At 42.2% G+C, this 71,934-nt stretch overlaps 2 protein-coding genes and 1 long non-coding RNA gene across 4 annotated transcripts in view; 1 reads left to right on the forward strand and 2 right to left on the reverse strand.

Moving 5' to 3' along the window:
* Window positions 1–3,946: 3,946 nt before the first annotated feature.
* Window positions 3,947–30,533, reverse strand: AZIN1 (antizyme inhibitor 1). 2 transcript variants are annotated; one of them, XM_027717494.2, is made up of 12 exons: window positions 30,232–30,533; window positions 24,380–24,517; window positions 17,763–17,960; window positions 15,552–15,725; window positions 15,120–15,292; window positions 11,398–11,532; window positions 9,775–9,856; window positions 8,855–8,929; window positions 7,596–7,761; window positions 6,948–7,066; window positions 6,560–6,774; window positions 3,947–5,945 (listed from the first exon to the last, which is right to left on the reverse strand). In XM_027717494.2, exons 3-12 carry the CDS (start codon window positions 17,862–17,864, stop codon window positions 5,834–5,836), a joined length of 1,353 nt encoding a protein of 450 aa, XP_027573295.1. In that variant the 5' UTR covers window positions 17,865–17,960; window positions 24,380–24,517; window positions 30,232–30,533; the 3' UTR covers window positions 3,947–5,833. The 2 variants fall into 2 exon arrangements, with proteins under 2 accessions (XP_027573295.1, XP_039242958.1); XM_039387024.1 differs by lacking the exons at window positions 17,763–17,960; window positions 24,380–24,517; window positions 30,232–30,533 and adding an exon at window positions 16,695–17,666.
* Window positions 30,534–39,419: 8,886 nt separating this feature from the next.
* LOC113986162 lies at window positions 39,420–40,950 on the reverse strand. The gene is made up of 3 exons (XR_003540090.2): window positions 40,665–40,950; window positions 40,452–40,591; window positions 39,420–39,665 (listed from the first exon to the last, which is right to left on the reverse strand). It is a non-coding gene; the product is annotated as an uncharacterized LOC113986162 (long non-coding RNA).
* A 23,374-nt stretch (window positions 40,951–64,324) lies between these two features.
* The window catches only part of ATP6V1C1 (ATPase H+ transporting V1 subunit C1), a 15,781-nt gene continuing 8,171 nt past the window's right edge, over window positions 64,325–71,934 (forward strand). The window contains exons 1-4 of the mRNA XM_027717532.2: window positions 64,325–64,507; window positions 66,545–66,612; window positions 67,670–67,755; window positions 68,468–68,562. Coding sequence (XP_027573333.1) covers window positions 64,376–64,507; window positions 66,545–66,612; window positions 67,670–67,755; window positions 68,468–68,562 — 381 coding nt within the window. The 5' untranslated portion in view covers window positions 64,325–64,375. The remainder of the gene's footprint in view (window positions 64,508–66,544; window positions 66,613–67,669; window positions 67,756–68,467; window positions 68,563–71,934) is intronic.

Raw genomic sequence — 71,934 nt, forward strand, 5'->3', positions numbered from 1 at the left:
CATGGGCACAGCAGGGCTGGGGCTGTGGGCTGCCTGCCACCACTGGAAAGAGGCTCCAGCCGTTTGGCAGCACCAGCAGTGGGAGAGCCCCTGCTCCAGGGAGGTTGCAAAATGGATTTGGCAGAAGCAGAAGCACAGCGTGCTAAATGCGCTAAGCTAAACCAGCTTTGCTCTGCACATTGGGGTTTTTTTTTAATCACAAGCCACCAACCAAAATGCTGCTTTGGGGGCTGAGCTGAAGCTGGGAATCCCTCTTCTGTTCCTGCCTTTCCCCTGCCTGTGGCAGCCCAGGCACCCCCAACTTGTCCATACCCCTTGCAGGATCTCACATGGCCCCCACAGCTGCTGCAGCAGCACTGTGGAAAAATTCATTGTGTCTCCATAGAACTTGGGTCAATGGTCCCAAGGGATGAAGGGCTGAGACTGCCAAGGCAGTAGTGGCCAAGCCAGTGCCCCCAGCCTTGACACCCTGGAGCCTCAGGGGCTCTCCCTGTGGGGCTGTCCATGCCGTGGGGACTCCCTAAAGCCTTCTGGAGGGTGTTTTAAAAGCAAACATTACAAAGTGTGTTCTGGTCTTCCTCTAGCTAGTGGGGGGAAAAAGAATACCCTGGAAATCTATTCTGGTCTTGTGTGCGTCTCAAGTGGAAAATTTCAGCTGTACTGATTTCGGCTGGCGGGGTTAAGGGAGGTGAGGCCCAGCTGCCGCTGGCTCTGCAGCAGGGAGGGCCGGCCGGCTCCGCACGCACCCGTGCCTGCCACGCGGGCAGGGCTGGGGCTGGCAACGGCTCCACAGGGAGAAAGGAAACCTGAACTCAGGGGAGCGCAGGGGGTACCCAGCATTAAAGCAGCGTGGCAGCTGCCGCCGCTGTTACACCTTCCAGTCCCCAGCTATCTGGATGTTGAGGGCTGTCTGTTCGTCTCGTCCCCCGTCCCCTAGCTGCAGTCACTCCTCTCGGTGCAGCCCATGGACGGGGTGTAGCGGCAGGAATGTTGGGTGCGGTGGCTGACGGAGCCAATCCCGGTCCTGCAGGAATAACATGAAGCGTGTCACCAGCCCTGCTGACGGCACAGGCCTTGAGCACTGGCCTTGAAACCGTGCCAGGGCAGCTCACCTCGTGCCAGGGACTGCGGGAGGGAGCCGGCGGGAGAGAGCACCTCGGGGTCAGGCACAGCTGGAGAAGGAGGTGGCTCCTCAGCCTTCCCGTCAGTGCCGCTGTCCCAGGGACGTGCACTTTGGGACTGAGAGCTGGCTGGGAACTTGTCGTTGAGGCGTTTGTTCTTGGCAAATACTAGTATTTTGTTGAAATTGAAACTTTCAATGGGAATGTTCATGTGTCTGTGGGGAGACCGAGTCCCCTGGTCATATGTCTCAGAGTCTGTCTCCCACCTCTGCCCCCCCAGCTGGTACTAGAATGGGTAGGTTAATCCCCGTCCCCATCCCCACGTGGAACAGGAAGGTCTTGGATCCCCAGACAGCTCAAAGAGGAATGGCTTTTTCAGCCAGTCCTGCTCATGTCACCTGCTAACAGAGCTCCAGCAGCACCCAGCCAGGGTGGTGGCACAGCTCAAACTGGAAGGAGGGTTTGTGATCCGGTGTCACAGGATCACAGGATAATTCTGTGGGAAAGGGGCCCCGGGAGGCCTCCGGTCCAGCCACTGGCTCCGGGCAGGTTCAGCCATTAGGTCAGACCGGGCTGTCCAGGTCTTCATTCCGTCGGGGCTGGAAAAGCCTGCGGGAAAGGATCCCGACAGCCTGTCTGCACAGGCCTAACGCATCCGGGCGGCTTCCCCCGTCTGCATTTCCAGGGGCATTCGAGGAGCGCGTTGGGCGGTGACGTGGCGGCTCGGGCCGTGTCCCTTGAGGCCGCGAGTCCCCGCGCCGGGACACGGGAGCGGCCGGGACACGGCCCCGGGATGGGGCGGGGAAGGGAGCGGAGAACGGGGCAGGGCTTCCCCTCCGCCCCCGCCGCAGCGGCCTCGGGCGGGCGCTGGAGCTCCCTGCTGGCCGCGGGACCGCCCGGCCCTGCCACAGCTCCGGCGGCCGCCTGAGGAAGCGGGAGCAGCTGAGGCGGCTTCGCTGCTTCCAAGCAGCAGTACCCGCGGTGGGGCTCACTCAGTATTCCTATTCCTGTTGTTCCAATGGGGAATTACTGGGAGGAGGGTGTCAGTGTCAGACCACAGTGCTGGAGCCCATCACTTCTGCTCACATATACGCTGCTGCCCGGCCCAGCCCTCTGCCGCCTCTGCATTCCCCGAACTGGCTGCAGCGAGCGAGGGACGAGTGACCTGTACTGCACAGCTCCCACAGCTCCATTAGAGAGGTGTAATAAACTTGTGACACAAAGAGATGAGTAGTTTTCTTAATGGGATGAAGAAGGGGCATGGTCAGAGGCTGGGCAGTTGAGCAAAATACTACAATTGGGATCTAAAATCATGCAGATAACTCAGTAAATCAAATTCTTGAGCCTGACAGTTTTCCCTCCCATTTTTGACTGAAACGAAGTAGCTGCCAGTGGGGACCAGCTCCTGCTGCCACATCCCAGTTCAGGCTGGCTTTGCCCTACAAAGCCAACAGGGTAATCCTATTAATGTCCCTAATTCAGCTCAAAGACTGTGCAGATGCAAAAAGCTGAAAATGTAGAGAGAAAGCTTGTTACTCCAAGTATAATAGTGCCTGTAATAGGGTAGGTCCCCACCAGTCTCACACCCCTGCAGAGCAGACAGGTTCTTGGGGAACAGCCCTGGATTAGAGACCTTCACCTGCCTTCCCTGGGCAGCCCCAGTGCCACAGACCCCTCTGCTCCCCTCAGCAGCATATCCTGTGGGGTGGGGGCTGCTGGCTGTAATGGATTATGCTTTTCCCTAAACCTCAGGGCAAGTACTTGTTGTAGTGAATTACATGCCACTACTTCCTTGAAAGTTTAATAAAGGGAGGAAATAAGAGCTCAGAGAATGAGCTAGAAGCCTGCACTCAGTGCAGTGCTTCCAGCACAAGGAAAAATTAAATGTGTGATGTCTAATACCCTTCTGTAGCACACATAGCAGTCACAGAAACAATTTTTTCCTTTGGTTATGATCAGGTCAGGTAAACTATCTTTGGCACATACCCTGTTTCTTCTGGTTCCTTGCAGCCAGCACCCATGGTGGGTAGAGCAAAACAGATCCCCTCCTTTGGGCAGCCCCTGCCAGCCTGCTGCTCCTCAAGGCCGCATTTGCTTTCCAGCTGTTGTCCAAAGCCTTGGCAAAGCCCCAAGAGCATCCCCTCCTCCTCATAGAAGAGGAGACTCAAGGTATAGTCCCTGGTCAGCAAAGGCAGTTACCCAGCTATCAAGGATTAAAAGGTTTTGGTTTTTTCCTCACATGGTAAGTTTTGAGGGTTTTTTTCGAAAAGAAAAAAAAAAGCAGGCTTCAAACCTGAAACATACGGACAAACATCTCCACCCCACCTAAAAAGAAAAAAACAACCCCAAAAAAACCAAAACCAAAAACCGAAAAAGCAGAATGAAGAATACATAGGAAGTGGCAACACATCCAGTGATGGATCCAGGGCACCCACTTTTATTCTGATCCAAATGCAAGCCAGCTGTGCAGCTGCTCAGGCACAACAAAAAGCTGGAACCATTTTCCAGGAGGAAGTAACTGAGTAAGTAACTGACACCACCAGTACCACCAGTCTGGGGCCACAACCCTGGATCTTCCTCGGGAAACAAGGCAGGCAGAAGGGCTGTCTTAGGGAAGTTTTCAGGCCAAAGCAGCTGGGGGGTGCTTGCCATGCACAACCAGCAATGGCAAACAGGAGGGGCTGCAGCTGTCTAGGGAGCACAACAGAGCTACATTAGTTCCAAGTACTACATAGAAATCATCCAGCTTTCATATTTTGTAAAAACTCCGAACTGCAGTTACAATATGAACAGCAGCACTTAGCAAATCAAACTGAAATACATACTGTGTTCAGACTCCAGGTTGGCTTTAATGGCAGACTGTCTTCAAGTACAGCGAGTATTTCTGCTCTGACCACATCATTTAGAGAGAAACTTTTTTCAATTGATCTGTAAGTTAACATAAAATAACTCTCCTTAAGACTGCATGACAGAATCCTGTTGAGTTCTCATCTTAAGCAACTGTAACTTGTATTTATCTGAAAACCATGCAGCAGTCTGTCTTGTCTAGAAAAAAACCTCAACAGGTAGACTGCAGTCCATACCACTTTCTTGACACACAGGGACAGTTAGTAACCTCAGGTTAAAAACAAACAAACAGAAAACCAACCCAAAACACAGGTTTCCCCACTATTATTTACTCCCTTTCCCACTTCCACATTTAAATACAGTAATAAATATTTCTTAGACTGCATCTTCAAAAACATAAGCCATTTTGTACATCTTAGCTAGCCTGTAAACTGTTCTCACAAGTCCAAATTGAGAATTTTCTTTACTTTCAAGTAAAAGCTCATCAAGTTTTATAAAAATCTTTTTAACAGAAGTTAAAGTTTCCTACCAGCTGGCACTTGTGTAAGATACACTTGCAACCCAAGGGCAGAAATTTTTCCTCCAGCTAAAAGGTTTTAAAGTCTGACCTCAGGATCCAGATCTCAGTGCATCGTTTCTGACAATCCTCCTCCTCCTTCCCCCAGTTTTCAAGAAGGGAAAGTTAAAACAAGAAAGTAAGGACCTTGAAGAAATCAAGAGGCTCCAGTAACAGAAATTATGACCAGTTCATTACTCGATGCAGTTGGCACGTGTACTTGCAGCAGTCTGCTCTACCTTTACATTGTGGATGTATCTAAATGAAATCCAGTGCAAGAAAGCATTGAGGTTTCTGAAGACTTGTGCAGCCATTCCTTTAGGAGTCAGCACTATACAGAACTAGCTGAAGTTGAAAGTTAAGATTTTTCAAATAAACACCATTAAAAAAAAGGAGCCAAAGGTTCTGTGACAACGTGCAGAGTTGGACTAACCCATGCTGACTCAGGGCACTGCATGCACACGAGCTAAGAGACTAAACCTCTTCTGTGCACACCCATGCCTAGTGCAGGTTTGCTGTTTGGTGTTAAGAACTGAATCTAAGGTCATGCTCTAAAAACACCACAAATTGCATTTTAGCCTTCCAGCAACTTACATGACTTTCACCTCATACAGATTTATCAATCTTAAAATTTTACTGTTTAACAAAAAGCTGAACCTAGAGAAAAGAAGGCTTCTCAATGCAATCATGTATACATCTATTTTATAGCTACCTGCCTAGTCCCTCCCAAAGTTAGCCTGAAAAACAGTAAAATCTACACAAAGTTTTATTGCAATCATACAAGGGATACATCAAGGGTCAAATACAACAAATACTATGATGCAATTTTACATTTATTAAACTACAGTTCAAAGCACAAATTTACACATTCTAAATACACTAAAACATCTAATGAAGTCACACTGGTCTCCCACTGACATTTGATATATCTGGGCGAAAGACAATAACTTTACAAGACTTTTCTAACAGGAATCCTTAGTATAAAAACTGTGTACTTGTATGTAAACTGTTGAAGAACCCAAGTGATGGGTTTCCATCTCCACTAAGTCATCCATTTTGTTGCATATTTAACGCTCAGGGGTTGAATGAACTTGATTTTAAATTTGGACGCCATTATCTAACCCTCCCACCCCCCACTGAATTGTAGCTGTAGCTTGTTTTGCCTGGTCCCCATTAGCTATTACTATTTTTTCAAGTTTTGAAGAGAATGAATTGAATTCAAGATTGTTCCATTTCTTCCACACTGGAATGTTGACCAGACAAACTACAGACTTGCAACTGCAGGTCTAAATGAAGCGTTAATGCCTGTTTAAGCTGCAGTGGAAAAGCGGTCTTCCGGGCTCAGCTGAATGCAAGAAGGCACAAAGAAGAAATTCTTCATCAATGTGTCTGAAGCAATTCCAGCGTCTTGCATCTCATCCCTGCAGCAGAGAAGGTTGAGAGTTGTAATAACATTTTCAGGTACAACTTCACATCAGAAACCAGCCTCAATACAGCACTTGAAGCCAAGTGCCCCTGCACAGCTTGGCCCGAGCCTTGGCAGGAGGGAGACCAGCTGTGCCAGTGCTTGGCAGACACAGAAATGCCCCCACCCTCCACGGGCACAGCACAGGTTCCTGCCTACCTCGGCCCAGAAACAGGCTACCAAACTCACCATCACCACAACAGCATTACTGCCCTTTCTGCCTGCAGCGATGGTGCCAATATCATACACAAGCTGCAGTTACTGGTGCTAGGAAAGCTCAAAGGTTGATGTCAAACAGGAAAAGGCTTTACAGCCACCACTGAACTCACAGGAGAGATTAGGTATTTTGCTTTCCTTTGCAATCCTTAAGGCAAAGTAGGTTTTATCACAGCTCTCAGTTTGGTCTTAGGAAAGTCAGAAAATAGAGACAAAAAAAATCCACAAACTAAAAAGGCACACATTCTTGCATTTTCCTACATTTGCCATTGAATAGAATTTATATTTGGCTGTAAGTATACACTCCTGAAGGAAGAAAAAGCAATCTCAACACTACCAAGACAGTTTTCTTACCAGTCACTGAAAGACATCATGTAGTAAATCAGTGGCCTCTGATAGTCGTTAAAGGTAGACTGTTCACCTAAGGTACCAGAACCCATATTATCGAAGATCAGCCAATCTCCAACGCTCAACTCAGGAAGAAGACAGTTTTCCACAATTTGATCAAGCTCATCACAGGATGGACCCCAAAGGCTGCTTGCAAAGAGAGGCTCATCGTCCTTGTATTTCTGTATGGAAATGATCAAGTTAATTCAGGCTTCAGTTTATTAAATAAGAAAATTTTCAAATATAGAGAAGGATAATTTAGTAAGTAATATGTAATTACATATGTACAAAGTTCTACATATATATTAAATAGACAAGGATAAGGACTATCTCTGAAGAATATGGAAAGACTCACCTTGTGAACCTCTGGGATAGTATTCAGTTTCTCAGACAATTTACTCGCAAAAGAACCATAAACACCATCATTTATGTAATATGTAAATACTGGTTCATCATCATTCCTGGTTTGCTCCACTGGAAGTAAAAAAAGAAGTTGTCTTGCATGCATAAGTAGTCCTTTTGCAATCTAACTTAAGTCAGCTGCTTTTTCCTGACAAGGGGTTCCATATACACTGGAATGGGAGAATTACAAGTATAATAATCTGTATGAAACTAGATTATAAATTCAGTTATAACTTTAAATGTGAGGTTTAATAAAATCAATGCTTTCAGTAATAATCACTGCTAAAAATAGAAGCCTAGAGAAGCGGCTTGCTCAGTGACATGGGTTTTCTTATGTTCTTTTAATACACAACCTTCTAACACACCACCTGTGAAGCACCCAATAGAGGTTTAACCACTGAGAAGCCAAGCCCAGTAAGAATACAAGTACCACCACATAAAAGTAACAGTGATATACACAGATAACATATGGTCAGAACCTGGAAGGCAGAAGGATAAGGGAATGCATTAAATATACGCTGAGACAAACCAGTCTGTCCCAAGTAGTAGTGGGCAGTTACACGTACTGATTCATAACAGACACTATAAATCCAACCCTTACCTCCAGAAGGAAGAAGTTTATCATACTCAACAGTCTTCTTTGCAATGATGTTCACTGCCAGCGTAAATGCAGATGAAACATAGTAACATCCAGGCTCTGCAATCACATTAACACCAGATTCCTTAGGAAAGTAGACATCCAGCAATGGCCTGATGACATGATTAACCTAGGAAATTGAAGTCAGAGGTAAGACCAATGAACTCAGCTTATGGATATATCAGATACACAACCACTTTCAGTCAGCAACTGTAAGTTCCAGTCAGCACACCAAATGGTTACTCTGGTCCTCTATTCTCTGAGAACTGTCTTTACTGGAGGCCCACAATATATGAAAAAGATTTAAGAAAACTGGTCATTCTGCTAAACACTGAAGATTGAGTGCCATGAGTCTGAATATGACAGTCCCTCCTCCCCACCAAAGGTCAAGCTGTGGTACACTCAAGACTGCAGCAGTAATTTCAACATCTGTCCAGCACAACAGATAATGTAAAATTACATATGAACCCAGAACAACAAGGAAAGGGTCTTTCCGTGATCAGTTCCAAATAGTGTCACATTAGAAACAGAATTCATTATCTAATACTGATGCTCATATCTTAAGCCACAAATTGGAAAATAGGAGGTATTTTAGACAAGTAACAGAACTGTGAGAACTAAGAAAGAAAGGCCCTGTTTGCTGTTAGCAACTTCTCACTGCATCACTTCCACTGTCCTGCCTTCAAGGAGCTTGTCTCTAAGACAACATAGCAGTGAAAACAGGTTATCCTGTTTTATGTGCCATTGCATACTAAAGATGGCATTTAGGCCAAAATCAGAGGCTAGCCAAAGCAAAGACAAAACCAAGACCTTTAGCCTTCAGTTCTAAAGCAAAATATCACAAGTTTTCATCCAGTAGAAACAGGGTTTATGATCCAAAGCATGCCAAGTTACCCCGGTCCAAACCATGCAAAAGTCATCAGTTGGACAACCACAGTCAGCTGCCAAAAAACTTGAATTACTAAGGTTGCTTTAGATAGTAACTTAATCTGCAACATGCTTAAATCAGCATTAACCCAGTGTGAACAGGATTAAAAGAAATAATCACCTCCAAGGACTGATTACACTATCTGTGATAAAGAATACAAACCCAACTATTTGGATCTTATGAAGTACAGTCTAACATGGAATTTAGATTAGGTTTCACCTATCAATGTTAGTTGCAGTTTGAAGGTAAACACTTCTTCAAAATTAAGAGTTTCAACTTCCAAAATATTGCATACCTCTTCCAGCTGAAGTTCTGAGCCTGTGAAGCCGCCACCAATATCCAACATGTTCATCTTAAAGCCAAATTCTTCCTAAAATGCATAAGCAGAATGTAAGTACATGAACAACTAACTGCAAAAATATTTGTTGCTCCTTACTGTGGTTGTTTTCGATGTATTTATACTTTTGAACATATTTAGCAGAGTATGTCTAGTGAGAGAATAAGGGCATAGTACAGCTCCATTAAATCTCATAGCAACAGCATTGGGATGTCAAGAGTGGCTGGTTACACAATCCTCTGCAAGTCCAACAGCAACATCAACTCCCATCTTGTGGCTTTTGTTATATTCAGACAGTATTTGCTGAACAGGGTGGTGCATTCTGACAAAAGACTGTTTTAGGAATTCAGTGTAGCAGTCTTGTCACGTAATCTGTGAATTTGCACAAAGATCAGCAAGATCCTCAATTTTATTGCCCCCATCTGTGCATTATCAGTCACAGCTAATGCACTAACTGCAGTTATAGGAGTAAAAAGACTCCCAGTCTTCTCTGTTTAGTTTACAAGCTTCTCATACCACAGTAAATGCCAGCATACAATTGTTCAATATTTTAGCCTAACAAAAATGTCAGCTACATATTTGCAGGACAGATTTGAATGTTAAAAAGCCTTTACCAGAACTGGGAAACTAATTTTTTATTTGAAAACAGCACACAAGGCTACTGCCTGTCAGTGGGAATTATTCCTTAACCTTTGTCCACAATTAGTACATAGAATTTGTTTTACCTTTACCACATCTCAAAATTGAGTATTTGGTCCCTTACTACAAGTTCCATCTCCTACTATAGATTTATTTTGGAAACAATACAGTTGGCTTGCTAATATGATTAGAAGGGGTCTTCTACTGTAGCAATTGCATTTGTGTATAGATCTACTTACAGCCATGTCAAACACACACCGGGCATCAGATATAGCATGAATGTACGTTTGCAGATCCTTGCAAGAGCCTGAAACATGAAATCTGAAAGAAATAAAAACACAATTAATACACTGAACCATATAGCTTTCAGACCAAATTGTTTCACCACGTAAAACAGCAATGGAAGCAATTGATTCCCAACTGGCTCAAAATAAGCTTGCATGATAATAGAGCAACTGTGCAAAGAATAAGCTCAGAAACTATTGCCTTCTATGCCACTGGATTTCTACTTGAGACCTGTCTCGCTCTTAATGTATAAGAATGTCCCACAATATTCTCATCTTTAGGAAACAACATTTACTGAACTTTTCAGTCTTCACTACCAAAGTGGCTAAAACTTGTTCTTCAGTGGGTGCCAATGCCGCAGAGAAGTCCTGATGCCTCCCACAAGCTCCTGAATCCCCTCTGGTTCCATGCCCAAAAGGTTTAAGTACTGCCATACGTAGTTAGTCACTGAGATGCTAAAACTAGTGCCAACATGCCCCATGAGCTTCCTCAAGAGGAACATGGCTAACTGGTTCTTGACAGACCACAAACACATCCATCTGTACCACAATGCTCACTACTCCAAGTCTACTCCTCTAAGGAATACCATTTTTAAGGCAAAGGTCCGTTTTCAAACTTATTTGCATGAATCCACATTTCTTTAAAATAAAAATAACACACAAGAGCCATATGATTTTTGTTAAAGTTGGTTAAGGCATCATAAGAGGCGGCACATTTTCTCAGTAGGATCCTCTAATATTTTAGTTTACATTTGTCATTTGTAATGATTATAGTATGTTTATGCTTTAACATCAATTTCAAGCAGATACACATCAAAACAATTGTGGTTTAAGTCATCAAGATCTGGCTTAAATTTTCTTTTTTTACTGTCTCAATGACCCACCCCATTTTATTCATTTGGTTGCTTTCCTAAAAAATTCATGAGTATTTGATACATTAGTAGCTGAGGGCAGACAGAACAATGCATGTATTTTTCTTCCATATAGTAAAATATCTGTCAAAATTCCAACTAAAGTATCACGGATCATTTGAAAGATCTCGGAACACTAGGATTCATTCCTGCCACGAGCAAGTCAAAAACTTAGGTATTTTGCCTTGATATGATCAGAGTGACAGAGGACCCTAACTCTTAGAAAATCCAACCCCATGTTGATCTTGTTCGAACTCTGTCCAACCTATTCCATGCTATACTAGCTCTTATCCGATATGCTGTTTATTGCTGGAAAAATACAAATCAAATTACCACAGAAATTCAAGAGTACAGTCAGAGAATAGGAGAGGCTTCTAAAGTTAGTTTTCATGCTGACAGAGGATTTCTGATGCACCATTTAAAATTGCTTTGATGTCTGTAAAAGTTACTTTGTTTAATACTAGTTTTTGCTTTTATATTAGCACTTTGCTTGCAAGCAAAAATTCATGATTCAAAGTTAGTTTGTTGTTGTTTGGGGGTTTTGTTGCCTTTTATTTTTAACCCTGGAAAACAGTGTCAAAGAGGGAAAAAATTATTTTCTATTCTACATCTTGAGTACATTGTACAAACATCTGCTCAGCCAGCAGAGAACAAAGAAGTTACTCACTTGACACCAGTTATTTGGACTCCCAGCTCCTTAGCACATTCCATGAGGTGCCTACAGTTCTTCAGGGTGGTGCCAAACTTCATATTCATCTCCTCATCAGCAGTAATGTCTTCTGTGGCAATGTGCAGTAAGAGCCTAAGAGAAGGGGAAGATGATTGGGGCAGTTGGTTTACATCATCAGCACATGTGAAGCCTGAAGACTGTCAGAAGTGTGTTGATTATGTTGTCAATACTCCAGCTCCATCGATGGATGAATCAAGGAAACCTAATAAAAACAATCCTGTACAGAGAAAAAACTAGCAATTAGGGGCTAAAACATGGAGCCAACAAGGACAAGGGATTTCGAAATGCAGCAATTAAGACTCTAGTAGCAGCAAGAGTCTGTTGAGTGCTGTAATAAAAGAGAATGTTACCGTCTAATATAGTTCCTCATAAAACCAGTAAGACTGTAATATGATTTTTTCCCATCTCTGACCTCCTTCCTAGCCAAGAGGAGAATGTGGAGATTACCCTTAGGTCAGCCACGTATCAGATTTAGTTTAATTCAGCATCTGGAGAACACCAGGCTGACAAACTGAAAGCATACCCCACCTATATCCCTCCACCTCCTCTTCTGACTGAGCACATGGACTGGGGATGGGGTAGGGATGTCAGTCCATTCCCTGCCCCTTCTTCCAGGACACTGTGGAGCAGAGAGGAAGCAAGTACCATCTCTTACATTCTTATGCAGTGAGACACCTTCCTCCCTCCAGTGAAAGCCTCATCCTGGGTATGTCTGGCAAACTGCAGTGCCAGTGTTGGCAGTTTTCTATGTTAAATTAACTCTTGAGTGGCAAAGGCATGTCTGCATCAAAACCTCTAGAGGTATACCCCTAAAACTCACCAATTCAAACTGCTGTCCACTAAGGCAGTCACCCCCACACCCCCAAAAGATCAATTAGTTAGTCATGCAGTAAAGTGAAGTTGTCAGGACATACATGCACACATGACAGACTGCACAGAGCAGTTAACCAGGGTGGGGAGCACAAACAAGCAGCAGAAGCTCTGCAGCCAAAGTGAAATAGCTCTTTTTAAGACATGAAAGAAACAGAACTCAGCCTAGCCACTGCAGAACACATGTTGGCCTAACAGCTCCCCATGACTTCTACAAGTACTTTCCAAATGTCTTATAAGGTGTTTAAAATGCATTTTGTAAACAGCAACAAAATCCTAAATTCTCACACTGGTTGCCCAGCAATCCTTGTTAATTTTAATTTATACCATTTCATCTTGGGAAACTGTGACTAGCTTTTCATTTCCTACTTCTCCACTAGCACAGACAATTCAAGTTAAAGAGTTTAACTTCTTGAAATGTAAAAAAAAAAAAAAATTCCATAATACTATGGTTTGTAACCTCACATAAGATTAGTCAAAATCCCTTTTTAAAAAGACATCCAATGTTAAATTTAATTGATTAATGGTTATGGCAGCACTATAAGTGAATCAAGGTAATTTTTTAGTGCAAACCACTGAAAAAAAGTGTAATTCTGACTTCTAGAAATCTAGTAGGATTCTTCTTCCTGGGTTTCAGCCAGTCAGAGCAGGGCTAGAGGGTGATATGTTTAGGGTTTGGGGTTTTTTATTTTTTAAGGAAGCATTTTCTTTTATCAGCCTTGCCTCTACTGAAGCTCTCAGGACAGCAAGAACCTTATCAGTTAAACTTTGCCCAGAAAAACCTAAAGGTATAAAGAAGTGCAATGCTAAGCACTCCTTTCTGACATCTCTTCTTCCTTTAAAAAAAAAAATTGCAATCATTCCAGTGACTAAGACTTCGAAAGGCAGAAACATCAATTACAAAAGAAGACCCACCCATTTACCAAGTTTAGTGCAAAGTTACAGATTTTAAGAAAGTGAGAAGGAGAATCACATCTTTCCTCAGCCAAAGTGTATTGGCTTCATCTATGCAAGCATAAGCTTTAAGAACCACACACAGGAAGAACAAGGCTATACAGTGGCTTTGACTTTTTGAACTATGCCAAGGAAGAGAAAGAAAACTCACTGTCACTTCAGCATCAACATTAAAATGACCTGAATAAGGTAATTCTAATAAAATGAGAAAAAAAGCACTTCTGTCCAGTGAGAAATCAGACCTCAAGGAAATTTATGACAGCAAATTGCAGTTCTTTTATAGAAATTGAGCTTCTTGTCCTTGTTAAATGGGAATTTTTGCAAGTATTAGACTATAGGCTCTTTGAAAAGAAGTAAAGAGTTTGTTGTTTTTCTGTAGCTTATGAAATTTCTCTGTTCTGCCTCCCCATTTTACAGTTGCTCTGGCTCAAGAAAAGTAGGTATCCTAACTTCTCTTGCTGTGGATGTTACCACAGACAAGGTTGTCTGAAGTCAGCTGTTAGAATCATGGAAATAAATCAACACGAAAACTAACAAAACACTAAACGCACCAGTGAATAACTGGTAAAGCACTAACAATGTAAGAGTCAGCTTTAGCATTGCCAAGGCTTTCAAATGCACTAAGTATGCCAAGGCCAGCACTTTACAGAAAATATTTATCATACATTTAACATTCTTTGCACAGGAAGTCCTCTCCAGTATGCAAAGCACTGACAGGCTTCCATGAGGTTTAAGTGTTAATCACTACCAATAGCAATATTAACAGCAATATTAAATCTTGAGGTAGCCTTGAACAACCAAAACTCCCTCGAATAAACACCCTGTCCTCCCTCCGTCTCACCCCAAAAACCCACTCCAACCCCCCCCACCCCCCAAAAAGAAAACAACTAGTGAGATGACCAGAGTCTTCAGATTCTGAATTTAGTATAATCTTCCCAATTCTACAACTACGGTCTCAGTTTTGGGAGAAGGCATAACAGTTTAATAATGACTGTTTAGAACCAAGGGCTTTGTAAAGGATGTCAGGAATTCAGTTTCTCCAATGATATTTGTGGGAAGCTATACCCCATTAATCACTGGAAAGGACTGTAACATTCACTTGGGCTCTGACTCCAAATTACTTAAAGGTATGGTCCATAGCCAAAGTATTCATGTGAGGGATGTGATGTTTAATGACTGGAGTGCCTATCAGTCCAAGAGACCGTGACACATCGGCAGCAATAAAATTCTCATATTTAACAACTAGAATATCAGCTTTGATCACTTCTTTACAGAAAACAGCTGAGCTAATACTGAAGTGACTGAAAATAGAACTGGAGTCAAATTTCTCACTGTTTTAGTGGTGCAGAAATACCCGCAGGTGTATTTAATAGACTTGCAGAGTGTACCCAAACCCAAGATAGGATTCAGAGCACATGGCCATTTGCTGATAGTCTCAGCCCTGACTTCAGTTGGAGCCACTACTATCCAAACAAAACTTCTTGAAAAATAACAGTGAAGACACAACAGAGCAGGATGAAGATGTACTTGCAGATGATGAAATGCCAGACTTCTAAACTTTAATCACTGAAACCTTTACATCAAGGTTGCCCTATGAAATCAGTTTCTCCCAAGATTTCTCCCAAAACAAGGGCCTTACTATTATATGAGGAAGTTGAGACCCAGTAGGGAAAGCTGCAAAAAAGCTACCTTAAAGGAGACAAAGAGAGGAGAAAACCAGATACAAGTGATTTATATTAAAGAAGCCATGTACTTGCTTGCAAATCAAACAACCCAGAATGTAGGCAAAATTAAGCCTCCCCCACATTAAAAGCAAAGCCAGAATTGACACTTACTTGGCATTTGGATGATTACGTGAAATTTTCTTCAGCTCAATATCATTGTCACAAGTCATGATGTTTATCCCAGCTTTCGCTGCATACTTGAGCTGAGAAGCTTGCTTGCAAGGATTTGTATATATGATGTTTTCAGGAGAAATGCCCAAGTCTTGTACCAATGCCATTTCAGACTGAAAAAACAGGAGAATACCAGAGCTTGACAAAGTCCAGTGCATTATCTTTCCTGAATTTTTATTAGATGTCCTCTACCATTCCACAAAGAAAAAACTATCCACTCTTTCTAGGGCAGAAGCATAGATTTTCAACGGCCAGTTACAAAGGAGTTCAAAAATTGTATTATTTATAATCATGGCACTTAACACCAAAAAGATGATTTTAAAACAGCAGGCATATGGAAGAAAATAAGGCACACAGGCAAGAAAAACTTACTTTACTGGAACATGCAAAACCAATGCCAAGGGTTCCCAGAATTTCGAGTACACCTGGAGTAGAATTGCATCTTACAGGATAAAATGGCTTTATTGGTGCCATCACGTTCTGCCATTGTATGTTATTCCTTACAAGCTTTCCAAGATCACCAACATAAAATGCCTTTTTTCCAGTCTGAAAAAGGAAGAATAGGAAAATAAAATGTCTGAAATTGTGGGTTTGCTGCCAAACAAACAACCCAAAGTCTTAAAGGATTATGTACCTTTTTACCCTGCTCTTAACTTTTAGATTTGACCCTGAATGTTGCTTTTGTTTTTACTTTCACCTAGCAATTTGAACTATTTAAAAAAAAAAATCAGAGGGAATACCTACCACTTCAGAGATATTATGAATGCTATTTAGACAATATTCTGAGATTCCTGAATAAAAGATTCTACTTAAATGCCAAATGCTCATTTTATCTAAAAATACAAATCTCTTCCAACTTTTTATTTTCAGAAGTCTGCAACTATTTAGAGGAAAAAAATCCACTGCAGTAAAAGCTTCCACAGTCTCAACATAATTTATAGCTTATTATACAAGGAATAAAATCTAATGCACTAACATTATTTTAACATCTAGCTAATAGCTCATTTTCCTGAAAATTTGTTTGGTAGTATTTTAGTTCAGGAAGTCAAGTTTGAGACTGTTCTCCACATCTTGCGAAGCATTTAGTTCCAACAGGATTTTAAGAACTAAACTCACTGTGCTAAAGGTTGCAGAATCAAGTACATAATCTTTAAGAAAATGCACAGACACTCTTCTGGAACTGTTAAGTCCCTCTTGTGCACCTGTTATATCACAGTCTTTCTCAATATCAAGTCATGATGTGTGTATAGTGGACCAAAATCCAAACAGATTACTCTATATTTGTTTATAATGTGCACTCAGTAAAATTCCTGTAAATGAATGGCCTACTGCATATCTATTAAGGACCATTACAAAATAGATGATAGATCTGAATTAAGACTGTACATCAAATGTTAATTCTAGCACTTGACTTTCACAGATATGAAACTATGTATGTTGTGGCTTATTGTATACAAAGTCTTTTTCTGTTTAAAAAACACAAATAGAAATTCCATCGGGTGGAAGCATACTGACCCCCTGTACGGGTCACCAGCAGGAATGGGATCTGGAGCTTTAGATCCATGGCACAGGCCTCTACCCCTTGAGCTAAAGGAGTAAATGAAAGCAGCAGGAGGCAGCTATCCTCTGTGAGCCAGCCAGTGGTTGGAGACATGACATGTTGCCAGTAGTTTACCTATTTATTTGCTAGACAGAAAAAGAATATTAGGAATCAGGATTTGGGAATCCTACACCTGAGTTCAGAAGGCCATGGAATTTAGCTATTTGCTGTACTACAGTTGAGCACTTGCACTTGAACATTAGTCCTGATAAACCAAGGGAAAAGTGAACAACTCTAGGTATGGCATACTAAGGATACAGTATTTGCTTAATGAAACTTTTTTTAAAGCTTGCTCTTTCTACAACCTCATCTACGAAACAAAGGCTACATCTTCCTGCCTCCTAAGAAATGAGTGAAGCCTTATTCAATAGAATTATTGTAATCACAGAATTATTCAAATTTCTTTCCAGTTGGTTGCTAAACCTTAGTAGCTTTTAGACTAGTTTGTCTTGAAAGGTAGCACCTCACAATGTGCTCATACCCAAGTTTCCAATGGGAAGAAGGCTAATGGGAAGATGCATAACTATAAACCACAATGGCCCACGGAACTTTTAAACGTGGCTTTAAACTGGCTCAGCATACATATTTGTCTGAACTTTGCCATATTTTCAGGGAAAGAACAAAAACAACAAAAAGGGTTCTAACTCAATATATCCACTTGCCCAATTTCACTTTTCTGGTCTAAAACCCATTGCTATAAAAGCTCTTGAAACAAAGAGATGGGAACCCGTATTTCATTACAACAGCAAGATTACTTTCCTGCTAGCCATGCTCAGGGAGTTGTTGCCCAAGTTTCCCCAACAGAATTCTGCCCAAAGCAAGCAAACAGCAAAGAAGCAGAATTAGAAGAGCAAACCACTTTATAAGGTGAGTGAAGCTTAGCTGACTCTTCCTCTGTTGCTGTCAGTTCACCAGTCCTAAATGCCTTGATCTACTTTGAAGACTTATGGAACTGAACCAGAAAATTTGGAAAGCCAACTTACATGAGTATGTTCATAAATACAGTTGTCAATAACATCTGCAAGAGTTGCTCCTTCATCCAACAGACCAACGGAGTAATTTGCATCCTCAAGAAATCCTTTCATCTCAGCCGTATTCCACAAAGCCGACAGTCATAAACCAAGAAACACAAGGGATGGGCTTCCAAGCCTTATATCCGGGTCCTTAAATTATGCAACAAACTGTACAAAGAAAACAAAAGTCAGTGGAAAACTAGGCACAAAGCATACTAGGCCACTATTTAAAAATTAGAGCTTTCTACATCTGATGTCCTACAAACAGGAACACACACACCCTCTACAAAAAAACAAATATTTTTTTACTCTGTTCACCCTCCATTTGCCAGGGATAAGGATAAGCCACACGCACTTGGCTTTAAAACAGCAGAATTATTTTTCTAATTAGAAGTGTTGATAGAAACCAGAAACATTAAAGCTGAAAGTCAAAAGCAGTTCATTAGTTAAGAAGAAAATTTTGGCTTCAAATGGTCACAAGGCCACAGTATTAATTCTGTCTCATATTTCATCTACCACCTCCAGACAGTTAAAAAAATCCACAATTTGTAACATTAAGTTTGGTTAATGTTGTCAACAATATGAACAAAGTTACTTTTGCTCAAGCTAGTACTAAGATAACTAAGCAGCAGTCGCTCCTGCTTTTTATTACACCAAATAATGGGAAAGGAGCCATCAGGGTTTTATGTGCTTTCTGCACAACTCAAACATGCCCCCTATGTTTCTTAAGTGAGGAATTTACTGCCGGGTGAATTGAATTTAGTGGCAGCAAGAATCTTCAGTTCTACTCAGAAGCTGAATGATAAAGAAAAGTATGCTGGGTAAGAAATACTCGTCTCACAGGTATAATGAGTCATATGCTTATTTAAGTGAATCCTGGAGATCCAAAACAATCACAAAAGAGCAAGATAATTATCACATTGATGTAAGGATTTAATTACAGTTACAAAAACAATGGCTAGGTGGCAGACACTATAATAACAAGAAAAAATTCTTTAGACGGTCATATCTCAGTGTGAGAGTAACAGCTAAAATTCCTTAAAAATAAGACCACCAAACAAAAGACAAGCTTGTGAACTAAGTTTCACTTAGAATCAGTGAAACAAACATGAGCACTGCAGTCATGTTCATAAAATATCCATGATTTTCAGAAGTAGGTTTAGATATTTTTTTCCCCAGGAAAGAAAGGCTGGCATCAGCATTTTACTGATAATTTGGTAGAGCTCTGGAATATTCAAACCATGAAGATACAAAGAAGAAAAAAGCCTAACAGCAGAGTTTAATTATTTTACCATTTTTTTTTATACTATGACCTAAACAGTCTAATGCTTAAAGACACTTTAAAGTACTTTATGCACCCTTAATAACAACAATAACAATTCTTTTACTGTCTTCTTGCAAAAACAGTAATACTAAGGAGAAGAATAAGCACAACCATGGTGGACACATGCAAGAGTGAAGTGATTTCTATTTTCAGCAGATTATTCAAAAGTAGTTGATCTGTTAAACATTCAAAACCCCCAAGTTTTTTAATCCTTTCATGACACAGAGCAATGCTGAAGAAAAATTTTCAAATATGTTTTCTGCTGCATCTAAAGCTACAGGATTCTTTCCTCTCCCCACTCACACCTGACCAACATATATTCTAAGTATCTGTAACTGTTTGCATGTTAGAAGCCACTGGGCTGGGAGAAGCCTCACATCTGAGCTTTTCATTGTTTATTCAAGTTGGACAATGTCTGTGTTTCTGATCTCTTATTAATAAGCTCTCAATTCCCCGATACATTGTATAAACCTGTCAAAAAGCCTGCAAGCAAAATTAAAGTATTTTAAGGAATTACTGTACATACAAGGGTGCTACTCAGCTGATTTTTTTTTGAATGCTATAAGCCACTCCCTACTTTCTAAAGTGTACAGACAGACAAGAGTCCCTTCCATCCTGATCTACCCTACTGGAAGGTCTCAGAACACCCACTGGAACCAATTGCAGCACTGAATAGATTTTCAGGCTCACCAGACACCCATTCACCCAGCAGGCTAATTGCTTGTACCTTGTATTTCAGATCAAGCAGCTCAATCTAAGCAACTGCACGCTTTTCCTCTGGGTGTTCATCTGAGTTACAGTGGAATAGATTTAAGCTAATTGTGTAGTATTCTTAAAAGAAAGCTTTTTTTCATAGTTAATGACTGTGGTGTCTATAGCTTTCAGACAGAGATGGTGTAGAAGAATACTCTCCTCCAAAAGCTGCCTTTTTACTTTTGGGGACACTGTGTGGTAAGGACAGGGAGAATTGGTTTAAGTAAAGCGTAGGGAGAGGAGGCTCTTTACCACTAACTCACCAAATCCAAAAAGAACACTTGTCTAGTAAGTCAGTTTGGATGAAGATTATTTCCTAAACCAGACTTGTCTCCTGTTCGTTCATCCAAAAGCATCTTAAGAGTCAAGAGGCAGGGACCAAAAGGAATATATACTAGTAGAAATTTAATGAAATAACTTGCAACAAACCATCAACAATTGGTATAACCTCTCCCAAGCCGCTAAATGGCAATTGCTTTTTCTAAGCACATCCAAGACATAGAAGCTTTTCCATTTAGGGAAATTAATATAGTAAAAAAGCTAACATTAGCCTAATAACTACTATCCAATTTTCCCTTTCTGGAAGAAATTACATTGTCTTGTTGAGAACAGGATAGGAAGAATATTGTACAAATTAAAAACAAATTCCTAGGAGCACTGCTACAGCACCACTACAAAAGAGTGGATATTTGAGAAATGTTTTTTTAAGGGGTTAATACCTTACAGCACAATTTGGGACTGTGCTGTCATCTCATTCTGTTCTGACTGGCACCCCTCCTGAAGGGGAAGGAGGAGAATCAGTGATAAAATTTGCAGAAGGAAATCTAAAGGGTGGTTTAAGACTTTTTTTTATGTCTGCAAGATGAGTCAGAAATCATTACAGTACAGAGTTCAGTCCTTGCTGGAAGTGCTGACTTGCTGCAAGTCATTATTTGACAGACTTGGTGTGGTAACACCACCCATTTTCGCACTTGAAATGTTAGTTTGCACAGTGCTCCAGGACATATATTTTAAGGCAAACAAAAGCTGTCAAGTGGTATGAGACTTCTACACAGGCACGTAATTGCTTTCTTTGAAGTAAGCGTTACATCCTCAGGCTCTTTATGGTTTAACACAATGACTTCCCAGATGAAGAACTCTTAAGATAAAAGTGTACATATTTAAACCCTGCAATTAATGCAGACATCTGGAATAAAACAAAATGAAAATGCTCTGAAAATAGACTAAACACATGCTTGTCATATGCAAGCATCCATAACACATAACACATACAATTTTCCTTTTTTCTTTACATTGTCAGAACTACATACTCTTTGGCCTAAAAAACACAAAAAAAATCCCAAACACCCTTAGGTTTGTTTCTTTCATTAAAAATTTCCTCTGCAAATGACAAAGTCTCTGCATCCCAAACAGGCTCCCAGTAACACCTTTCAACTCCATGTCTTATTAAACAAAATAAATATTTACAAGATTAACAATTATACCGATGTAAAAATCATAAAGAGGTAAAAATACATTACTCTCACATTCATTACAATACCAGTTCTTCAGGGGTAGTAGATCAAAGAAGCAGCAGCATTTTGTCACTGACACTGGCAATTAAGTACAGAACAGGTAAACTAGAAAAGTAGAAACATGAGTCCTATGTTCTCAGTGCAGGAAATGCCTATTTATAATGGGAGCATCTTTTTCAAAAAATATTCCAAGATGCCATTTCACCAACTTGCATCCCTATAACTCAGTTAGCTGAATGAAGCCACTGAGGTCAACTGATGGAAATGCTGAAATAGGTGTCTTTTTGCATTACTCAAGTTACCTCTCAGTAGAAATCCACTGAGGGTCATAGAGTACCTGTACAGTTTAGGTTAGCTGCATCCTACCATTCTCTCAGGAGCATTCCACACAGTTAAACGAGCAATGTAACTGAGCAATTATGCTGAAGTAAGCAAGCAAAGGGGGTAGATACTAAAAAATAATGCCCCATCCTATATCTTCTATAGGAACCATGCTTTCAGGAACCTTCCGTATTCTTGAAGTTTGAATACATTATTCAGAGCCAATAAGCTCACAAAGCTTACAAAAAATGAGTACTCTTGTACATACATTTCCATGGTGTACCAGACCACCACTTCTCTTTCACAACAGTACAGTCACTTCCCTACCCTTTCCTCTTACTTGCTTAGTCAGTATTAGTATTTGGGCTCCCCCACTGCACCCTAACACTCCAAACTCCCAGCTCTCCTGTTCCCCAGTTGCCACCCAGCTCCATTTAAACAAAGTCAAGAGAGCTTTAAAGGTTAGCCAGTCCAGATAGCTACTGCTTCCACTTGGCTCGCTAATAGATCAGATTTCCATTGCTAATTCCCATCATTTCCGATAAACCAGATGTGGCAATACATAAAACAGATTTTTAAAGGAGCAAGACTTCAGGCCACAGTTGCTAGACTGCTCAGGGAGCCAGTGCATGAAGAGCAAGACAGAACTAAACCCCAAGTTCTTCCTTAGCCAGTGTCATACAAGGACAAGAGTGGGATAGAGAAAATTATAAAAAGGAATCAAGATTAATGGGAATGTAAGTACACCTTTAGACAGAAGATTTTTATTTGAGTTCCATCAGAACATAACATTACAGTTGTATTTAAAAGTTCAATTGACTTTTCTCCCATTAAATCACTTTGCAATTTGAGCAAGACTCAAAAGTACCAATCAGATGGCTAACTTGCATCTTAGCTGTTTTTGAGGCAATTACCTCTGCTTCAGCACACCAAAACAGGTACAGATTCCCTGGCAAACGCTACTGCTACCTGCATCACCACTACACTCAATACTGATCTACTCATATTTGTGTACAGTACATTATTACTGAACACATACTAGATCCAAGTTCAAAATTAACACACATCATCTCAGCATTCAGCTGCAAATACTGCAAATCCAGTGGCATTTCTGTTCTAGGACAAGCTATACCTTGCACTATTTGCCACAGCACATGACTACCAGTTAGAGAAGGAATATCTCAATGAAAGTATCAGAACAGTTTCTCTTCCAAGAGTAAAAACTTCTGTCATGGACAAAATTCCCTCCAGAATAGCTTTATAAGTTAAAATGCATTTACAGTACATTAAGATTTTCAACTTTATTCACTCCTTTCTAACAATTCTTCTGCCTTTCCTGTCTAACTACTTTACTTTATTCCTGTTGAAGTGCAAAATGTCATGCAAGAGTTCTACCCACATACAAGAGCGAGCCAAAACTCAGAACCTGAACAGGAGAAAAAAATTTCTCAATATTTTGCTTATAAAAATCACACCTAAAAATTAAGAGTGACATTCAGAAAATTTTCAGTGTTAACTGAATTCACTTGAATAGAGTATTTGACTAAAACCAACCAGATATATGCAGTTAATTCAGTAAGTTCCAAACAAAACAAAAGGAATATACCCTCTGGAGATAAAGCAAAAAGTCATGATAAACCAAGCTCATACTTCACCTCTGCTACTGCGGTTTTTTTCAAAGAGCAAGTTTATCTACATTAAGTACCTTATTAGGAGGCATACTAACACAACTGGCATTTGGAATCCTTGTGGTCTGTAAAAAAAGTACCTGGCCCGGTAATATGTACTTAACCATCCTCAAATTCTACATTAAAAAGCATTATATAATTTATGGGTACTAAGCCAAATAAAAACGCCTTCAGCTAGACAGGAAAAAAGTAATACTGTACAAATATTGTTAAGTCAGCTTAACTCAAACATTACAAATGCATTTAAGACTATTGTTAAAAACTACATAAAGCTATTTTAACTTAACAGAACATGAAACCACATACATTCCAAAGTCTTCCGTGCTCCTTAAGATCAGCTAAGCGAACTCATTTGTTTTCAGTTATCATGGTCTGGTTCTTCTTTAATAACTATTTGCCACTTCAAAATATAAAGGCATTTGTAATCGGTACACAATTTCCATCCAACTGTAATTTACGCATTCTACTATAGCTCAACTACAACTATTTGTGAAAGTGGATGCTAATTAGCAAATAATAGAGATAAGCACTTGGGAAGGCACACCCTTCATGATCACCATTAGTTACTGTTTACATGAGCAAATTTTAACTATTTCAGTATAAACTACCCTGAGAAATCATACCATCTTCAGCAAGTCATAATTTGATGTTAAGTCATACAGTCCAATTCGTTACTTCAGAATTACCACTGAGAGACTGAACTTACAGCACTTCATTTTAGGATTTCTGCAGCCAACAGCCCAAATTCAGAAAAGTAACTCTATTCACCTACTTTACTCACATATGGTTAAGTCTCTCAGAACTTTATCAGATAATTATATCGAGAAAAGTGTTAGATTAATAAAATTTATAGTCCCCCACCAAATGAAACCCCATGTAATTTTGATAATCTACATCCAGACAGTTATCTTGCTTACCAAAAAGCCAATACAAGCTGTATTTTTGGAAGTGATTATCCTCCCTGCATACAGACAAAGAGAGACTTACATGGACAAGTTAGGAGATGGAACCCTACTATCATCAGCTAGGTTCCCAAGGTGGCTCAGCGTTGAAGTCGAACTGTTCTCTATAAAGCACTTCTCCTAAGCCCTCTGGATAGTTGTAAACTTGATCAGAGATTTTGCCCTGTAGGAAAAAAAGTGCACACAAAAATAAATTTCACAGCCAGAACAGAATAAAAGCTTTATCTTAAAACATTTAACAAATGCCTTATCAGTGCTTTTAAGAAGGCTTGCAACACCCCCTCATGAAAGTTTATAATCACATCAAGCATACATTTTTCAAGAGTGAATGTAAACTCTGAGCCACAACAAGTCAGATATACTAAGAACTGCTAAAACACATGAAACTGTTTGTTTGTACTAATCTTTCACAGTCTGAACTGGAAAATTTTCAAAATTAATGGCAAAGAGATCCCGCTATAGGGTAGTACATCTTAATACTGGACTATCCTCCCAGAAGTGCTTTTAACGCTGTAACCACTGCATACTTCCCCTCCCCACTTCATTCCTATTTCAGAATTCCCTTGCCACGTTCTTTCTCCCTCTGCTGTGAATGAACACAGCATGTGGGTGAAAAATAGTGCTTTATATAGTGAAACTGAACACCACGCAGACTAATCCAGAAACCAGCGAGACCATTAGAAGAAAGAAACTTATGCTTGCCTTCAGGAATGAGGAAACATTTCAGCTGGCCCTTAAAGGCTACTACACACAACACCAAAGCAGCATTTTAAAGTACAAGGCTAGCTCATTCGAATTCAGGCAAAGCAATCACACAAATATGAACATAAAAAGGAAACATTTATTAACCCTGTTGAGAAGTTATTCCTCCTAAAAGGAAAGATAATTTTCATGGAATTAAATACACTACCAAACTGGTCAAACCCAACATGCAACAAAGGTTCTACAAATTCACTGTGGTATATGGCATGAAACATGGAATGTACCAATCTACTGTAAAACTAAACTTTTGCTCATCTCATTATTTAAATACTACATGGACTGACTATAAAAACCTGACTTCTGGGAATCACCTGACCTAAATGATCATCTTCTCAACTGCATCAGTTGAGCAAACTGCTGAAGTGTACTTTTCCACTTATTCTTGCTCTTGGAAAACTAAACTAGCACACTCTATAAAGTACTGAATAACAGAATTAATGCAACTTGAGGGTAACTTTCACAGCAACTCCACAGAGCAATCCTTTCAGCTTTACCACATAAATTAGCATTTGGTAGCACACAGCACTAAAAATAAACCTCAATGCTTCAAAATTAATTGAGATATTAAGAAATTTTGCCAGCTAGAATTAATGTATATGCCTTTTATTCTTCTAAAGCAAGAGTTACTAAATGTTACTACGTTTAGTTCTGAGTATGCACACAATAGTTTTACAAAAGGAAAGTGTTGCTAGTTTTTAAAATTAACTAAATAGCTCCACTATTTCCAGTGCTGTTCTGATTATACACAAGAATTTATATAAATTTTCCAATGACTGTGAATTAAATTTACCTTCCAAGCCAAACAAGTCATTAAACACAGGTGCTTCTAGGGAGAGCACATGACCTTCAGTGCAAAACTTAAGAAGCCATGCTTTAGCCAAATATCACCTGCAGTATTATTCCAATAAATATTCTCACATGATCCAAGGAGAAAAGTGTACAGCGAAAGCTCCTGTGGAGCTGGAATGAAAACCAACCATTTTCTGTAGCAACAGACAACTATGAGCTCTGCTGAGTTCTAATTGTCCTTGAGAATTTCTTTTAAATGAGAATTATTTATCTAAAGGATCTACACAAACATATACAAAATAGTCTGACTGCTCTCTTTTGTGCAGGTTTGCCAATTCTAAACATTCAGAGAAAAATAGTGCAATTTGAGCCTTTCCAATCAGTCATTTCAGTCTGCTTTAACCAGCACAAAGAGGGAGTTTGCTGTACTGTGGCAGAGCAGGGCTACCATTTTAAGTACCAGAAGTGTATTAGATGTCCATAACCCATAAGGACAAAGCCAGCTTTACAAGAATTGCATGTCATCAGCAGCAATGAAGCATCCATTGCTTAAGGGTCTTAAAGTAGGTATAAAAGCATTCTTTGCTAAGCAGTGAGCTCTGAGTTGTAGGAATAATCAGCAAGGCAGCTCTGCCTTTTAATACTCAAGTGACACCTACATGCATGTATCTATCATCTCTTAGTATACTCTACTAGCAAGCACCTCAAGTTTGACTACACCTCAAGCAACAACAATAGTAGTAACCAAGGAAACCCAGGGGAAAAAAAATAAATTACTCCCCATTATCCACAGTGTATAGTTTTGCCAGAACAACTGCATCCCCACAGCAAGCCCTGAGTATTAAAGAGGCCAGCTAGGGCCAGGCTTTTTCCGGTTCACAGGCCCACTCAGCCCCCCTTATCTGATGCTGACCAGCCTACAAAACCAGGCATCAATTCATTTTCTTTGAAAAAAAATGATCACTGCATCCATTTCTGAAAAAGAGACCCTTTAGTGGCCTGAGCTAAAATATCCATGAACCAAACCCTAAAAATCTAGAATTATGATGACCTTGCACATTCACACCACGTGAAAGACTTGGAGGCAACAAAGTTACTCTGGTCCACAAAAAAACCAAACCAGGTATTTTTGAGTTACAGTAAGCCTTTTCCAGATCAGAGACAGGACATTGTGGCTAGGCAATCCCCAGGGGGGAGTAGGTCCTGAAGGAAGAACAGGTCCCCGAGGAATTCTCATCAACCACTCTCTTTCTCCTGAACTACATCAACATTATTTAGAACTGAAATTTATCATTATACTCAAATTAGCACATCACACAATTAAGCCTCGCTTTCAGGAAGGGACAGTCTTAGTTCTCTTCCAGAGCACTCTGTCTCTCCTTTAATTGGAGAGATGGAATCATTTCCAGAGCATACAGCCCAGCATTGCTGCAATGACACACCTGCAGCAGCCTTCCAGCACAGGGAACAAACAGCGAGAGGCACAGGCTGCTGGCCTGGGGGCAGGCTGCAGTGCTGAAAGGCAAGCCTGCCTCTTGCCTCCAGTAAAACTGTCCCCAAAGGAGAAACATTTCCACTGCCACCAAACAACACCCTTTCCCTTCAAGAGCTCCCCCACTCCCCCCTTTTTCTGTGATTTCACAATCTTTCCCTGGAGCTTAAAGCCCAGCAGGAGGGATGGGGGGCAGCAGGCTGGCTGGCTGCAGGGGGGTCTCAGCCCACAGCAGGCAGAGCAGGCAGGGAAGGGAGCTCACCACAGCCCGAGGCACACGGGGAGGGGGCTGCCTTGTCACAAGCATCAGCCACAGCAGCAGCAGCATTGTTCACACGGTGACAGGAAGGAAAGAACTAGACTGGACCAGTCCAGACTGGAACAAACCCCTCCTACCATCACCATTATTCACAACCCCCACCTCTTCCCCAGCTCCACTGCCTCCCACGTTTATCCAGGGAAGAATAGCGGGCAAGTGCAATATCCTCTGAGACAAAAATCCAGCAGCCAGGGAGGGCAGAAGAAGTAGGACAGGTCTCCCCTGCAACCCACAGCCACACAAGACACACAGCCACGCATCTGACTAGGTGTGTAGCCAGGTCTACGTTGCTTTATTGGACGTCACACGGTGTTTTCATTTAGGGTGGCTATAACCGACTGGGACTACACAATCAAATCCTGCTCAGTCACCAGAGACGGCTGCAGAGGTCTGAAACGCAGCGCTTCTCCTGCCTACGGGCATATGTCAGCTGTGCAGGATTTTGCACTGCAGGAGATGCACTTCAGAAAGGCTTGAAAGATGATTCAAGCTCATTTTCTTTTCTCTTCACCACAACCAGGTTCCCCCCAGCAAAGATATACATCTTCTTGGGCTTGGAATAAGCCCAGACTGATGACTGAAAAAGACCCGCAGTGCTGTTTAGTAGAGAGCATTCTCCTCAGCCATGCCAGCTGCCCCATGATCCTGCACTTGCACCATCCCCCTTACACATGCATGAGTCCCCCAGGCTCTCACCGTGCTTTCAGCTCCCCTACCACCAGGAACATACACATCTGCTGATCTGTCACCACTATAACCAATTATGGACACCTCTTCTGAGCTCTTACCAAGCAGGGAACAGCACTGCAGCAAGCACACACACATACTCAGGATACCCCACTATCCGGTGCACACACTCTAGATATACACAGAGCCAGCAGCTGAGCAATGACTGGACTCTTCTCCATACTTTCCAAAAGCCACTGGTACAGCAGTGGCCAACTGGACGACAAAGCGCTGGCAGAGGCAGCCAAGTCAAGGAGGTTGAGGCTCAACTAAGAGACCTCTCGGACTGGAGGCACCAAACCTGCTACTGCTATACTAACAGACTGACCAAGGGAAGGGGGAAAGCCCTTGAGATGACCAGCAAACACCCCTGGCAAATGCAGGAGACTGCTAACTGGAAGGAAGGGCTCCACTTTCGCATGCTGGGGGACCCCACAGACCCTCTGTGTGAAGGCGACTTGTCCCATCATCCCAGCGTCTGTCCCGGAAAGCGTCGCTTGTGCAATGCCCTTACAACTTGCGCGGTGCCCTGACAGCTCCTTGGCTGCCACCCTGGTCCTTGGCGTGCCCCCTTGTCCCCCAGTGCCGAGAGGGACAGGTGAGGCCTCGTGCAGGCGCAGCTCAGGTGAGGGGGGAACCGGAGGAGGGCAGCGGGAGCCCGGATGGATAATCTCGCTTACAGAAGCACAACATGGCCCCTGAGAAGCAGGCGAGGAGACGCCGCAGCCATGCCACCAGCACCTCTCCAGCCTATGCCCTCGTCACCCACCGCAGCGCCGAAGCCCGTCACACATACGGCCGCTCTCCCCAGGCCCAGGGGAGCTTCCAGCGTGCGGGTCATCCGCGGGGAAGGGACCCGCCGGCACCCGGGCCGCAGCCTGCGCTCCCCAGCCCGAGCAGCTGCCACAGGGCACCGGGGACTGGGCAGCCCCCTCCCTGAGGGGTTCAGGCGAGGACGCCCCTCGATCCCCGTCCCAGGCAGGGGCGCCCTGCGAGCGGCAGCAGCACCCGGCGGGCGCGGGTCTCCCGCCGCGGGTACTGCCCCGACTGTGAGGGGGAAGACACCGCGCAGCCCCCCTCCGCAGGAATCCGCCATGTTAGGGCGGCCGCCGAGCCCCCGCTGCCCGCGGAGCCGGCGGCCCCGCCGGCCTCCCGCGTCCCGGGGGCTGCGGGAGAAGGGGGCCGGCGGCGCCGCCGTAGCGCTCGTCCCAGTGCCCGGCCCCCGCTGCTACCCCGGCGCCGCTCGCACGCAGCGCTGTCCGCCATGTTAGCGCGCCGGCCGCTGACCCTCCGCCCGCCGCCAACGACACCCTCCGGGGCGCGGGGGTCCCGCTGTCCGCCCGCTCGGCCCCCGCACTGCGGCCCCGCACCGCCCGGCGCTCCGTGGGATAGGGGGAGCTCCGGCTCTGACTCATCCTGCCGCTCTCCATCTGCTGCCGCCGGTCGCAGCCGGTCTCGCCGCACGCCGCCGGGCGGAGAAAGGGCAGCTGCAGGAACCGGCCCCAGCCCCAGCGCTCCCCGCCAGGAACCGCCGAGGCGGCAATGCTGCCCGCCAGGCGCCCCTCTGCCCTCCCCGGGCGCCACGGCCACCGTTCCCCTTCCCTCCCTGCACTGCCCCCAGCCCCAGATCGCGGGCAGGGGAAAGCCCCTGTCGCTTCCCCCAGTCGGCGGTGTCCAGGGACGCCCCCGCCCGCTCCGGAGCTCAGGGTGGGCGTCGCCGCCGCCCCCTCCCTCCCGCCGCCTTCCCCGCGGCCGGCGAGAGCCCCGGGACCCCCGCTCCGGTACTCACGTGAGATAACGGCCCGAAAGATTTGGTAAATCGTCTTCTCTTTTTAGGCGGAATTTTTAAAGAGGGATGTGGGAACCTACAGCAGAAATACAGGCGGCGGCAGCGGCGCCTTCCAGGGCCATAGGCTGCGGGGGCGGCCGGCGGGGAAAGCGCAGCGCGGCGCTGGGACTGGAGGGCACAGGCGGAGAGAGACAGAGCCGGAGCGGGCCGGGGGCTGCGGCAGCGGCGGGCGGAGGCGGGAGCGCGGTCGGCGAGCGTCGAACAAGCGACGAGACAGGGCGAGAAGAAGGGGACAACGCCGGCAGCGCTTTTATAGAGCGGGAGGGCGAGGCGGGACCAGCGACAGCGTCACCGCACCGGGGGCGGGACCCGCCACCGCCCCCCGCGGCCGCGGGGCGCGATGGGCGCGGGGTGCGACCGCCCCGCGGGGCAGGTGTGGGTCCCCGGCGCGGCTCTTGGGTCCTCGTCGGCGGCTCGGCCCGGCCGGCACCGAGGCTGCTGCAGGAAAGGCCAGGTCTCTGGGGAGTTCCTGACAGAAGGCGGGGCAAGGATACCGCTGGCGTCCCCTCAGGATCCCAGGCAGGCGGTTACCCACACGTGTCTTCATAGGGCATCTGGGGTCTGTGCTTCTGTCATGACTTCCACAAGCCAGAGACCTATCCTGTGTCGCTACGGCTTTGAGCAGGTGTGAAAAGAACCCAAGGCTTAATAGCCAGCCAGAAACCGCCTTCACAGAGTTAACAGCTCGCCCTGGTCCCCTGGGTATTGATAAACTGGTCATAACGCTCACCCGAGCAGACTAATCATGCTCCATAGCTGGCACCCTCAGTCTTCCAGCAATTTCAGGCCTTCAAGAGCCTTGTATGTAAATACATGAACGGAAGGATTTACCTGACCCTTATGATTCACACACAGTTTAACTGAAGCTCTGGAATGTTTTCAGCTCACCCCAAAGCCTTTAGTTCTTTCTTAACACCCTTGCAAGGAAGCGCTGCTCAGCTGCAAGTGGAAAAGAGCCATTTGGAGATGAGGTCCCTCAGTTAAAGGTCACAAAACTGTTCCATAGTGGAGCTGAGGATGAACCCTGATCTGCCAGCATGGCTCTGCTGTGTCAATTTTACCAAATCGCACAGGGATGCTTTTTTAAAAGCTCATTCCAGTAGTCACAATTCTTTCCAAACACTAAAATATGCAGTTATGCAGTTCACTGAGACCCACCAAAAGATATACTTGTTCTGGAAAGTACTTCTTCCTCTCAGGGCACATTTATTTTCTTTTTAAAAGGTATGTTAGTACAGTTTGGATATTTTTTTCCAAAGGAAATTTGGGGTTGTTTAGTTTTATACCAGAGAGATTTTAGAAAAGCAGTGAATAGATACACACTGGTCATCTCTTTAGGAAAAAATGGGACTGAGGTACCACAAGAAAAAGGATGGAGTTTGTTTACGCTTTTCATCTGCTAGCACCTTCTTTTTAGCAAATAATTTTAAACGAGGAGGAAGTGAACTGACAAATATATGCAGTCTCATTACAGTGCTTCTTCTTTCCTGCTAACAATGCTAGTGAGTTATGGATGCAGTCAGTAAAAGCAGGCACATTGATTAGGAAGTCAGAAGACCCCTTCCATACATTTTCAACAAACACTGTATTGAGGACTGAAAACGGAGTGGTTTACACTGCTGTTTTTTCAGGTGTGTTCAGTGTCACATCCTTTGTAGGTGACTTACCTGTTTGTTTGAGCTCCTATTTCAGAATACAAGTGGAGGAGGAGTCATCAGATTCTATTAAAACAACAACAACAAGAAACTCCACAACCCCAAACAAAAACAATAAATAAACAAACAAAACAAACACATACACCCCAAAACCAAAACAAACCCAAACCAGAAAAAACTGTAGAGAGATAGGAAGAGAAATTTAGACAGAGCTTGGTCATGGCACAATAAATGTGAATCATTAACAGGCAAAGAAAGGAGGAAGGGATAGAGGGGAGGACAAAGGTTGCAGTGATATATACAGAAGAGCAATCCAGAAAGCTATATTCTTTGGAAAGGCAGATTTTTCAAAACACATCTTTGGAAGGGGTATAAACTAGGAAAAGGATTTGACTAGTTTGGAGGTGTTACTATGTATTAAATCTATATTCTTAGATATCTCTTGATGGTAATATCTGAAGATATCCCAGTGATATATGGGTGATCTAAATGGCACATCAGTTACTGCCACCTCATCTACATTCATCTTCCCAGAAGAGTTTTTGTTTTGTGGTAGGTAGGGGATGTTTTTAATATTCTTACTGGGAGTTAGAAAACAGATGGACTATTTAAGAGAAGAGGACAGTCACGTAGGACAGGAAAAAGAACTTCAGTCTGATATGCAATTAACTGGAGGCACTGTCAACTCTTTTTAAAATGTATGGAGGGAGGGAGGATTTCCTGCTCATGGAGGAAGCAACACTTGAAAACAGAAACATAAACTCCATCCTCTCAAATCTACTGGAAAAAAAAAAAAAAAGGAGTGGCACACTGTTTGGAAGAGTACAAGACTGAACGATGTAGTTACTTTATACAAAATAGGAAAAAATGATGGATGAATTCTTTATACAGTGTTTCTGCTGCCACAGGTGATATTAATGCAGAACCAGAAAACTGATGCCGCAGCTCAATGTATATATATTTAGCACAGTGCTACACAAAACAGCAGTCCTGTTTCATCTGGAGAGGCAAAATGTAAAAAAGCTAACATCAAATTTCCTTCTGCCTCATTTCTCTCAGTTTTAATATTTGGATTTCTAACCTTGTATGGCTCCATACCCACATTTTGTAGATTACTAGAGTAACAACTCCCATTTTCTGCTCCAAAGATAGAAAAGCAACAGAGCACAAAATGCATCTCCAGCTCTGAGTTCCCCTTCCAACTGTGAGGCACTTCTACCACATTTTGGATTTTTTTTTTGCCTCCACGCTTTTTTTTTTCAGCACGGTTCACAGTTGGATGTAGACAAAATCAGGTGTTATCCCTCTGACGCAGATACACTGGAGCAGGAAAGACACCCTTCCCCCCTCCTCTTTTGGAGTGCAAAAAACACTCGCTAGTGAGGCAACGCCGTGGCCAGGAGCTCCAGATGTCTAAAGGCTGCACAGCCCAATGACCTTCCTTGCTGATCCCAAGTATTTCCTTCTCTTTATGTCTTCCTAAAGGCTACCTTTTTTCTCCTCTGGTTCTTCAATTTCCTCTCCCTCTCGGATGTACCCTCTATCACCAGGCATCAGCAGCGGAGTCAGATTCCGCTCCTGCAGTGAGAGAATGAGATTATTTCCTCCTCCATCTCCTCTTCCTCTTCCCCTACTGCTGCCAACTCTTGCAGTGGTTAATGTTTTTTCTTAAAGCCTCAGGTGCAGGAATTATGTGATTACACAAGAATTTTGTCTTCCATTGAGAATAAAATGTTCCTAGCTACTGAAAACTCAGCACAACAGAAGAGAAATAAAAATAATGATCCACCTTCTGATGTAGGGAAAATGCTGCTTCAGTTTCTTAATGCTTGAACTCCTTTTATTAAAAGGAGCCCTGTTCTGGCTCCTGTTACATGCAGTGGCACTTGGTATATTAATATACCTGTGCTAACACTGAGTACAGTTAATAATCTGTAGCCATCTAGCTGCAGCACTCGGCTGTTGGGGTGGGAGGAAAGAATCAGTCCAAACCACATTTTTGTCTGTGCAGCTCAGGGCAGGAATGGCTGTGCAAAGGGCAGAGGCACAACAAAAGGAAACGAAGGCTGTGACAGCTCTGGATCCCTCATGCCCACAATGCCATAGAAATGCTACAACTCCAGTAGTCCCTCTTTTTAGTAAAGTAACCTGTATAAGTAAGACCTTGTAGAAGTAGAACCAATTGATACTCTGATCTTCAGACCTTTTTCATCACTGCACACTTGGGAGCTATGACTGCTCCAGGCCAGTTGACAGAAATGCTGATAACCGGCTGGAGGATGATTCAGAATTATTAAAAGCTCAGAGGTGACGGTAGGAAAGACATCTCTGCCTTAACTCACAGGGACCAGTCACCTCTCACCTATATTTACTCACTGGTTTGCTGGATCAAAACAACTGGGGTAGAAATAAGATTCCAGCTTTCTAATGTAGATTCCTTTCATTTCAGAAGAATGTAATTTCTAGGGAGAATAGTTACAGACTAGATCTCATACTCACGCCAAGTTGTTTACATGAAGTTAGTGGTAGTATCAGCTCAAAATACTTCATAAAGACATCACAAGTAAGTAAAATTAAATTGAGGTTGTTTTACAAAGTCAAAGAAAAAGGAGGAAAGAGCAAGAGAAAAGTCAGTCTTGGTTTAGGAGTATCCAACAATATACCATAAGCTCATTTCAGTCCAATGCTAAAATGATTTCACCTCCAAAAAATCTAGACTGAATTGGCAGAAACTAAAAGAACTGTGAAGAAATGTCTGTTGTGGTTCAACCTCAGCCAGCCACCAAGCCCCATGCAGCCGCTCACTCATTCCCCCACTAATGGGACTGGGGAGAGAATCAGAAGTGTAAAAGCTAGAAAACTCATGCGTTGAGATAAAGACAATTTAATAGGAAAAGCAAAAGCCACACATACAAGCAAATCAAAACAAGGAATTAATTCGCTGTGTCCCATGGGCAGGCAGGTGTTCAGCCATCTCCAGGAGAGCAGGGCCCCGACATGTCTAACAGTTACTTGGGAAGATAAATACCATCACTCCAGATATCTCCCTCTTCCTCTTTCTTCCCCCTACTTTGTATACTGACCATGATGTAATATGATATGGAATATCCTTTTGGTCAGTTTGAATCACGTGTCCTGGTTGTGTCTCCTCTCAGCCTCCCATGCACCCACAACTTCCTTGCCAGCATGGCAGTAGGAAAAGCAGAAAAGGCCCTGGCTCTGTGGAAGCACTGTTCAGCAATAACAAAAGCATCACTATATTACCAACCCTGTGTTCAGCACAAATCCAAAACACAGTCCCATACCAGCCACTGTGGAGAAATTAACTCTACCCCAGCCAAAACCAGCACAATACCTAAGCTACTAAATAAGGACTATTTAAGAGAATATTCAGCTATGAGCATTACTTGAGAGTCTACCTACCTGCATGCCTACTACACATTAACTAGTAAAGAAAACTCAAAAGTTTTAAGTATCTACAACAGGATATGGACTTTTAGGAAATGTGTCCAAATCCAGTTCAGGTTAGAAGTTACTTGGGCTCTTTATGTGATAAATATTGAGTCATGTATTAATTACACCCATTCTAGTTCCTGTTATCCAGGTGCCATGGATCATCACTAATACCTGAAGGGTCATCTGGAGACCAAAGTTTATGTCTCTGTGGAATTTATCATTTTTCATTACAAATATCTCTGGATCAGAGAAGAGGCATGGGGTTCCCCTCTGTGGATGAACAGGAGGCAGTTGTTCCCAGAAAAGTGAACTAATCAGGAGCGATAAATCAACTTCTAAACACACAGTCCAAACACTAAAGCAGGAAAAAGTGGTCTGCGTACCATGCAAGGAGGTTAAAAATATGCATGTGCTGTGACTGCTGGTTACTGAATGGGGAAATTCTTTTTTATTAACTCTTTTGGAATGAATACTCCCTCTGTTGTTGGTTGCATTTCCAAGACGTTTTTGTTCCCAGATGTTTATTCTCAGCACTGTAGTTCTTGTGTAAGTAGTCTTCCCCAAATGTGGTCCTGACTTCATGCAATGATTAAGAGTGTTTTCAGGCTGCTTGGCTTGCTAGTTGTTCTTGTCAGTCACCTTCCCGTTTTCTGAACATGCACATGTTCCTCTCATGATTTTTAGACACAGTGTTCCCTGGCAGCCTCCAGTTTTGCTGATCTTCTCATGACTGGTAGGGCATTTTGTCGAGTGAAGACTCACAGTCTTCAGGAGAAAGATTTCCAGCTAACCCCTGGGGAAGCACTTCCCACTTGTCAATGTCTTTCATCACCCTCCTGGCTCTAAGAGGTGGTGATGACCTCCTCCTTGTCATCCAAGAGCAGTGAGAAGGGAAGTGGTCTCTTGAGATTGCACTCCGGCACCATCAGAGATGCCTCAAAATGTGTGTCTGCATTTTCTCTCTCATTGACAATGTTGCCTCACACATTTTGGAGCTGAAAGAACCACAAGTCAATGCAGAGGCCTTTCCCACCAGGGTGAAAGGGGCAGGATTGCTAGACAGACAAAACCCTAGCAAACTCTTCCACTGCTTTAAAAGCAAATAATAACATGTTTGAAAAGAAAAATTGACCCATTTTATATGAATCCTGTAACTCCTATTTACTTTGCTTGCATGATTAGAGTTGCTAATGTTAACAAGAGGAAGATGAGTAGCATGTGGCACTACTCACTTCCCTCTGCATTTGAATGTTCTTTAAGGCATGCATTTTTCACTTAGAAGTTGACTTTTTCAAAAAAGTGGGTTTTTTTCTTCCCCATGAAAAACAGAAAACCCAGAGATACAGGCTGGCAGTAGTGACCAGCATGGAATAATTACCTCTCTAACACTGTTAAGACCATACAAAAGGATCTGCAACATCACCTACATACAGGAAGAAACAGGCTCTGGACCTGTGCATTTGGTTGTCAGACCACTGCAGTAGTGATGCTGCTGGTACTCACGGCCTCCAAACAAGTTGTTTGTCAACATGCTTTTGAGTCCCTATATTGCACTCAATCAAGTTTGATCTCCAGCTCGAGGAAACTGTGTTCATGTACCTGCCACCCTTTCTCTCTAGGGACTAGGCCTTAACGCTAAGATTTGTAGCTTGCAATTTCTTTTTCCAGGCTCAGGCTTCTGTGTTCCTCAAAAATGAGGAAGGAAATCCCTTTTTAATTTTGCCGCCTTTAAGAACTCTAATCTTGCTTAGCACTTTAGACACTGTTGTTATCAAGAATGTGGGGCCGTGTCCTGGATCAGATGTAACATTGTTGGACATGAAACAGGAGCTATGGATATCATCTGCTCAGGATATTGTATCAATGCTATCCCCTGGCTTTGCTGTTTCCAAACAGATTTGCAGAGGCAAGAGGAAAGTTAGCAGAGCAAAGCAAACAGGGCTGGATTATTTTTATTACAGTCCTCACAGCTGGTCAAAATAGTCAGTACCTTCCAAACTGACCAGATAGAAATGCAAGTGAAAGCTGAACTTGAGGTGAGCATCAGGCAAGGCTGGGGCAAGTGTCTTGTGTTTAGCACCTGATCCCCTTTGTCATGCCCCATTTCAGCAGCAAGGGCAACTGGCCCAGTGTGCACACTCAAATCAGAAGACAAAGTGCTAACCCGGAAGATCTCATCTAGTTTTAACACCTCCAAAGCCGCAGGACTAGACCCCGAGGAAGACATTGTGCAGGACAGTGGGGTCCAAGCAGTCAGGAAGCCACCAGGACAGTGGGGGCTGCAGCTGGGGTCCCACAGGGTGGCTGCAGAGCAGGAGGGCCAAGGGGCAAAGAGCTTCTGAGCTGAGCTGAGCCTTCAGCTCTGGGCAGTGCTCAGGCGTCCCAGCCCTCTCCTTGCCATGGTGTTCTCCCATGCCTGTGCCTTTGCTGTTCACCTCTCCATAGAGAGCTCCCAGGCCAGGGGACAGTAAACTGCCCACCCCTGCAAGATCAATCACTGCAAGGAGCAGGGAGGTGGTCTTATTTGAGGAGCTATTACTGGTACCAGTAAACACACTGCAGTGGCCACTCCCTGCCTACTTACCCTGCACCTACTCATGAAAAAGTAAACTTGGGCCATTAACTTTGCCTGGCGTTCCTAGACTGAGATTTGGGTTTTTTTATAAAAGACAGTTTTCCAAAGGGGCAGATAATTGCTGTTCCATCTTGAAATTAAAACGAACAAACCAAAAAACCTCAAGCAACTTTCTTGTCATATATAATTTTCTTGCATAATTTAGAATTTGTTTCCCTTCTTCTCTGCTGCTAGAAGGTGTGGGGCGGGGACCCAACACAGCATCTGGGAAGCTGCTGCAGTCCCAAGGCTGAGCAGGATGCCCACATCAGCTCAGGTGCCACTGGAGCTGGTGGGAGAGATGGCTGCCCCTGTGTCATCCATCATGGGAAAGAAATGCCTAAAGCAGCATGTACTTAAGGTTACCGCCTCCCAGATGGTCCTTTACTCAGAACATCCTAATATGTTATTAGTTATGGAGCAGGGCTTTGGGCTTAGGTTTACAGTGAGAAACCAAACGCATGTTTACCATTTTCTGTAATAGCAGCAGAGTGTAAAGGAATGATTATAATAGTATCTAGGGAGTGTGTTTCTCAGGTCTTACCACATGTAAACACAATCATAAGTGTAATCAATGTCAATGACTTCCATTTAATTCTCAGACAAAGTTTGCTTTTAAATACCACACCAGATTTGACATGGCCAATGATAAATGCAATGCAATTAGTTCTACTATTTCCTTTGATGATATGCTAAATTATTTCTTACAACAGACCATTTATTATCCAAAGCTAATGATTATACTCTTCCAGTTAACAAGTGGCAAACTGATAAGTTTCAAATTGAGATTCTACAGCCTGGAAAAAAAGTCATCCCCTGAATGAGTTTCATCTAATAAATCCTTGTCAATGCCCAAGTAATAATTTTCAGAAAGAAATCTTAAACTGCAAGAATTTTGTACGTATTTCTCATAATTACACAAATAAAAAAATAATTATGCTGCCTCTTAGTGATTTACAGTCACTTAATGAATATTTAATGTTAAGGAAAATGTCAAGATTTAAATATTCTTGTGGCATTTCTGACAAAATGCATCTTCTATTCGTTAATAAGACTTTTTTTTTTTTTTAACCTCCAGAACTTATTAGGATCTTACCATGGTAATTGAAAACTAATGAACAGAGTGTGGTCCCTGAGAAGACAAAAGCAATTTCCTAATTTTTTACCTGTATTCAAAATTTTCTCTTATCATCAAAGGGCAGGTCTGTACACCTTGATTGCTTTTATTCCAGGTTTCAAAATCATGCAGGCACAGTAAATTCTGGGTTTTATTAGAGAAAATTCTTTCATAACATCAGTGGTTACATAAGTAAGCAATTATTTCCCCTTTCTGTGGCTACCTTAATAACAGCAAGCCAGGGTGGTCTGCCACGGTCACTCCCCACACACTTGTTTGCCCCCTCCCAAACCTTCCTTGCTCTCCCAGTCCTTCCTCCCTTCCCATCCACCTGCACCTGGCTACAGCCCCACTAGGCACAGCTCTAAATCTTACACTCTTCTGCCATTTCCCTACTGGTTTTTTTTCTTTCTATTTATCTAATTCCTCAGGGATTTTTTTTCTCATCCTAGTCCCCCTCCCCGCATTTTCTGAGCTCCATGTTTTCTTGCTCCTTGTTGTGCAGGGGATTCCTCTCAGCAGCTCAGTCTCCCTGAAGATGATAGGAAGAGGTGATCACTAGGGATAAAGGCAAACTCAGAAAACATACCAGTGTTTCATGAAATATCATACTATTCTCAGTAAAGTCTTAAAAATTAACAACCATGGATTGTCTCTTCTGCCAAGGATTATGTAGAAATGGAGAGGTGAGAGCATCTTAGCATTTTCCCTGAGGAGAAGAAGAAATACACTAGACATTCAAATCATCCTTCTTATTTTGCTGTCCATATGATGTCACCATAAATCTGTCAATCTTGAATAAAAGCAGCTACAACAGAGAGATATGGGAAATTCCACTTGCAGGACCACAGCTAAGATGCTGCTGTGTTTGGTACCCTTTTCTCTAAGGGTCTGCCTCGTTATTTTCAGTGTAAACTGTCTGGTTTCTAAATTCTGATCAGAAGAATATTCCCATCATCCAGATTACATCCTGTCCCTTGCCAACCTTTTGGCTGGGATAACATTCCCTTGAGGTTTTCCGTGTAGATAAAAGAGCCCTCAACAAAATCTGCATGACTGGGCTAAGGCTGCCTGAAACAGCAAGCTCTGCTTCTCCCCCGCAAAACCCCAGAGTACATATTCATCACCCCTGCATTTATCACAGCAAGATTCATAAAGATTTTTGACAGATGATACATGGCTTCTAAACTTTGGTTTTCCAACAGAAATATCAGAAAGTGGCAGAATGCTACTTCTTTTTCAGTTTGAGGGAAGACTGCAGATACCAATAATAGCAGTCTATCCTTGCAGCAAAGTCAATCCATCACACTTGCTATACCTTCCACTCATCTCTGGTCAGACACAGCTCTGTGATTTTAGCACTCCAAAATTTCTGCATTCTCCAGGGCAGCAGTCATCTTTTTCTAGGGAGTCATGTTAAAATGACCCACCTGCAGCAGGTCTTGTCTTCTGCTTTTTCTTCCAAGTAAAAAGGATTTATTTAGTAACTAGAATTGTCTTCTTTTGGGGGAGGGCACTGGGTAAAACTCACATTCTGCTTATCATTTTTTTCTGCAGCAGGGTGGCTACTTGTACCGAGATGAAGTGTCAGCAGGAGTTCAGTGATCATCTGCTCTGTTCAGCCAAACAGCAATGGCCTGGACCAGCCTCAGCATGCACTGCCTCTTCCCTGGCCAGCCCTTGGCAGGCTACTGTGGGCAAGGGGATATGGAGGGAACCTGGGGCTGCAGAGAAGGAGAGAGATGGGGATGGGATAAGGTGAGATAGGGTTTCCGCAGTGCAAAAAATAAGGCAGAAATCATGGGAAGCAGACGTGGTTACTGCTGCTGTCCGTGGGGCAAATTGTCTCCTCCTACCACACCTCAGAGGAGCTTCCGTGGGACGGTGACACCACAAAGCCATGGGGCCCACATACTGTTACCATTTGCCAGAGTCCCATAAGGGAGATTTAAATCCCACGTTCACACGTCATTCTTCATGACCGCATGAGTGAAGTATAAAATAAAGGTAATAATAAAGTGCTGCAGTGCAATCCCTTAGGACAGTGATGAGAAAGCATGCAGCTCTGCTTCCCGCAAGACAGGCGCTGATTTCCTCTGATGGCAGTACCAGGCTGCCACTGCGGCTTCTCCCTCCAGCGCGGGATGCCAGCTGCACGATGCCATTAGCATTCCTCATCAGCCGCAGCTTATGTCTCTCTCTGTGCACAACGTTGGGAAACCAGGTCATTCTCTTGGCTCATCCTCTGATAACTCCTCTTTTCTTTCACTGCCGGGAAGCTGAGGATGGTGTAATTAGTTTGCACTAATGTTCAGCTCTATGTGCGACTGCTTTTGGCTCAAGCCAAAAACGAAGTTTTCACATAGTTTGGATGCCCTAATAGGAGGGGAACTTGAGACAAATCTGGGAGGTAACTATTTTCCTTGGGTTACAATGATTCAGCTGATATTTTTCGAAATACCACAGAGAATGCAAAGGACATGTTAAACCTCCAGTACTCCAGAACTCACTGAGCAGAGAATACATTAGTGTGATTCCAATGAAAATACAGAGTTATACACCCACCCATGCCAGGTAACAACTGGTACTGCAAGGCTATCATAACAAGCAACCTGAAATCATGCCCTAATGTAGAAAAGCTGCCCAAAGTTTTATTTAACTCCTTTGGGATTGCAGGCAGATCAGAGTCCTGATGTTCCAAAAAAGCTGCAGGGGGAAATAAAAAGGAAAAAGTCAACCCCGAGCCCAGATAAGAAGTTCAGGTTTTTATAATAAGACAGTGGAAGTGATGACTTTAAACCTGAGAGGAATAAATTTTGAGAGGACTGTGTGGAGCATGGTACAGAGAGATAAAGCAACAAACTTTATTAAAGGGTAAGTGATTTTAGTCTGTGAATGAACACATAAACATAAATGCCCACAAAGAATTATCTGGTTGATACAGTGGTGCTTGTATAGCAGTTGAGTAACCATAACAGTAATTAAAGCTGTATTAATGTGTTTGAGTGATGCTCTGTAAGTGTCACTGCAATGGCAGTCACAGCATCAACTGAAGCAGCTAAGCTTCGAGAGGAGGAGCTATGAACTACAGAGGCTCCTTGCCAGGAATGTGCTTGGAATTTGATATGTTGGAACACTATTAAAAATAATAGGATTTAAATAATAATACACACAGCCCCACAGTATTTAGTATCCACTGCAATAACTGCAAAATCAACAAATTATATGCAGTATTTCAGGAGAAAAAAATATGTAGCAGAGAATGCCTTAGCAGTCATTCATATCCCTTTACAACCAGCTGGGTTCTTCGGAAAAAAGCACAGCAGGTTTCAAGGAACTACATAATGTTTTGGTAGGCTGAGAAAGAAATTACAGTTGAATCTGAAATTACAGTTGGAATTGATGACACTAGAAACATTTAAATTTCTCTTTTGCAATGATTTAGGTTAAGAAGTCCTAAACATTGGGTATAAGCTCTCCAGACCTCTGCAAACACAGATCTGTTAATTCAGTTAGATGAGAGTTATAGCTTACTAGGAGAAAAATATCAAACAGAAACGTTTGCAATTGGATTTAATGGGAATACTTGTGCTCCTGGAGAGAGAGAAACATTTTCCAAAAAAATTCTTGCTCAAGTTTAGGTGATCCTAGCTGCCCAAATTCAGCAGAATAATTTTACAGAAGCTTCAGGTATATTCATTTTACTATCAACATTATCAAGATAAGATTTGGCCCAAAAGGCTACACATCCTTTAAACTTGTCATAACAACTCCAGGTATAATGGCAGCCCAAGCACAAGGTATGCTTCAGAGGTGTGGTGTTAGTTGCAGATACATTTGTCTAATTTTTCAGCTTCATCTCTTGCAAATCAACAGGTTTCAAATAGACCCTGAATAAATAAATGATTTTGGTAAGTCCAGTGACATATTACCTCTTTCCTGAAGTGGTTGATTTAATAAAAGATATTTCAGTGTTATCCACAATCACTACCAATGTGATAATGAGTATCATCTCAATCCTCTGTGTTGTGTGAAAACATTGCTTTGATTCACAATGCGGCAATCACAACTTCATATATATATACAAGACCAATACTAAGGACTTAATGGTTATGATGATAAACCAGCACAAAGAATTAATTCAAAGGACAGAAATCCTTCCTTGAACTTTTTTCCAGATTTGAGCCTGGAACATTAATTGTGCTTAAAATGCAATTTGCAGCAATGAGCATTTTACCGTGACTGAGCTTTTCTTATTCATTGCAAAAAGTGAAACAGAGGAAATTCTCTTACACCGTTAGGCGCAGATTCTTTCAGCCTACATACTTTGGTGATATTTAGACTATGGAAATATGGGCAGTATAAGTGGTGATCTTTTGTAAAGTGGCTACTGAGCTGTTAGGAAGAAACCTAAGCCTTGCAATTGCCTCCTCCCATAAATCAAACGGTGCCTTCGTTGGCACTAGAGGCAGAGAGTTATGTAGCCTCTAGTTAGATCTTGTACTGAAGAGAATCACTCTGCACTAGGAATGAACTCTGCAAATAAAAAAATACAAGCTGCCACCATTTTTTTATATGTTTTAGTACACATCTTCGGGGATGGGGAGAGAAAAAGAGATTTCCATGTTCACAACATATTAGAATAAATACCCCTTTAAAAATATTGCATAATATAGTGTAATAGCTCTGGTTTGATTCATTCATGCCTTAGGATTTTCTTTACAGATGGAGGGACACCTCTTCCTACTGCAAACCCTTGGCCAACTGCTGCTGCTGGCACTTTGGGCTCATCCTGCAAATGGTTCACATCCAGGTTCTAGCAGGCCATTGATCAGTTCCTAACACTTTCAGTTGAGTAGAGACTTTCATGGCAGGATGAAGTGACAGTAGCAGCGGAGGCAGACTGTAAAAATCCTACCAGTCATTGTAATACACACTTCAGGACAGCTTGAGTTTGCGTAGTAGCTTCTTTCTTTGTCCTTCTCCAACAGACGATACTTCTGTTGCATAGTAAATGAGCAACACTATTTGATATTCTGTGTATAATTAAAAGCTGAGAAAAAAAGGCTAAATCCTCTTATATTCTTATTTCTTGCAGCCAGTGATCTTAGAGTTTTCACCAAACTGTTGTGCCAACATTGTTGTAGTCACAAATCAGGAAGTGGGAAAAGTAGAAAACACTAGAAACATAGAATCACACAGTATGCTGAGTTGGGAGGGACCCTAGAAGATCGTTAAATCCAACTCCTGACTCCACACAGGGCAACCTAGAAGGTAAACCACATATCTAAAAGCATTGTGCAAAGTCTTCGTGACCACTGACAGGCCTGGGGCCATGTCCACATCCCTGGGAACTTGCTCCAGTACAGATCTCTGAGCATTCAGCCCAAAAGTCGTATAAAGAGACCTTTTGTTGACAGCACTGTCATGGAGAGCGCAAACCTTTGCTATGGTTGTGCAACTGTGTTGCAAGGGTATGAGACCATAATAATTAGTTGTGTAGGAAAAGTAGTCTGCGGGACTGAGCTGAGGCCCCAGGCTCTGAACATGAGCCAGCATGGTGGAGCTGCTCAAGCAGAAGTCTGCTTAGAAGCTGGTAGAGACACTACCATGGTAACACCTTTGGTCATTGGATCTGGTCCAAAAGGTTTGGCTCCAGCACCTGTGGCCCATTAATGTTTATGCAGTGTAATGTATGTCAAATGAAAAGCAGTTCTCTGGGGGTCCTTTATACTGCTGGTGGTGAGGAGGTTACTTCCACAGTTTCATCCATGCTGGCATCTTTTATAGGAAGAATGGTTTCTAGACCATTCATGTCTCATGAAAAATGTTGCTGAAAAAGCCTGTGATCTTCTTTAGGATCCTAAAAATGTAGCTGTAACAGCAAGATCTGCTTTCCTTCATCTGTTTTTTCATTAAGAGAATATTTTGTATGCAGATCAGCTGAATTTGCCTCTGGCTTATCACAGTTATACATCTAAAGCATCACAGCCCTGAATGTTATCCATATATTGTAGTCTTCTACCCAGTTCCACAGGGCATACACAGCACTAACCTCATAGGTATAGCCAAACTGAGAAGGAAAATTCATGGTCCTACTTTTTAATAAAACAAAATTATGATGTCACTTCCCCCTGCCCTGGTATATTAAAAGTAAGAAAACAACCTGATGAAAATATTCTGAAAAATGTCAGAGCAACAAATGACCCAGTAAAGTGCCTGGCTCTTTGGGCAGTAATACTGCTGAGCAAAGAACTATCTTCTCACTGTGCATCATAAATCCTGTCTTCAGTTCTTAAAATGTTCACAAATAATCTTTCAAAATAGAACATAAAACCAGTTCCTGCATATTCATGTTATAGGCTACAAACAAGGGCTTCCTCCAGAAGCCAGTTTCACTTCTCCAGCATCACCATAAATTACCATAATCTCCTACCCTTCATGGACCATGCCGGGTGCTGAAAACAAAAATTATTACTGAAAATAATTTTCTGAATATTACTGAAATTATTTTTAAATGCTATCCCAAAATACTTACATGACATCTAAATATAATCCTAAAACATGTGTGGCTAGTACAAACTGCATGTGCATTTCTGTACTGGTGTGCTTTTAAGAGTGAAAAGGATTTAGACCAGCAGTTGTAAGTTCATTGCTGATTCTTTAAGGACAATGTAGTCCTTACAGAGCAGCTGCTCACAAACTGCTACGCACTTTTCCTCTGAAACTCAGGTCCCTTCAATGTTCCTCAAAGTCTCTTTAATGTTCAGTGATATGGTAATCACGGGTAGGCAGGCATGGAAACGTCACTGAAGCTGCTCATCTTGCAGAAACCTTGTGACGCCTTTGACTAAGGGGTGTTACAGCACAGATAGTTTCAGTCTTTCCTTTTATCTCTCTGACACCAGCATGACAGAGCAAACACTTCCAGGGCATTGGGGAATGTGACACAGAGCAGGACTGATGCTGCGTAGGTTCTTGCAAGTCCCAAATGGCCAGGGAGCTGCAGCCATCTCTGGCCTCCTCGGGCCTCGTGTGCTGCACTGAAGCTTACTACAGCTTTCCATCTTAGCTGGGTTCAGAGAAAGGCCAAGCTGAATACCAAACCAAACAAACAAGCTCTAAGTGCCTCTACAAGCTTATCATCATGGCTGAAGCTTTTCTTTAATTTCTTGTTTGCTTGTTTGTGGAAGAAATCTGCAGTCACTTAACAGACTTGGCATTGTGTGTGAATCCCTGCATCAACAACTAGGTCAACCAGCAGGGTAAAGCACTGTACATGTGAGAGGCTCTCTCAGCTCAGCCGATGCCTGCTGATTATATTTTGGGAATTAGCTAGGTAGAAGAGAATGTCCTCCCAGGCATGTGCTACCCTGAAATTTTAGTCCATTTGCACAAGTCATTTGAAACCTTTTCTTGGCCCCAGCTGAAAGGAGTGTTAAACCCATGGCAGCTAAAGCAAGACTGAAATAGTGGAAAGTTCAGGGGGTTTGTCTTCTTTTACCCTCTTTCAGCGCTTGTAACTACCCAGTAATTAGTTGCAGCACCCAACACTCTATCGGGCTTGTGCTGTGTTCAGAGAGTATCAGCTTTCCAAAGTGATGCAGATAACTTTTGGGTAAGATAAAAGTGAGAGGATAAAGACCCGGGATATTTTTGCTAATACTATTTTTATTTACCATACGAACCTAATTCCTCTCACTGCCTTAGGCAAAGACAAATAAAACTGCAAAGATGACAGCTACCCTTAGGTCTAGGCAGGCAGAACTCCCCATCCTGCCAAAGCGTGGGTTTGCTTGCTTCGTCTCTAGTGGAACTGCCTCTGTTGTAGTGCCATCAACTTGGAAACACTGCTGCAAGAACATATTTTTGGCTGTCACTCAGAAACTCCTGCCAGCCCTCCACAGAGCCTGGGAGACCTTTTGCGCTGTGAGCTTGCCTTTAAGGGAAAAGTCCTTACAGAATAAATGATTTCTACATTCTCTTGTAGCTCAAATGTTCAGATAATCTGTAAATTATAAAAAACACAACAACCAACAAATAAAAGAGAGAGTTCTGCAGAGTCCCACCTGGGACATACTACTGCTCTAAAAGCTAAGAAATTACACCCAGCTTCCCTCCAAACTCACCCATACGATAAAATCCCCCTTGAACCAGAACACCAAAGAGTTTGTAGCTGCACAGCAAATGCAGATATGAAAAATAGAGGGACACTTCTGTCCTGCCTTTTCCTTTTTATTGCTTTAAATCTAATCTATCATATTTCCCAGAATTTGTGAAATTGCATCCAAGTAATCTATCTACAACCCTCTCTGCTATTCCTTTTGCACTGTGCCCAGCCATGCCTATGCACATAATGACAGCACTTCACCCTATTTGAGGAACTATAGAGTCAGAGGGGCTTAAAGGAGGCTTTGGGGGAGGTAATCAACAACTTCCCGGAGAGGCTGCTTGCACAAGAATTGCAGTGAAGCTTGCCAGGGGACATTGTTGTCCTGCCCAGATGGTACTGCTGTGCAGTTGCGCTTCACTCAGCACATCTGCCCTGCTTGTTGAGGTATGGTGGGAAAGGATCTGACCTGTAGGGAGTAAGCTGGCACTTTTGCAACATGCTCCTTGTGTGCAGTAGAAGTAATCTGGAACACAGTTTAAAAAGCCCTCCAAGTGCAGAGCAGGGATGGCCACACAAAAAGCTTGTGCAAAATGGTATTGACCTTCAATTTCACACTTGCTTGACAACAGCTTATTTCCAGGCAGAGAAAATGTGTAGTATGGATTTCCATTCTTCCTCCTGATGCAAGGAGAAATGGGCAGTTGAAGAAATTAAAATGTGACCCATTCAGAAGTAATGTGGAGTTAGGTTGTTTTCTCATGATGGATAGTTCACCTGTGGACTCCCAGATGCTTGATGTCACTGATGGCTAGAACTCTGTAGGAGTCAGTAAGGGCATGGACACTAACACCAGTGTTCAGAGTTGCAACACTTTGCAATTTTGAAAGCAGTCAGGGTTTACCCCAACCCTCAAATGATTAAGCTTAGAACATTTCTTGCCCCTTCCTCTGCTGAATAGTGTCAGAGAAAGTATATAGGACCATGTGAGCCCTATGGCTCAGCCAAACAGCTGGTGTGACATGCACATGAATGTGGCATTAAAGAGCGGTGTGACTTTGTAATACTTATAGCCTTGGCGACAGTGGCATTCCTTTTATGGAGTTTCTCAGCCATTTGTGTATTTTACTTCTTGTGTAAATTCATTAATAACTTGAAAATGAAAATCCCAAAAATCCCAAAAATCTAGAGAACAAACTACCTAGTGACTGGGTGGGAGACAGAGGTTCCCAGGAGTGTTTGTTCATTTCCCTTAAAACACAGATACATATCTTAGATTACAGGTATGTTATGGCCTTAGAAATATGCTAATTCTCAATCATAATTAGCTCTGCACACTTCCTTTCCACAAAGGGGCACTTCTAAGAAATCTATTTCTACATATATGACTCTGTAAAAACAGCCTACTTTGAGTAAGAAGTCAAATTTAAAATATAATCACACTAGCAGAAATAGCCAGCAGTCTGTGCACATCTCCAACACAGCAAAGGACATATCAAGTATTAGATCTCACTCCAATACCCCAGCTTCCCTGCAAACATCAGCTCTTATCAGATCGCAAAGTCTGGATTAATCCATCAGACCGGCAGCGTGACATTAAGACCAACAGGATACACAAGCTACCAAGGCAAAAGGTCCCTCTGCGAACGTGGTGAGACAGACACAGTGTCGCAACGCTTGCTAAGGGATTGCGAGAGCCCCTGATGTTACTTTGGTTTCTGCCCAAATGCTGCAGTAAAGGGATCTGCACGTCCTTTAAAGGAAAGAAATCATGGGCTGTGTAGAAAAACTCAAAGGTGTGGACTGTTAGTAGCATCAGAAAGGAGTGAATATCTCTAAAATGCGATAATATAGGCTTTTTAAAAATTACTTATTTCATAGCTTTTATCAGAAGCAAACCAACATGGCAAAGCAAGCTGATGCGCTGTGTGTACTCCAGACAGCAATCCTGGCCTCCTGGATACCTCCTGATGCTGCTGCACTTATGAGCAGGGCACTGCAAAGCTGATCACCCCTAGGAGGTATAGCTATACCTATTTTTATGACCAGCAGTGGCTGTCTCTGGAGGATAGGGAAGGTAGGAGAGAAGAGCCATCCTACAGAAACACTTGATGGTTTTCCTTGGCCACTTCCCTGCTGAATCCCAAATTTCTACTCTCCTTCCTAACACTAGTTTGCTGCAGAAAATATACATCTCCTCAGGCCCATTGCTGAGGGCCAGATTTTCATGCGTGTTAAGCATTCATATTCCTAAATATGGGAATGGGAGCCATGGATGCTCCAGACATTGGGAAGTGCGATGTTAATCCCTCCCTGTCCTAGGGCACCTATAATGGAAAAACTGCCCTACTTTAATTAGATTGATTTGAAAATGTGAGATTTTAATAGTGAGATTTTTGCAACTTAAGTAATTCAGACAAGGCCTCATTTTCCCTGTCTCTACCATATCCGTAAAAAGAAGTGTTTCTATTAAACAGGCCTAATTGTGTGTGAAGCCCCTGGATGAAGGGCACTGAGACCCAAGTGTTCCTGCTGTGTTTTTTACAACGGTGCTTCCTAAATGATTTGTGCAGGTTGCTGAAGGGCCACTGCATTCCAATTCCCACCCTTGGGTTGCAGACCTCCAGCCCCGATCCCCAGACCTCTCACTTCTGTTGCATCTCACCCCATGCTGGCTTTGAGGAGGAGTCAGACCAGGGATACACAGAGGTCTCGTCCAACCTAAATTGTTCAGTGTTTCTCTCTGGATAACTGAGTGGGATTCAGAAACCAGGAGTGGAGGTAGGTCCATGCTGAGCACTTTGGTCTGTGAGGTTAAGGTGGACTCAAAGTGAGGCTGCCCTGTTCTTGCCAGGGGTTTCAGTGCAGGTCTGGCCCCTGTGAAGCACAACTGTGGCACCTCATCCACGGATGACCTATAGGCACATCCAGGCTTTCCCAACACACTCTGTCCTCATGGCCATAGCATATAGTAGCTCCTACTAAACTACTGGATAAATACGATTCCAGGTATTAACAGGTAACTCCTCTAAACCCAGTGATGCAACCAGAAGATCAGATCAGGATAAGCTGAACTCTTGCTCATAGTACCCTGGAAACCTGTGAGCCTCTGGGCCAAAAGTTCCCAGGAGTTGTTGCTATCAAAGAGGAGGGGTGAAAGAAACTCAAGAGCCATCTCCAAATCAGGGCTACCACATCACAGCAACAAGAGGACAGCGTTGCCTTGGAGGGCTCATGGTGGAGAGGAGCAGATTGGTGTGCAGCATGGGAGGAAGAACCAGCAAACAGGAAAAGCATATCAAAAAGAAGAAAGGCAGATGAGAGTGAAGAAGTCAAGAGCAATTAACTTGCTCTTGAAGAAATAAAACATGCATTAAAGAAAGGAAAAAATGGCTACTTTCCTAATAATAGTTAAAAAATAAAGCAGTTGTTGCAGTTAGCATAGGGATCTCATTCAGTTGCAGAGGAAGGGAAGTGATCCACCAAACACTTCTGTGAGCAAGGCGTGCTCTGCATTGCCAGAAGTACTGTCTGCCAAAATGTCTCTTTTTTCCCGTATATATAATGTGAAGAATAAAGGCTTTCAATAGAATTATTGTCCAGCTAGATGTCCTTCCCCTACATCATGGCCAAAGACAAGGCTATTTATTTCCCATAGGCAATTTATGTCCTTCCTGAACACATTTTTACCTGAAACACAGGTAAAATACAGCACTTATACAGTTGATTTCAAATATAATGATCCCAAGCTGAACTGTACCGAGTTTGTCCTTTTTGAAGCTCTACTGTGCTCGCTTTCTTTACTGGGAAGTGCATCCTTTCAGACAGCCTTTGCATGGTAAGAAACAGCAGTCCTAGCAGTAGAGGTGCATTTCAAATACAGATCTAGATTTCTGCTGTTGATGAGAAAAGCCTGGAGAAGGCAGCAATTGCCACAGTGGGGCCATTCTCACCCTGGGCTAGGGGCTGGAAGCCTGGGTTCAATCTCTGCTCTAACACTGCTTTAATGGGAGCAAGTCAGATCCCTTCCCAGTGCTCTGTTCTCCTCATCCATAAAATTAAGATACGAGTGACATATATTTGAGATTTATGAGTGAAAGTAGTATTAAAGAGATATTGCTGCTGTTGTTACCATTACTATTCACACTTTTATATCTTCCTTCTCACCTGCAATATGTTAGGCATTACCTCAAGTGAAACTTGCAACTGCATCTACCAAATTTGGTTGTTTGCCATCTAAGTTGTGCTTTAGGCAAGAAAAGATGCCTCCTTATCTTACCGCAGCTTCAAAATCACATAACAAGCGTCAACAGTTCTTCCAGCTCTCTCTCTTGTTCTCAATGTATGCCTTATCTTAAGAAGGTCATGTTTCACATTGTATTTTCCAAATTCAGGGAACTCAATGCAAGTTCATGTCTATCTTCATTGTTTAATTGAAACACAGTTGATCCCATTACTAATTCACCCAAGCAGAATAAATGTGATTCAAAGGAATTTGACATGGAAGAATCTAGTACCTTATTTAGCCTAAGTCCAGAAGACCCTGGTAAAAGGAGAGACCTTGAATACTTTTAGCTGCAGAACAAACAAAGGGCAAAAAGTTGCAAAGGATGGTGATGGAATTAACTGAAAAATGTTTGTGTTTCTGTATTCCAAGTGTCAGAGAGAATAAAATGTACTCCTTGTCTGAACTTTGGAATACAATTGTAGAATAGACTCAAAGATAAAATATCCAAAATGCCACTTCTAGCTGGTCACTTATCTTCATAAATGAGGAGTAAGTGCTACAATAAACTCCAGTGCCTCCTGTGAGATCATTTCATTTTGGTAAAGAAATAGGGAATATATTCAAAGATCTAAATTTACCAGCAGGTAAATCACTGCCCTTTTGGCAAATTAAAAATAAACAGGCAGTGATATGTGTCACATAGTCCATGTGGTTGCCTTGGAGGTATGTGTGACAAAGTGAGACTTCAGCTCCCAGGAACCTTGAGTGCAATATTAGCTTTGCTGCACGTCTGTGCAGAGCCAGACATACCGTCCTTTTTAGACTGTGAGAAACCAGGGCAGAAGATAAGCTGTTCTAACATTGCCCTCTATCAGAAATTTTAAGTAAAGACAAAATTGACATGATTTATGAGTTTTGTATTTAGCAGATGTTATTTTTGTTGTTAGCAAAAGAAACATATAACATCACATAAACCATAAACATATACATAATTTTATTTATGTGACACCAAGATTCAGTGGAAGTGCAGCATGGATCTGCTGTACAGCTCTGTACAGCTCTTGTACCTTCTGAGCCCCTTGCTCTCCCACCAGCTCTCTCCTTCAAGCACTGACATATTTTCAGCCACTGAGTAGATTAGGTTAAAGAACTGATTTGACTAAAAAATAACAGAGGGGATAGAAAAAAAGGTCTTTTTTCAGCCACGTGAGTCCACTGTGGTCACAGACTGCTTGTGCTGGGCAAAAGGGGAGGTAATGAAGAGCAGGACCAGCAGGCAAGGACATGGATGGGAGATGATGACATTATAAGTCACTTTTGTAATCTGACATCAAGTAGTATCTTACCAGAATATGCCCTAAAGCCTTTTCTAATATAATGCTGTGATGAGGAAAATATTTGGCCAGGATTATAACCAAAGGATTTGAATGACAGGAAAGTAAGGATTTATGATAATACAGTAAAATATTCAAATTGGTTTTTAAAAAATAATTTTAAAGGATAAATGTCTAGGAATTTATTGATTCCTAGGATTCAATAAATTCTCAATTCTCAATTCTAGGATTGAGACAGGGATATTCCTTTTCCTGTCAAAACCACTGTGGTGGTAGCCTGCATTATCTCTTCTTTAGCCAGTAAATTCTCTGTTCCAAAGTGTCATCTACAAAGGCGTAAGGAACATCCTGCTCAGTTAAATGAGTACTTCCTGAACCGGGTACCAAATATAACAGTTGGTTCTTTATTGTCACTACATCTTCATAATCTGCTATGAAATTTAAGCTGCCAATACATTATTGCTATTAATGATGTGATTATATATTTCTTCCTTTTTTTCAGAATATACAGACATATAACTCAATTAAATACTACTCTATGATACTGAAATTGCCTAAATTGAATTTTAATTTGGTGAGGATTCACAGTGAGGTTCAGGCATTTAACTCCAGTAAAGTGACATCTGTCATTGCTGGTGTCCCCAGATCTTATTCATAGCTTCTCCCACAGCTCCCAAAGCATCTATCCATTCTCCTGACAGACCCCTCTGGACTCTGAGATTTCTTCCACTGGACAAATTCATAACCGTGCACTGCTTCGCTGTGCACCCTGTGAAGTTCTGCTGTCATAGCCAGGCCAGCTGGGCTCTGCTTTAGAATCAGATGTGCTGGCCAAATCAGGTGCTTCAGAATCAGGTGTGCTGTGTTGCCTGACCTTGTGTTATTTGAGAGTGAGACTATCATGAGACCTGGATACTGCAGCATGTGGATGGAAGTGCTGTGCAGCTACAAGGCTGAATGTGTCCCCAGGTGTTGCTGACTGTACAGGCTACAGCCTTCCCAGCCCCTTCTGAGCAGTGCAAGCCTGGGACTAGAGTCCCACAGGAAGCCCCCATGGCCTTATCTCTACATCAGAACTCTAAATCAGGGTCTCTGAAACACAGATTCATGAGAACACTGAGCTTCCCAGAGCCCCCTTCCATAAATTAGGTGCTCTTCCAAATATCTCGGCTCAGCTCAGTAGGGTACTTGAGGACTCCCTGTCATGTTTGGAACGGTGGAGGCCGTGATCTCTGCTGTCCATGTGGAGTGTGCAATTGGGATCACAAATGTTGCTCATGATTTCTCTCAGCTTGATTTAGAACAAGGCTTTGGACGTGGATTTCAAGTCTGTCAGAGTACAGCCTGCCCCAGAGCTTTTTAGGCATGATGGTTTAAGTCTTTCTGCACCTGTCCTGAACATGTCACCCATATTGTATAGAATAATTAAATGCTCATATGCATAAATACATACAAATGGGGACTTCAATGTCAATTGTGGTAATTTAGGAATTTAAAAAATTTTGTAAAATTCGAATTTATTATTTGCCTCAAGTCCTTGAAGTGAAGCTGAAAGTCAGAGATGCAGTTTTGAAACAGAAAAGCAGCTAGGAAAGAAACATTCTGTCTCCTTCACAAAGCTTCACCTGAAGAAAAAAATTTTTGTTACAGTTTGCAAACACTTTTTTTCAAAGACTTACATTTCAATCTTAAGGCTTGTGTCTCCTAGGCAACATCAAGGAAGATTAAAGTACAATGTGTTTTGATAGGTATCTTTTATTAAAATGCTTCCAAAAAGCTGCCAGGGAAAATAAAAATAAATAACAAAGTAATATAAGTTCGTTTTTCACTCCACTTTCTTTGAATAACTTTGGGTAAACGATAATATTTTTTTCTCTCATTTTCCTATCATCCAAACCGATGGAGGCTGGAGGATGGGGTCTTATATTGCAGTTTACCCATGTTACACAGAACATCATGATCTTACCTAATTGTATTTATTTTTAAGATATTTGAATACTGTGCAACATGATCATGGCTGGGCTTCGCGAACGAAGATTTGGGAAGGCTCTATCCACATTTGTTACAGGCATGTTGGTGACTTATGAGGCCAATACGAGACAGACATATCCAATTGCAAAAGGCAGAGCAGAAAGACTCTTTGGATGGTATATTCTGCAATACACGGTTCTTTCTGCGTTGCCTTTTCCCCTCAAGAGTGATCCTGCGTGTGTTCTCAAAGGAGACAGCTGCGTTATAGATGGTGTGTCTCCAGGCCTCCCGATTTGAGGCCAGAGTAGACCAGTTATGTTGATCAATCTGGCCAAGGCTGAGATGTTGTTTCAGGGAGTCCTTATATCTTTTCTTCAGGGCTCCTCTCATGCGGCAGCCAGTGGCAAGTTCACCATAAAGCAAGATCTTAGGGAGGCGGTGGTCCTTCATCCTGGAGACGTGCCCTGCCCAGCGCAGCTGTGTTCTTATCAGCATGGCTTCTATACTTGTGACTGCTGCTTGCTCAAGAACAGATGTATTGGTCACATAATCTGACCAGGGGATGTTTAGGATTGTACGGAGGCAGCGTTGATGGAAGCGTTCTAGGAGTCGCAGGTGGTGGCGGTAGATGACCCATGATTCGGGACCATACAAGAGCGTAGACAACACTATGGCTTTGTAAACACTGATCTTGGTGCTTTTCTTCAAGTGTTTATTACGCCAATCTCTTTTGTGGAGTTTTCCAAAAGCACTGTATGCCTTTGCTAACCTGCAACATGATACCGGGATATATATATAGCAATATTATTCTTTCCTTTCTTTTGATTTACAGATATTTTCCAGCTTTAGAAATTATAGCTTTCCAATTTTGGGGCTTTAGTTCTGCAAATTGTATAGAATCTTTATTTTAGAACCTTTATCAGTAGAATAAAAAAAATCCCATTGACATACTAATAAAACTGTGAGTAAAATTATGATCATGTTAAAACTAATAATAATATACCCGTTGTTTTCAGCAAGTCAGTTTGTCAGCTTTTGTTTGTATAGTATCTGAGGAACTGCAACCGGTCATGCCTATCTCGTATTGGCCTTTTTAGCCACCAACGCGCTTGCAACAAACGTGGGTAGAGCCCTTCCCAAATCTTTGTTCGCAAAGCCCAGCCATGATGATGATGATATGAGGAACACAGCCACAGAGGATGCCAAAAATTGAGGGAAATCTGTACCCTCTCTGCCAATCTCTGTTTGTGCTGGTTTAAAGGTAAACTGGCAGGGGAAATGAACCCAACTCAAAAGAGAGAATATAAGTTAGAATAACAATTTAATAAAATAATACAATAAGTACGACTGTACAGACAAACAATTGGTTTTAACCTACAAAACCCAAATGTATAACCCAGCACCCTGGGGCATGAACAGAGTGGTGTTCGTTGGGCCCCCTGAGTCCAAAGTAAAAGGAGAGGGGAAAACCTGTTGGTGAGAGTGCTGTTGCAGTCTGGTCGAGAGTGATGGTTGCAGTCTGGTTGAGAGTGGTGGTCTCTAGTCTGGTTGAGAGTGGTGGTCTGCAGTCTTCCTCTGGATCTTACGAGTGGTTAAAAAGTCCCAAGACCCCAAGATTATATATCCTCCAGTTCAGGCAGGAATGCCCAGTACCTCCCTCAGGGCGAGGAGTTCCACAATGGGGATGAGGACAGGAGCATCCTCTTATCTCGCAGGCCTCTTAACACCCAGTTTATAGCCTGAGGAGTCAGGCTGCTCTGGGCAGATGGTGTAAATGGTCTATTGATAACAGTTTCTGGGAAATAGCATGGAAGGCTATAGAATACACAGTTTTGGGTTACACCCATACAGTGATGAACTGGTCCCAGCTGTTCTAACTAGGACACTGTTGTATATGTCATCCACATGCCAAAGAAGAACACATAGCTCTGCAGAGATTGTCGAAGAAAATTTGGCTACAAATCAATTATATAAATATAGAATGGGTGAATCACCAGAATTCAAATAAAATCTCTATTTCCCTCAGAAATGTTCAGAGATGTCAAGAGCCACTGCATTAGAATGAAAAACTAAAATCCTTTCACCATGTTCATTTTGGAAACATTTGTTGCTGTGAAAGAATGTGGAATGGCAGTCTTGGCTCACAAGGAGAGGGACTCCATGGGACAGAGTCCTTGGACGGCTCCTGACAGCAGCCTGCAATAGGTTTTTTGGCTGAGGTTCCTGTGCAGCAGGCGTGGATTCCCTCACTGGGGACTCCCCATTGCTGCCTGGGGCAGCACACATGCCTGGGGTCATATAAACCCTGTGGGACCCTTCTAGGCCTGGGTAGAGTTACTTTCATCACCAGGATTTTCAAACAGCAGCAGATACTCCATAGCCCATCTCATATGTTCTTATTTTCGCTCTCCAAATTTAAAAGAGCAACCACTTCATGCAGCTGGTAAAACATCATATCCAAGGACACCTCTACACCCTGCCACCTCTTGCTAACTCCTACGTAAGCTTTCTCAATCCTAAGTAGTTTTACCTCAAACACCTCTGTGCACCCCAGTGTACACTCAAGTCAATCTGTGTTTAGCCTGTGCAGAAGAGTATTCATCAACAAAGGTGAGTCATTCAGATATTCAAAGCTGAATACAGGCCTATGTGGAGAGCTGATCAAAAGTCATCTTTGACATATATTCGGATTGTAGAATGAAACTTCTGTGCAATGATTTTGAGACAATTATTTTTCAAAAATTACAACACAAAATAATTGAGATAAAAAAGACACATTACAGTTCTTTCCTCCCTGAATGGAATTTTAACAAATAGATTTCTGAAGAGATAGAAAAAAAAAAAGCATATACTATTTTTCTTTCAGGCTTCAGAGTCTTAATAAAAATATCCCTGTCAGGCCAAATGGGGCAATGGTACAGAAAAGCATGTTTATAAAAATATTAGTGAACATATTTGCTTAATCTACCATATACCCACTCCTATTGTAGCAGCTGTGGTTTTAGGTGTTACTGTTTACAGTTTTCTCCTTGACAGCATTTATTGTTACTGCACACCTGGCTTGAGTTTCTCACCAACTGCTCGCTTAAAGTCCATGTTGCAGCTCACTGTTACTGTGCATTTATATCCCAGTTATTTGATTTGTATGTGTGGGGGGTGATTTTTGTTTGTTTGTTTTGTGGTGTTTTGTTTGTTTGTTTGTTTGTTGTTTTCTATTTTCTAGTGAAGAGTTATAGATTGCCTACAGGCCTGATTTGTACCTCATTGATCTCAGTTAACCAAATGGCAAATATCATTATAAAACCAACCACATTAGGCAGTGGACTTTAAATGGCAGATCATAGGTCCTTGTTCTCAGAAGCCCATGCTGCAGTTCTACAAGCCTGTTGTCATTGTGCTGGTTAGAAATGCTTGCTGTTCTTCTCTTAAGTACTGCTTTTATAGTATCATTTACTAACCACTCTGTTTATTTATAGAGGTTGATGCCAAGTTTCTGTCTGATAGCTTGGAGCTACGATTACTCAAAAAAATCTTCTCTTGTTCCAAAAATAACATAGATAATGTCTTGCATTTACTGGTTAGTGTTGGCATATGGCATATATTGCCACATTTTGAGGAAATAGCTTGCAATAATAATGAGAAAATGTGCCCATTGTGAAGTTTTATAAGAATTTTCATTGAAAACTTACTTAGTAATTCCTCTATTAAGAAATTATTCTTGATGGAATTGTTAATGTGAGTATTTAAAAATAAGTTTGCCCACTTTTAAGGTAGGCAAGTTTTCTATTTTACTGAATTCTTTTGGGGTAAGTTTTTTTATACTGATATGAGAAAAGTTTCTCTAACAAAATTGTACCAGCAGGAGCATGTCAAGAGTATTAAAAATGGCTGTGGGCAGTTCAGCAATGGGAACATTTTCAGCAGCCTCTGGTGGTTGAAGGACAACATAAATGGCTGAAGGAAGACTAACCTGTCCCATCAGGCGTTGTTTAACAACATTCATACTTTGAACTTGACTAAGCAGAGTTCAGAGCTTCTAAACCTAAAAATACTTAAGGGGGAGAAAAGCACTGGAGTAGAGGCCTGGAGTTGCTCCCAGGGACCTAAAGCCCCTTTCTTTGTTGGGCTGGAATTATATGAAGCCACCTTTCTGGTATCCCTGATGACATTTGTTCCTCCTCTGTGCTGCAGTTCCCCACTAGCTGCCTGCAGCTATAGGAGGGCCCCAACTCTTGCATATTTGAAACCACTCCCCCCCCAAAGGAAACACCAAACAACTAAAAAAAATAGGAACAAACCATTTGGTTCCCCAAAACCAGCAAGCCAAAATAGTTTGTTTTTTGTGTACATTTCCTGCTTTCTCCAGATAATGTTGTGAATTAAGATGACAGGCAGTTTCACACCATAAAAACAACTGACTTTGCTAGTAATGGAGCAATTTACAACCGCTCTTTTTCACTCAGCATTTATAGTGCGAAGTAAGACAAATGGGGTTTGGTGCCAAAATAACGCCACAACAGTTTCTTTCCAAGTCCATGTTTTCCCACTCGTCACCTGCACGCAGGTGTCCTTCTTTCCCAAGCCTTTTGCTGCAAACTGACAGCAGTAAAGCATTGCAGCACACATGTTCCCATAGTTATGATCCCTGAACTACCCCTGTATATTCCAACACTCTGTGTTTTCCAAGAGGTGATCTTTCCCCCTGTACTTGGCACTGGTGAGACCACACCTTGAGTCCTGTGTCTAGTTCTGGGCCCCTCATTGAGAAAGGACACTGAGGTGTTGGAGGGGGCCCAGAGAAGGAGTGAAGGGTCTGGAGCACAAGTCTGACCAGGAGCGGCTGAGGGAGCTGGGGTTGTTTAGCCTAGAGAAGAGACCTTATCGCTCTCTGCAACTCCCTGAAAGGAGGATGTAGCCAGGTGGGGTTGGTGCATTCTCCCAGCTAACAAGTGATAGAACAAGAGGATACAGCCTCCAGCTGTGCTGTGGGAGGTTTAGGTTGCACATTAGGAGGAATTTCTTCACAGGAAGGGTGATTAGATACTGGAATGGGCTGCCCAGGGAGGTGGTGGAGTCACCGTCCCTGGAAGCGTTTCAGGAAGGACTGGACGTGGCACTTCGTGCCATGGTCTAGTTGACATGGTGGTGTTCAGTCATAGGCTGGACTCGATGATCTCAGAGGTCTTTTCCAACCTAATTGATTCTGTGGTTCTGTGATCTGAAGAAAACCTACTGACCGCAGCCAAGAACAAACACACTCTTTCAAAACCCGACCATCCTTCTCTGCAAAATCGTACAGAGCCTCCCCAACAACATCTCCCCGCGGGGCCGCCCTCAGCCGTACGCGGTTTTCACACGAATTCCTTCATCGAGCCCATGTTTATTTATCAGAAGCGGGCGGGGCCCGCCGGGCCCTGAGGCAGTCCCTGTCCGCGGCGCAGAGAAGGGAAGCGGCGATGACACCGAGCCGCGCCTCGAACCCGCGGCCCCCGCGCGCCCGTCAGTCCCCGCGCGGCCGCGTCACAGCCCCGCCCACTGCTCCGCCCGCGCGCGCTCGGCGCTGCAGCGGCGTCAGCTGACCGCGGGTCACGTGACCCGCCGGCGGGTGTGCGGGCGGCGCGGCCGGGCCGGGCATGGGGACGTGACGGTAACGGGGGAGCCGGGAATGGGATGGGGAATGCGATGGGGAGTGGGGAATGGGGATGGGGAATGGGGATGGGGCAGTGACGGGAATGGGGATGGGACGGGGGATGGGGCGGTGACGGTAACGGGGGGGCCGGGCCGGGCCGGGCCGAGGATGGAGCAGTGACGGTAACGGCGGGGCGAGGCCGGGAGCGGAAGGGGAACGGGGAAGGAGGGAAGGACGGGTGCCTGCGCTGCCCCGAGCGGCTGCCGCAGCGCCCCGGCCTCCCCCGGCGCCGGGCCTGGCGCGAAGGGCAGCGCCGGCCGGGCCCGGCGGTCCCGCGGCCCCCGAGGCTGTGCCGGGCCTGGGGCCGCCCGGCCGCGGCTCTGCGGGGGTTCACCTCGGGCAGGGCCAAGTGACAGCGCGGCCCCGGGAGCACCGGCGGCTGCGGGGCCAAGGGAACTGACAGCTAATCCCGGTGATCGAGGTCGGCGGCTCCGTGGGCAGCGAGGACAGCGCCCACAGGCCGGCCCAGATCGCCTCCGCACGAGCGGGGGGACGACTCCTTGTGAAATCTCGAAATCTCCCCGGCTTCCTCGTTGTGGCCGCTTCTGTTTGTGAAACGTGGAGGCCGAGCGTCAGAAGTGATTTCTGAGAGCGAGCTTCACCCTGGGGACCTTAGCTGAGATTCTGTTTTGACATCACTATGTTTTTCCAGTAACGGCACTGAAAAAGCTGTTGAGAGGTTTTCTTTTAGACTGTAGTATACTGCATGGAAGATTTTTCTTTGGAAGTCCATTTTTCCTAATAACGTAGGGATGAAACAGTATAAATGATGGGTAGTAATGCAAAATACATTTTAAATAATATTTCAAACTCATTTCAGGCATTAGAGTAGTGAAGATTCACAGCCAGGTACTTTAGAGGAAAAGTTCAAGGGATGAAACATTGCAAGCATTTTAGAGACGAGTAGTGCTTATTTGACTAGTAGAACATCTTGGTGATGTGTTTATGTTACTGAAGTCTCTTTGTAACTGCATATGGAAGAATTGTTAACACTTCAGTGTTACTTTATGGGTATGCTTTCGAGAAAGTGTCAAGGGAAACTCCCCCAAGGGATGGTGCCTAATTGTTGAATCTAAAATGGTAAAAGAGCATTGTAATCAATTTCTTAAGCCCTTATAAGTGACAACTTGCATTCTTTAATAGTACTGAATGAGATAGAGATGGGTTAGAGCACTGCTGGTCTTGCAAGGTTGAATTTATTTTTGGTTTTGAGATATGAAAGTTTTCATCGTTCAGTGTTAAAATAGTTCAATGACCTGTAGAACTGTAAATATCAAGGTAGCTATCTCAGTGATGTCCATAAAGTTGGAATTCTAGAACCTGTCCCTGGAAGGCCTGAACTTTGGATCAACATGGTCTGTAGAGAAATTCTTGTATAAACTTTGTTTCTCATTTTCCTAACTTTTTTTTGGTTATATAGCAAACTCATTTTGCTGGTGTTGGCCAGAAATTGCTTACAGTGGCCTCTTGGAAGCAGTTACACCCATTAATGGGTGGGTTTACCCACATTCAGCAGAACTAGGACCATGGTTTGTACTCAAAATATTTTAGTGTGGTAGGGTATGGAATGGACAATGTTTAGGAAAAAAACACCACCTTGAAAGCATCAGCTTGATTATCTGTACTTGTACTGTGATATTGAATGTTTTAAAACTGAGAAATATATGTGTTGTGGGCCATTCCATTTGTGTGTGGGGATATCCATTTGTGAATATTTCTAAAGTGTGTATGGCTGAAACAATTGAAACAGCAAAAATAGCGAAGAGTGACAGTGGAACTGTGCTATGACACGTTCTGCTCAGTACATTACAAAAAAGTGCTGGTCATAGAGTTGCATGGTGTAAGCAACAGCTCACTTATCCATTCTTTTCTGTATTTCCTGCTTTATCCTGTGGTCCCTTTCTTTAAATTTTTTGGCTTTCATTTTATACTGGGTCTATATATATTCTTTGTCCAACCAGCATTTGTTTCTGTTTTTCTAACCATTCTGTAGCACTTCTCCTTTCTTCACTTCTTGTTTGGTGTTCCCCGTAGTTCTGATTTCAAGCCCTCTCACATAAAACAAACGCTTAAAACTCTTCTATCAAGCTTTTTTTTCTTTGTATGTATTTGACAAAACTCCATTGAGTAAGTACCTTGAATGGGAAATCATCTTCCTTTCCATGCCTATTAGAAATGGAGCAGAACTTCAGGAAAACCAATGACGCAGAAATGGTGAGGAAGGGAACTTCATTGGGTTAATGATTCCTGGGAGCTACGACTGTTACACCTGTGCCATCTGACTTTAAGCAGGAGAGAAGGACCCTGGTTATTCAGATGAACAATTAATTTTTGCCTCACATATTAAGGAATCATAAAATGCTATAATTCATTGGGATGTTAGCATAAGAAAAAGATTTGCTGCAAGTCTGTTAGGTGTTTGTAACTTCAGGCTTGTTTGTGGTAGATTTGGAGTCATCATATGAAGTCTGAACAGTTGGTCTTGGAAAGCTAACTTTGAAAGGTTGGAAAACTTTACTTATTGAAAGCAATTTTTCTTTGCAATGGGTCTATTAATTTTTTTCTTTTTAATGGGAAAAGACATTTAAAATTTTGATGGTGAGCTGATTTTCCCAGTCTGTAATGCAGGGAGTGAGACTGTGTCATTGTAAATACATAATTGTTTCCTTAGCCAGTATAATCTCTGGAAACTTTATACATATTCTTTAGAGGGTATTTATGTTTGAGGAAAACATGAGAATGCAGTGTTCCATCTCTCTTACTGAATAGGATTCTGGATTTCTGTGTTATGGCTCTTCCGCCTTTTACTTGGTAACTTGTTGCCCCTACAATGATTACACGGATGAAAGACCTATGTGTGGTGTTTTGGGCAAAGTTTGCTACCACATTCTAATTCTTAAAAATGCAATATGTGATTTGTTCTTCCTCAAAAAGATTGAGTGCTGTAGTCTGTGCTCACGAAAGGTAGGTTAATCTCTGCTCATTCAAAGCTGCTACAGAAGACATTGCAGATATCAAAATTTGACATTTAGATTCTGTCAAGGTGCACTTTGATTTTGTTCTTCACTCCCTTACTAAAAAAAATCCAGGAGCTGTCAACCAGCAACCTATGTTTCTTAGTCACAGAACATATATGCTCCTAACTTCTTGAACTTGTCTGCAAAGTAACTCAACATCATTTATGTTTAGTACCAACACTCTCTTGACTAATGCCAGTACGTGTTACTTTATTGATGGTCTACAATAGCAACAGAGACATCAAGGCTAGGAAGTGTTCCCCTTTTCATTGAAATTTTTAGCTGCCAGGAGAACCTTAGTTGCATGAAAGAATAGACTAAATTTTTTTGCAGTTAAGTAATTTTTGGCATTTACTTACTTTAAAAAACTGTCCTAATCTGAAAAATTATTGGAAAAGATATAATGTCAGAGTTGAAATTTGTTTGGTTTTTCCTTTTTTTTCTCTCTGATACTTTCAGAAAAAGTTGTTGTACAGAAGCTGGAAAATACATGCAGCTGTGAAAATATGATTTGGGTCCTGTTTTTTGGATTTATTTTCAGTTAGATTGTTTGCTTGTAATCTCTCTGTGAAAGTACAGTTGAAAGATGCTAATGTTGCAAACTCAGCCCACCTTAACTTGCAGCATGGGCAGTTTAAAAAGACTTTCCAACTGTGCAGATGTGATTTGGAAGATAGGAAAAATGAATTTGAAACCACATGATACTCTTGGGTAAAATCTCTTAGAGTGATTGGAACTGCACTTTAGTAACATGGAATGAGATATTTTTCTTCAGGCCAAGCTTTGAATGCTGCATTAATGGCAGATATTTTTTCTTCTCTCCCTTGCTTTCCTTCTACTAGTGTCCTGCCTTTATCTTCAGAAGCAGAAAGCATCAAGATAAAGGCAGAAAAATGACCGAGTTTTGGCTGATTTCTGCTCCTGGGGAAAAAACCTGTCAACAGACGTGGGAGAAACTACATGCAGCAACTACAAAACACAACAATCTTTCTACTAATTCAAAGTTCAACATTCCGGACTTGAAGGTATGTAAACCCTGTGTCATCTCCTAAGAAGTGTGTTTGTTTTGCATCATCTTTGTTTCTCTAGACTAAAACTGCAGGTGAGGAGTACTTGCAGACGCTTTAGGGAGTACAGCTGACTTCTTTTGATGTTTATGTGTGGATCTCAAAAAATAATTGAGACAACAGTTACCTTTTTTGTGAACTTTGCTCATTCTATATGTTTTAAAGGTTCAGCAACCTGAGTTCTTTTAGCTAATACAGCAGTTTTTCCAAGGATGATCTTATGCTGCTGGCAGTTAGTTGGGGAAGAAAAATGGAAACTTGTGATCTGAGTACTGAGATGATAGTTTGACTGTTTTGTTTTGCTTTTTTTGTTTTTTTCCTTCTGCTTTGTCTGTTCCTTTTCTATCTGAGATGCAGTGGAAAGGCTCAGTTTAAAATACAGTGTAGTCAAACAGCTGCTGCCTTTTCTCTGTCCAGAAGTAACATTCTTCTGTTAAAGTAGTGGTTATCTCTGGCTGAGCATTCCAGTGTGACCTGCCAGTGTGTTATGGAAAATGGGAAAAAAACTGTTTAAATTATTCCTGTGAGAAGCAAGTAGGAAGAAAATATTAAAGCAGTTTATTTTGGTTTAATATGATCATCAGCATATGGAAAAGTTACAAGCCAGTGTATTTGTTAAGAAAAGGTCTATCCTGACACCTGAATATTTATTGAACAAGAAGAATTGTGAGCTCAGCTTAGTGGATTGAAAGCTCATCAAAGTTTATAAAAATGAAGAGAAAAAAAATGCCATTGATCTTTGTCTACATAATGGATCAAGTTCGGGTGGTGTGATGCCTTCTTCCTGTCTCTGCTATGGAACAAGCCCAGGCACAAAGTGCTTCAGTGTGTCTTTTAAGAGGATATTCCAACTGCCATGACTTTGGACTGTCCTGAGTTAGAATAGGGACTAAACAAATGTCTGTCTCCTCCCAGGGGATCCTTGGCATAAGTCAGGATGGCTACAGCACTTAGGGGAGTTGTCACTGAAAACTGATGGGGCCCATTAGGGCTAGAAACGATTGATTTTGCTTCTACTCTACTTCCTGTAGGGCAAAAGTTGAATATACCTTATATAAAGTTTGGCTTCTGTGGACCTGGTAAAACTGTTTGAGTGAGATCCTTTGGTTAAAACTCATTGAAACAGTGATTTAGTCTCCACTGAACAGCAGCCTTATTGCTTGAAGACTTACTTGTCCTCTGGCTTATAAGTGACTAGTTAAAACATGAGCTTCTTTATTCTGCATGTGGCTTAGAAGAAGGTGGGGCATAGAAAGTGATTTAGTTGTGGTGTTTCTTAAATAATTCTGCTCCTTTCTGCTTCAAGGCTAAAGAGAAAAGGAATAATGTGAATCTGAGTGCTCAAATGTATAGAACATAGATGCTAGACTACAAATAATGTTATAGTGTCTTGGCTAGACAGAAGATTCACTTATGCCTTGTAATATTTCAGCAAGAAATGTGTACTCTAGATAACTACTTGAAATTAGGCAAGAAAGTGTTTTCTGGAGGAGAAGGGAAGAAAGAGTGAAAGCCAGACAAACCAGATGTTCTGTTACCCCAGATGCAAAAAGTCCAGACTCTTGTTGGTCTGACTGCTGCACTACTCTTCTATTGTCAGTTTTCAATGTCCTCTGGTTGCCTCCAGCACTGACTCCTGATTAGAGAAATTTCAGATTTGATCTAAACTAGTAAATCAAATGCTGAAGCTAGTGCCTTGTGGGAAATACAACCAATTCATAAATTAAACTTTGTTTTAACATGTTTTGGATTGCTGGACTGAAACCATGCACCAAACTAGTGAGTTAATCTGATACTGTAGTGCTTTATGGGAGTCTCTTGAGCAAATGAAACACAGTGTGACTTTGGTAAATCGAAAAGTCTGAAGTCCTAGAGTCCAGCATTTCGTGTAGTTCTGCAAAGCTGCCTGTTGGGAAGATTTAAGTTTTATTGTTATTTGGTTTTACCTTTTATGTTTATATACAACTACTAATGCATTTTGATCTTTGCTTCTAGGTTGGCACACTGGATGTTTTGGTTGGTTTGTCAGATGAGCTGGCTAAACTGGATGCTTTTGTGGAGAGGTAACAGCTTATTTTGACTAGGATGCAAAATATTAATGATATGATGGTTTGCTGAGTCCTAATAATAGACAGGTTATTTTCAGCATTTTTTGTTCCATAGTGATCCTCTGCAGGCAGTCAGCAAGCTACAAGATTACAGAAAGCTAGGATGCTGGTTTTCCTAGTATCTGTTCTTGAAAAAAGGAAAACAATCTGAACTTCTTGTGGAATATGCATTGATGAAGGATGGTTGTCCCTACAGTAGTGCTATGTGCTGCTGGGTCCTGGAGAATGGTTAAGAATTGAGCCTGGCAGCTTCAGGAAGTGATGGTATAATGGACTAAAGCAAGAGTACAATTTACAGACTTTGAGAATGTACCAAATTATTTCCTAATCCACAGAAATGCTTGAACAGCACTAATATTAAAATGCAAGACCTGTTAATTTTGAAGTAACTACTGACCCTTGGAAAATGATTTTGAGCAAAAGTAACAATATTTCACATAACCAGAACTTGTGGAGCCATCTTCTGTTTCAAGGAGAGAAGTTTTAAGTAGTTGTTTTAAGTAGAAAAGGAAACTATTTATCATGGCCCATGTGAGTAATGTTATAAATGGCTTTTCTAGTCAGGTAAGCAGGTCTTGAGTATCGGATTTCCTTGTCAGAGTTGTCTTGTGTTTAATTTGGATTATTGATGATTTCTACCTCACTGTCTATTTTTAGAAAGAGTTAGGATTTTGAAAGTATTACAGACTTCCAAAAAGTTTGGAATGACATTTGAAGTCTACACCAATATGAGGGAGCTCACCTCACCTTTTTGAGAACTGATGAGAAGCAACACTAAAGAAGGTTTTAAATAAAGTTGTGGAATATTTTTGAGAAGTTGGTCTCCTCCAGATACTGAGCCCAGCTTGTGCTCTTGGAATGCTTGTATGTAAAGCAATCATCATTGTCCTTGTTTGACCCAATCACTTTGGATCCAATCTCAGGCAATTTAAAATCAGTTTTGTGAATGATATTTCTCAAATGGCATGTTTTGTTTTTGTTTTTTTACATATCTTTATCTTTCATTTTTCAGTGTTGTAAAGAAAGTGGCCCAGTATATGGCTGATGTTCTAGAAGACAGTAAAGATAAAGTTCAGGAGAATCTTCTGGCTAATGGAGGTAAAGTGTTAACCATGATTTGTGCATCCTAAAACTGTAGGAGGGAAGGCAGTGATCCTGAAACTTACTGAGGTTCTGTGAAGCCAAGTGCAAGGTGCTACACCTGGGTCAGGGCAACCCTCAAATGAATGGATTGAGAACAGCCCTGCTGAGAAGGATTTCGGGGTGCATTTTATTTTAGTAAAAAGCTGCACTTGTCTCTGAATCAGTACTTTGTTTTCAAAGCCATTTCATAGAATTTAACACAGCTCATATTGATGGAAGAGAGGCTGATATGAGTGGATTAGCATGATTCTTAGGTAGGGGCTTGGAGTAGTGTCTCTCATAAGTAGCTTTACAAAGCTGAGGCTTCAAGTGAGCCACGTAATCACTGCTGCCTTTCTTGCCTTCGTAACCCTCCCTCCTCTAACCCATTTTTCTCACAGAGCAAAAAATAATTGCTCCTGTCTGTAGTTCTCCAGCGATCACTGAGTTGGTAGTAAATATCATTTAGGGTCTACAGTGGTGGAGAAACCAATATCTTGAAGGCAGAAGTCACGGATAACCTACAACTTGATTGTTTATTTTCAGATTTCTCTAAGCAACAGGGTCCGCACTTGGCAAGGTCCACAAAGACTCTGTTACAGTTCTGTTCTGTTACAGCAATTCTACATGGAATATAATACCTCCATCTTTTTGTTGCCTATCTTAACAAAGTTCATTACAATTTTAGTTGACTTGGTCACCTACATAACAAGGTTCCAGTGGGATATGGCCAAATACCCAATCAAGCAATCCTTGAAGAATATTTCAGAAATTATTACAAAGGTAAGGTAATTTGTTTTATGAAAATTTCGTATTTGAACTTCAGATACTTATGCACAAAACTTGCTACTCAAAGCTATTTGTCTGTTTTAGTCAGATAACAATAGTAGTGAACCTTGTAGCAGTTAGTAACAAAAGACATACATAGGAGGCAGATAGGGTTTGGAGAGTGCTCCCTGAAAGCCATCATGCTGTCTTTCCTGATTTTTGTTTCCTAAGGTCACTGAGTTAACAAATAAATAGCTAGCAGATGATGTTGCTTACATTCAAATTTTGCTATACTAGCATGCTGTTTGTCTGATGTTCTCAGACCTTGTGGGCTATTAGTGAACCAGGGAACTTATTTACCTTCTGAAAGCTGTGGCACTCAGTTGTGAGGGGAAAAATAAGCCTTCAGTGTTAGATGTAAGAAAAGCTCATTTGAGAGTTTTCATGTGTTTTCCTCATCTTTACCTTGGCAAAATGTTTTGTACTTTGAGGGTTTCGTTTGGTTTGTGCTTGCTGTGAGCCTAGACAGGGTCCTCAGCAGCGACTGACTGTAGTCAAACAGTGAGAGAGTTCTCTGTAAGCAACTCTTGCTTTAATATCTTCACAGCTTTTTCATTTTTTTTGCTTTCCTGTTTTATGTAATCTGCAGACTGGCTCTTGGAATTGTCTGTCACTAGCTGGAAATACATAACCTGGAAAAAAAAAGCAGCTTCTTTGGATACCTACAGAGATAGACTCTGATGATGCCTAAGTAGGGACTATAATTGGGGTTGGGATGGACAGACTTGTGCTTTGCTATAACTGCAGATTCCTGAACCTATTAATTTAATTTTTTTTTCAGAGATTACAAAAATCTTAATATATGGTACAAAGCTGACTGAGAATGCAACTAACACTTTTAATTTTTGATATTTTCTTTGGGACTATCACTGCTTCTTGAAGTTTTTCCACAAATTACAGTCAGTTACTATTCCTGGAAAACATCTGCAGTGTGGCATTTTGTTGGAGGAAGACTGTCTCATGGCTCTTAAGATTGGCACATTGAAAATATCTCACAGATATAATAATCTTAATATCTGACACTACTTTAGTACATATTCACTTCAGAAGAAGAAGGTATCAAAAATGAAGTTTTGATCTATTTCCAGCTGTTATAATACAGAGCTTGTTTCTGTTGCAGTTAAACTTCCTGAAAAAGAAACAAAGGACATGAAGGGACATGCCCTTTATTGAAAATTATCAAGGATTCAGTGCATGTTATGCTGTGTCCTGGAGTTTGCTAGATAAATAATCTGCTTGCAGCAAAGTTGTATACCAGAACCTGAACTTTAACTGTCTTACATTCTTCATCTGCATCAGGGACCTCATTGAATTATTAGGCAGCATATTGAATGCAGAGAAACAGCTCTGCTGTAGTTAGGCCTGAGTCATCCTGTTGAGGGTTTCCATTCCTCTTCATGTTTAGCTGTACTTGTATTACGTAGGGACAGAGAAGGAAGATGACTGAAGAAGCTGCCTTATGTTCTTGTAGAAGTGACTCTACAAGGAGATCATGTTGTGGGACTTCAAGCAGTTTTGTCCCAAGGCAAAGAGAGTCCTGACGTAGTTAAGGTCTTCACTTTGGCATGTGATTAACATGGTGATACAGAAAAAATGATAGAGCTACATTAATTAAAATCTATGAAGCCTTTTGACATGTTAAATAATTTGAAAAGCTTGTCACATCATGAGATTCTATTTTTCCTGTATGGTTTATATCCTCACTCACTGTGGCAGCAGGTTCTGATATCTGCCAAAATGAGTAACAGCAATTGCAGTGGGGAGTTTGTCAGTTGAATAAAAATTACAGCAGTGCTAAAAACATTTGAAATAAAATGAAATATGCTGAAAATATCCATCAAGTTTTTTCAGCTTATAATGTTCAGAAGTACCATGAACCCCAGTGTCAATACTGAATACTTCAAAGATGACATCTGTGCCATGTGACAGCTGTCTTAATCTAGTCATTCTTTGAATTTGAAATTAGTCATAAGACTGTTATGCAAGGAGACAACCTTGATAGCCTTGGTGCCCTAATCCAACCGTTCCAGCAACCCAGGCATCCACTGATGTACAATAGCTCAGTTGTATACAAGAGGACACTCGTGTATTGCCAACAACTTTGTAAGTGGTTTAAACATCTGGGTTTTCTATGTGTAGAAGTAGGCTCACTAAGTTAGATTGATACTTTCTTTAGCAATATCACAAGTCTGCCTCCTTTTGCAATGACCTTTGTGAGTTATTCACCAATTCTGCTCCCCAAAGGAAGTTTATATTGTTGTTTCATTTGGTAATTTTACACAATTACATTTTCAAGAGCTCTGCTGTGACACTGAGGTTTGTGGTTCTGCATTCTCTAACATTCAATAGGAAGCAAAGCTGGTTGTTGTTTACAGTAAACTCTAGCCAGCGCCGCAGTAACAGGATTTTGTCTGAACAGTCTTCTTTTAAAAGGCTACTGACTTTAAAAATGAGAGCAACTAGAGTGTTGCCAATTAGGAAATGGTGAATGGAATGGGTTTGTAAAGGCAGTGTTTGGTATCGATGGTTTTTGGGGTTTGTCATTAAGTAATGCATAGTTAGACTGTTGTTGAAAGTCTTGAGCCTTGGAAAAGGCAGAGGGAAAGGTTGTCAGTCTGGGAAAAAGTCCAGGTGCACCAAGGCACTACCTTAATAGCTTCTGATTAATTTTTTCCCTATGCTGACTTCTACCTGTACAAAAAAAAAAGTGTTAGTGTTACTTCTTGTAGTGTAAAATAGTTGTGTGACACCTGCTGAAATGTTCCACAAGCTTTGCTAAAGGTTATATCAGTCAAAGAATTTAAATAGCCTGAAATACTCATCTGTTTAAATCAATTTTGTTATTTTCAGATAATTTTGTCTAAAGCATTGCTGTGTCTGTAATGGTGCAAGCTGTTAATGTGTGGCCAAATAAAACTACCAGAATGGTCAGGATTTTGATGACTTTTTCCTGCTACAGACAAGCCAACTTCGGTGTTACCGTAAACAAGGTCGCTATTTAACTAAGTGACCTTGCTTTTAAGAGATATTTATTTTGTGGAAACAAAATCATATCTGGATCTCCCAGATGAAGTGTTTTATACAAACAAAATGTTTCGTCAATGGCATAAATCCATATAAAGCGAGACTCCCTTGACTGTGTTCAGAAACTTGTCCCTGGGAATTTTAATGTGCTTATACCTCCATACCATAGTGAGGAGGCAGTGAAGCAGACAGTAGGCAGCACTATTATGCCAGACCAACACTGTGCCACATTCTTTGTTACCCAACTGTTACTGGGTATATTGATTTAAAATACTTCCTTGTATAGGGTACACACAGATATGC

Source organism: Pipra filicauda, unplaced genomic scaffold, assembly GCF_003945595.2.
Source record: "Pipra filicauda isolate LSUMZ 115617 unplaced genomic scaffold, ASM394559v2 scaffold523_size368350_pilon, whole genome shotgun sequence".
In the NCBI taxonomy this organism is placed as follows: Eukaryota; Metazoa; Chordata; class Aves; order Passeriformes; family Pipridae; genus Pipra; species Pipra filicauda.

Coding starts and splice junctions, on each gene's coding strand:
- AZIN1 (XM_027717494.2), bottom strand. CDS start 17,864: ATGAAAGGATTTCTTGAGGATGCAAATTACTCCGTTGGTCTGTTGGAT. Junction 15,726..17,762: donor GTATTTATGAACATACTCAT/GTAAGTTGGCTT, acceptor TTCCTTTTTCAG/ACTGGAAAAAAGGCATTTTA. Junction 7,762..8,854: donor CAGAACTTCAGCTGGAAGAG/GTATGCAATATT, acceptor TCAATTTCCTAG/GTTAATCATGTCATCAGGCC.